The following is a 71260-nucleotide window of genomic DNA, read 5'->3' on the forward strand; positions in this document are numbered from 1 at the left end:
AAATAAAGACATTTAAAACACACAGTCTACACGAAAATCTGGCATCAGGGTGATGTAACTTCCGGCTAGGTTCTGGGAACGAGCACTTCCGGTCCCCGTAGTGTTAATCTCCAAGCAGATCCTAGGGTGGCGCGTTGGACCCTCTCTGGGGGCCTGCAAGGGGAGGGCCCGACAACGCTCTATGCTGAATGCGGAAACTTCTCGATTACGCTTTACGGTAAATTCCAAGTGGCTACATGCATTTACGTAGAATTAAAATGGCGAATACGCTCTACGCAAAATTCGCCAATTACGCTCCACGTGGAATTAGAGCGGCCCGTCTACGCTCTACGTAGAATTAAAACGGCCGATTACGCTCTAATGGATAGTGCCTGGCCAATTCGATACAGTCTTTTGCCACCCTAGGATCTGCTTGGAGATTAGGATGGGTCACCACAAGTCAAAATGTAAAACCGCATAGCGGCGTGTTTGTCTGCTACTGTCTAACTTAGTAACTATGGCATGACATCAGCCTCTGTAAATAATTTCTTGTCTTGTCCAATATTATCCCTGCCTACTCAAATCGCTCATTCACTATTGATCAAAGTCTGGCAATAGCTCCGAACAAGTCTGGAAGCCAGGCTATTTCCAGGGCCTTGTAACACAGGTCTGCTTGTGACCATGCGAAGCACAGTTCTCAGTTAGCCTCCACCAGGCCTTCCTAAGGGGCTACGGATCCTAGACTTCGGTAAAATAAGGGAAATAGTTGGCCAGGAGAGTCAGTCCGCGAAAGGGTTAGTTTCCCCCTCTGTCAGTCAAACCCCAAGGCGGCCAAACTCTCCGCCAAGTTGTATAATGAATGAATGAACTTAATTGCTCAACAATCGTATATGGTACAATGTGTGGCAGAAATACAACAATACTACAAAACTAAACTATCTTATTACATTTCTTACTACAAACTACTATCTATACAGTATATGAGTTACAATATGTTCTTGTATTGATGATATGGTCTCGCTTATGAAATAAATTGTACAGAAATTAGTTAGTATGGTGGAGACTAGTTCTCAGTAGTGAAGACGTGGGGAATTACCACAAATCCACCACCAGAATAGCCCTGACGCCGTCCTATAGGAGAATCCAGCTGTCCATTACACAGAACTGCAGCAACATCCGGTCGGGTACGCGGATCCCTCCCGTGTCCAAGAAGCCGGTATAAAAGCCGTCCAACTTCCTCAACTTTTCACTCCGCCTCAAACTTTACTACAGGGAACAAGCCCCGATCTAAAACACTCACCGTGAAACGCTAGAATTCATCATTTTTTTACTATTCGTACTTTACGTCTCCAGTGGACAAGCCGGGATATAAAACGTCAACGAAACGCGGTAGATTTAGTTCGTACTTTACGTGTTTGTTTTATTAAGTTGTTGCTGTACCGTAACGTTGAGGATGTGGACTGCAGTGACGGCGTTGTTGTTGCTGTGCTGTTGGGGAGGAGCCAGCGGGCAGGTACGGGGTCGCGTCCCGGGTCTCCCCGGGCACGTTACCGTGGACGGGTTTGATCCCGCACGGGACCGTCTGCGGCCAGTGGTGCAGGCTAAAGAAGACAACATGCGGGTCCCTGGATCGTGAGTTCGCACTTTCTTATATCACCTTTGAAGGTTGTAGATGTAGCGTAACGTTAAACATGCCGTAGCCGGGGGGGGGGGAGAACCCCCCACAAGGCTCAAAGGTCCACTTTTTGGTCCACTAAGGTCCAAGATTTTTCTTTAAAAGATGGAAGATTCGTGTCACCAGCAAGGCCGGAATCGTAGCAAAACGGCTCACTTTGTCATTGAAAAACTCTAAAAAAAAACGCAGGAAATGCCATTTCCGAAGGTTCATTTTTCAAAATTTCCCGGGGAAGCATGCTCCCCGGACCCCCTGGGAACCTCGCGCCTAGGGCGCTCGATGATCCCTCAAGCAGTGGGAAGAACCCCCCCCCATTCAAAATCCTGGCTACGGGCATGTTATATCTATGTGTTTTAAATAGAATGCAATAGGTGTAGTGTACCACTTCAGTCTGTAGAATTTTAGTGTTTATATGACTCATGTAAAACTAGGCATGAATGTGCAAATAAACATCATTGTCATTTAAATAGGAACTATTTTGCTTGAAGACATTTTTGCATATTGGTAATCAATATACTGTTGGTTAAACTGCGACAAGTCATAATGAAGACATATTGTATCTATTTTGAAATATTGCAGGCTTATGCGTAATTACCTCCATGAGAAACGGAGGTATTAATTTTGGCGTGTCTGTGTGTGTGTGTCTGTCTGTCTGTGTGTGTATGTGTGTGTGTGTGTGTGTGTGTTGGTATGCTGGTAAGTCTTAGGAAGACAAAGGTCAAGGTCAAATATGGGCCTCCTGGTACTGCAGCAGAATTTCCGGTTTTTGTATCTTTTGTCCTGAACATGCTATGGCCTTGACTTTTTGCCAACAGATAGCTTTTCCTGTCAGGAATAAGTGGTGTGGGTTTTGTCCCCCTATCAGCTTGTTCTGGAACTGCAGGTGACTTTCTGGCGAAATCTTTAAAAGCCAATAAGTCCAGATAGGAACAACGTGTTTTCATCATTTTTGGTGTGTAGGTAGCTGAGAAAGAGTTGTACATAATTAAATGCAAATTATGCCCCTGTTTAATGTCCTATCTTTGTGATTTCTATTTTATATACTAGTATGCAATTTGCCATAAAAACTTTCCATAGTATATTGTTTCTGCTACAATTGTTGCAATGAAGTTTGATTGATTTTTTTTCAAAATCCCAACCCCACAGGTACATCGTTGTTCTGAAGGACATGTCGACGCGGGAAGATATCGAGGCTGTGGTGAGGGGTTTCCAGGCTACCGCAGGAAGGGCCGGCCCCGCCTTTGAGAGCGCGGTTGACGTCATCTTGGATCAGGTGATGATGGCGTTCGTCGCCCGGCTGTCACCTTCGGCCCTCCGACTGGTGAGTAGCTATAGAACTACCACTATTCTACAAGCAGTGCTTCTTCTTTTATTTTCCTTACTTGAGTAGGTTGTTTAATTGGGCATGTGGTGTACCATTATGTCCGTGATGATGCACGTCTCTTTATTTTCACCGTAGCAGTTTTGATATTGAAGTAAATGCATATTTTAGAAACATCCCTACTTTTACAATCCCGTGGAATAGGCCGTAGGTTTAGGCAGTTGTCTGGTAGCCGAGGTTCTCTAAGCAGATATTAGGTGGCTGTTGTGCATAATGGTGGCGAGTATCTTTTGGGATTGTAGTTTGCACCTACATGTACTGTGATACCTTGCCTAATGAATAATATGTAGTAAATGAAAGATATTGTTATGATAGATGACTTTGTTAATCTATTTAGATTGTCGTGTTGTTGTTTTTATGTAGCCTGTGTTTACACTAGTCAGTCTGCAACTGTTTCCCCAAGGGGGGCGGCAAACGTCTGGGCAGGTGGCCACCAGGAGCGCGCTTTTTAGGCAGGCTAGATTATTAGACCAGGGATTTAGCGATACGTATTTTTACGATACGTTTTTACCAGTTGTTAAGTGAACATACACTGCTTACACACACTATTTACAAACACTATTACTGTTCTCAATCTTCAAAATATAAAACTTCACGGAGAATTGTCGCCTATGGACACTTGGGGGGGGGGGGATTCAGGAAGCGGACCCTGCATAGTTTCTGTCCTGTCCCCGATTAAAGTACTTTATACAATCTCGTGGGTTATTTCAATGAATTCATGAAATCCCAAATACTTCTGCAAGTCCAAAATCTCAGATTTATTTGTATTTTTCCTTGGAGTTTTGCTAGACTTAAACGGCTAGCCTGAGCGCTAAATCCTAAATGCCAACATAAATGTATTTGCACGCTCGCATCAGTTTTGTGCTTCCCAGAGGATGTCATCCATATAGTCAAATCAAAGGTTTGCTTTTTGGTGTCATGAATAAACAAAGTAAGGCCACACCGACTTAATTTTATGGATGACATCCGCGCGCGCATTGATTTTCGCCTGTCGCCCTAAAAAAATCAGATCACCTCCACCGAGGCTCTGGCCTGGCGCTAGGCCTGGGTAGTCCATGGTAGGTAGCGACAATAGGGAGCCGGGCACCCAGGCTATCGAATTCGAAGCTCCACGACTCAAGAACTCAGTACATATTAAGTACAGTACCGATTCATGAATGCCGCAAAAAAAAGGTAGCATGTGCCGGCTTGTCGTATACGTCGCTACGTACTGTCGCGAATTCACGATACCAGCTTTGTATTCCTGTGGTTTAGTAGCATTTTTATTTTTGGCCGGAATTTTTTTTTTATTCGCCCGCGCGCACTAGTTTGGGGGTCTTCAGAGGATGTCATCCATAAAATTAAATCGGTGTGGCCTAACTTCCTTACCCACAGATGCAAGCCATCCCGGGTGTGGACTTCATCGAGGAGGATCAGATTTTTGAGAAGCAGCAGGCCGTGCCCTGGCACCTGGACCGGATAGACCAGCAGGACCTACCCGTCAACGGGCAGTTCAGTGCAACAGGTAGGGCCTTCACTGTCTGTCTGTGTGTCTGTCTGTGTGTCTGTCTGTGTGTCTGTGTGTATGTGTGTGTCTGTCTGTATGAGTGTCTGTGTGTGTGTGTGTGTGTGTGTGTGTGTGTGTGTGTGTGTGTGTGTGTGTGTGTGTGTGTGTCTGTGTGTGTGTGTGTGTGTGTGTGTCTGTTTGTCTGGCCTTCCCCCTCCCCCTCCACACACACACACACACACACACACACACACAGACGCTACCTCTTGTTCTCTTTCTCGATATGACTTGAATCATTTTGGCAACGCCACAGAGGCGAGGCCATTGTGAATTCTGTGAGCATTCCTATACGTCTACATTTCCCCTTGCTCAGATGTCTGACCGTTAGTGATACACTTTCAGGTGACGGTAGTGGCGTCGATGTGTACGTGCTTGATTCCGGAATCCGGTACAGCCATGAAGAGTTTGAGGGGCGTGCTTCCTTCGCAGGATTCGACGCCTTCGATCCGGCTGGAACTAACCAGGTAAGGATGTCATATTCAAGCATCATATAAAAAGCACAAGAAAAGACTTCAATGTGCCACAGGTAGTCACTTTTGCTCCTTTTGACATCATTCAAGTAGCCTGGGTACCATCCTTGTTAGTTTACGTCCGCTCCCACGGTCGATACCTACCAACCAGGTAGCAACTGTGGGAGCCAGTGTGGTACCCAGGCTATCGCTTCAGTACCCTCCCCCACGTACTAGTATTTGTTTATTATGAAAAATGTGTCCAGTTGTGAATCAAACGTGCCTTAAAGTCTGTAACGTCCCCCGTCTTGTCATATCAGAATGTTTCTATAGCATCATAGTGGCTAATCATTTGTCATTACGTTGTCCCGGGAAACAGGGTCAGGATATAGACGGGCACGGTACCCACGTGGCCGCTCTCGTTGGCGGAAAAACGTACGGCGTGGCGCGAAACGTGCAGCTGAAGAGCGTGCGAGTTCTGGACGAACGCGGTAGGGGGCGCGGCAGTACCATCCTGGCCGGTCTCAACTATGTCCGCATGCAGGTCAACACGAACCCCAACACGCGCGCCATCGCCGTTATGTCTCTTGCAGGTGACTTTTCTGTTGCTCTAACTAGTGTACAAAAAAGAAATGTGAGCTTTAAGTTTGTTTCTTAACATTTTTTACAGATGTAACTCGTAAGAATCTTTTTCTCTTGTCCTAATTAGTGTATACAGATGTTTAAAAGTTAAAAGTTGGATTCTTTTGTTCCAACCCAAGAGATTGTTCTCACCTTAGTAGAGCTTTCGACCAGTCACTCAAGTGTGACGTCGACACTAATTCAAGCCACGTGACAAGTCTTACTGCGTCACTGTTTCTTAACCTTTTGTTGTTATGTTTTTTTACAAATTTAAGTGGTAATGTTCTAAATGGCATAAATAATTTATTGTCCTCGCTTTGTATTGTGACAAATATAGGAATAAAAAATCGTAAAATTTCCAGGTGCCAGTATGACGACCGTGAACATGGCTGCCAAAGAGCTGGTCCATACGGGCTGTGCCGTGTTCGCAGCCGCCGGGAACGGAGCCAGGGACGCCTGCCGCGCCTCTCCGGCAGGGGAACCGGAGGTAAGCAGAAATTTTCCGTACGAAGGCCCAAACCTACAATATATGTGTCTTCCTCATGCATGTACTTTTTGGCCTTCTTATTTTTCGTTGCTCAGAAAAGGGTAATACTAACACAGTGTCTAGTAACCGGGGGTAATCAGAAATTTCACCGTAGGAAGACCCAAACCTACGAGAGGTGTGGTTCCACATGTTATAGTTCTGGGCCTTCGTATTGTTATCTAATAGAGTAATGGAAGACTGGGAATATTGCGGAACCGTATGAAATCAAAGATTTTCCATACGAAGGCCTAAAACTACAAGAAGTTCCTTGAAGGAACATGCGCACCCTGAATTGTGACTTAACTTATTCTGTAGGTCATCACGGTTGGCGGGACGAACGCGGCTGACGGGCTGTACCGCCGGACTGTGAACGGGCGCCTGCGGGGCACCAACTACGGGCGCTGCGTGGACATCATGGCGCCCGCACAGGAGGTACTGAGCGCCGACGTCGCCTGCGACACCTGCAGCCGCGAGCTCAGCGGAACGTCACAGTCTACACCTCTGGTTGCAGGTAACGGCTGCCAGTTAAAATGGATACCAAAGTTATAGTTGGTTGTAAAGTTCAAGCTTGTGGGGTCGTGTGGCGCAGCGGTAGCGCGTTCGGCTCGGGACCTAGAGGTCCAGGGTTTGATCCCCACCCATGTCACCGATCTTGTGTCCTTGTAGGAAAGGCACTTTACACGAATTTCCTCACTTCACTATGGTGTAAATGAGTACCTAGCTTCGGTTAGGGACGTCCCTCGTATAGGACTGTGTTTGAGGAGAGCCACACCTCGAGCACGTTAAAGATCCCACCACACCTTTCGAAAAAGAGTAGGGGCATGCCCCGGTGTGCGATGGTCCAAAATCTACAGCCCAAATACTACAGTGTAGCAGCAAGTTGATGTTGGCTACCTTAACCTTAAAGACAAGACAAGCTTTGATACAATACAAGAAAGGAACACACACAACTACCAGTGGACTAGCCCCCTGCTGTAGCGATTGCAGAAGGGCTACGAAACGGAGATGGGCGCCGCCATATGCGACCACGGTAATGGTTGCGGGAGGGCTTTGACTAACTTGCGTTACCTCTTACCGTTGCTAGGCGTGGCAGCCACCATGCTGCAACAGGACAACACCCTGACACCTGCGCAGTTGCGGATGAGGCTGCTGTTCGACGCCGCCACAAACAAGATCGACTTCACCCACATCCCTGACGAGATGAAACCTATGACCCCCAACAAGCTGCTCTACATCCCACAGTCATCTGCCTTCAGCTCAGGAAGTAAGGCAACACAATAGTTTATCTATCGTTTTGTCAAGGTTAGAGTCAGCTTCAAGATTTGTACTTACGAACGGTCAATTTTTATGGTACGATTGTTGTATGATTGCACAAGTTGAAGGCATGTTTGTCGGGACATGTGAGGTACAAAAGTCTGTAGATTCTGTATGAACAACTATGAAAGAGATGCCAGTGTCACGGAAATGAAAAGAAACCTACAGTGGGCCTCACTAGAAGACAGAAGAAAAATGTCTAGACTATGCATGATGTACAAAATGACTAATAAACTGGTGGGCGTCCCAATTACTAAGTACCTAATACCAGCCCAGAAGAGAACAAGAAATAGCCATGCCTTCAAGTACCAGAGTTATCAACCGAGGATTGAGGTGTTCAAGAATTCATTCTTTCCTAGAACTATTGCAGACTGGAACTCACTGTCACCAAGTACAGTAGGGGCATTGTCACTAGATAGCTTTAAACAATGTCTAGAGTTAGATGTTCAAGGGTTAGGAGTAACAAGTCGATCGGTGTAATATAGCCAGCTGCCGCCGCACCGCGTGCCTGCAAAGCTGGTGTGTTACGCCGAAAGGCGGTTATACCGGCTATACAGATACAGATACAGAAAAGTTTGTGTGTGTGTGTTTCCTTGTCCACAGTCACTTCGACCTGTCGGACGGTTTGGTCCCTCAAGTATGACACCACGTGTTCCTGAGTGACGAGTCAATGTTAGAAATGGGTCAATGTTAGTTGGAAGTCTATATCGTCCCCCGTCATGTATTATTTCTTGGGTAGCATTTTTTCTCTGGTCCACTGTCACCCCGATCTGTCGGACGGTTTGGTCTGTCATGTGATCGTGTGACCTCAGCAATGGGTCAAAGTTGGTCAGAAGTCGACGTCGTCCTCGATCACGTTTAACAGAAGGTTGCTAACCCATGATGTGTCTAATGTTTGTTTGTTTGTTTTTTGTCCACAGTAACTCCGACCTGTCGGACGGTTTGGTCCCTCAAGTCTGACCCCACGGACGGCGCGCCAGCCTCGGTCCGGTGCAACCTGAACGAGAGGATGATGGGATGTTCCTCCGTGTCTGATGACGGCCTCCGGGCGGGGGAGTTCACTTCGGTGAGTCGTAACAAGTCGTAACAAGGCGTAACAAGTCGTAACAAGTCGTAACAAGTCGTAGAGTGGAACTCGCTGTCGCTGCCAAAAAGTACAGTTTGTACATGTACAGCCTGCTTTTAGCCTTGGTCACAACCCGTCGTACGTACGCGTGCTTCTGCGTGCTGTCTACGTGCAAAAACGTGGGCAAACGTAGGGCATTGTGCGTGGTGAGTACCGCCTTCGTACGGAATCCTACGGATTTGGGAGCACGCAGACACGCCGTAGAACTTTAAGTGCATGTAAAAATTTGTCTGCATGCGGTCTGCGGATTCACCACCCGTGTGTGCGAGTACGAGCGACGCGCGTGCCCCGCACGTACCGTACGTAAGAAGCACGTGTGAGTACGGCTTCCTTACGGTAAACTTGCAATCGCACAGAGATCGTACGTTGTAAGCACGTGCGAGTGACGTACGAGTGACGTGCGTCGACGCCACTCCTTCCCCACGTTTTCAGAAAAAAAACCGTATCAGACGTAGCCTTAAAAAACGTACGGACAAAAAGCACGTACGGCGAGTTGTGACCAAGGCTTAACATGTACAATTGTACGTCATTAAAAAAAAACATACGATGAATGTAACTTCGCCATAACTCGTCCTTTCCCCGTATGTGCAGGCCCTGCCAGGTGATATCAACGTGTGTATCGCGCAGAACGGTATCGGCGGTACGGGCGTGTGGGCCATGGCGCGGTGCTGTGTGTGGCCGGGGTCAGAGTGCTACTTCGAGAAGTCCGACAGATCCTCGTCTCAGGACGACGCCAGGGCAAACATCAAGTGCGAGAGGAACGATGGCGACCTGCTTACAAGTAAGTAATAGTACATCACCGAGACAAAGAGAATGCCATAAAATCATTCTTGTTTGCCAAAGCTCTACTGAGACCAAAGCACAAATTAAGAGAGGGCCTCTGGCCATAAAGTAGATTTAAAAAAATACTAGGGCTACACTACAGAGGCCTTTAGTTTAGATTAAGAAAATTTAGACTGTAAGTTGTAATAATGTTCATGTGTTTCCACTATTCTGCCTCCACCAGGTTATATAATATAGTGCCGCCATAGATACGCGCGGCCCGCCTCTAGACGGCAGGGAAATGTTTTTTCCATGTTGAGACCTGAAACCTAAAAATCTGTTTCCTCTTCTTTGAGGTGTTTTAGATGTACATGTTTTGCCACAATTCTGACTCCTCCGGGCTGCAGGGCCGCCACAGACATGAGGTTGATCGACGGTGCACGTCCCGCCTCTAGACGGATCAGGCGGTTTGTTTTTTCACGTTCTGTAACTTTTCTATCGTAGGCCAGTCTAATGTTCGTTTCTATCTCACCAGGCTCCGAGGTCGATCGACGGTGCGCGGCCCACGTCTACCCGGTCCGATCAGGCGGTTCGTTTTTTTTTCACGTTCTGTAACTTTTCTTCCTAACGTTCGTGTCTATCTCACCAGGCTGCAGTGCCGCCACGGATACGAGGTCGATCGACGGTGCGCGGCCCGCCTCTACACGGATCAGGTTCGTGCGGCTCCCGCTGCGGACCTGCATCGCGCAGAACGGCGACGGCGGGAACGGCGTGGAGGCGCACGCCACCTGCTGCCGGGCAGACAACATGGAATGTCGGGCCGTCTGGTCCAACAGGTCTCCCGGCACGCCGAAAGCCGAGGTACGGAAGGCATCTTCTATAGAACATACAGAAGCTGGTGTGTTACTCCGTAGGGCGATTATACTAGTATACCGGCTATATAGATACAGAAGCTGGTGTGTTACTCCGTAGGGCGATTATACTAGTATACCGGCTATATAGATACAGAAGCTGGTGTTTTACTCCGAAGGGCGGTTATACCGACTATACAGATACAGAATGATACACACGTCTGTCTACAGCTTTGTGATTGGTGGTGGTTGGTTGGTTGGTTGGTTGGTTGGTTGGTTGGTTGGTTGGTTGGTTGGTTGGTTGGTTGGTTGGTTGGTTGGTTGGTTCACAACATGGACCGCCAGGCCGTCTGGTCCAACAGCTCTCCCGGCACGCCGAAAGCTGACTCACAGGTAGAACGCACACATGTCTGTTTACAGCTTTATTTGTGATTCATGGTGGTTGGGCGGTTGATCATGATTGGCTGACTGGCAGGCCGTCAAGAGGGAAGTGTGGAAGGTTGTATGGATGGATGGAAGGATGGATATGGATTGATTGATTGATTGATTGATTGATTGATTGATTGATTGATGATACCTCGCAGGTGACGGCGACCTGTTCCCCCGGCTGGGTCCTGACCGGCTGCAGCGCGTACGACTGGAGCGGCCACGCTGACGGCGCCATGCCCATCGACAACACCTGCACTGCGCGCAACGGCCAACAGGGGGAGGGCGTGCACGCCGTGGCCATCTGCTGCAGAAGAAAGTGATGACTCCCAAAAGTCTGCCAACGAGGCTATTTTGTTGTCGGCTTTACTAAGCATTTTACTAAAAAATGATGTTTAGAGATCGAGTGTCATCGTTTTGACGTTTTTTATTGTGTCGAGTTCTCAACATTGTTGCTGCTATAACTACCAATGAACAATACTAGTAATTAATACAAATTAATTAGCAACTCTCCGATCAGAGTTTGAAGTAAGAGATCGTTACGACTACTTTATGGTACTTTTGTAAATGACAAAAATAAAGATGCAGTATTTCTGCTTCAAATGATTATACTCGTATTTGCTCGTAGGTTTTAGTTTTCATGTTACTTTTGTACATACTTGTTTTCCTATAAAACTTGATATCATTTTAATATGACTTTATATGTGAAATAACATGTGCACATGCAAAATCTATGCAAACTAACTATGATCAACATCATTCAATTTGGTATCAATCTTAAAATGTTTGTTGTTTATCATAAATAAAGTTTGACCATAATGTCCTTGGTTTGATGAACTATGGATAAGCTTAAGGTGCCTTTGAAATAAACAGATTTTTCTCGATCATGATAGTTCATGTTAGTAAATATGGTTCAACAGGATAAAGATGTTCCCAATTCTCCTGAGCCACGGTCACAACCCGCCGTACGTCCTTCTGCGTGCTGTCTACGTGCAAAAACGTGGGCAAACGTAGGGCATCCGTGCGTGGTGAGTACCGCCTCCGTACGGAATCCTACGGATTTGGGAGCACGCAGACACGCCGTAGAACTTTAAGTGCATGTAAAACTTTTTCTACGTGCGGTCTACGGATTCACCACCCGTGCGAGCTAGTACGAGCGACGCGCGTGCCCCGTACTTACCGTACATAAGAAGCACGTGTGAGTACGGCCTCCTTCGATTCCGGTAAAGTTGCAATCGCACAGAGATCGCTGCGTAGACGTCACTCCTTCCCCACGTTTTCAGAAAAAAAAACGTAGCAGACGTGGCCTCCCAAAAAACGTACGGAGAAAAAGCACGTACGGCGGGTTGTGACCAGGGCTTTAGAGGTGTTGGCCACCAAGCTTCTAGGGGCCTGACCAGTGGAAGGCCTAGCCTACCAGACTTCGAGAGACGGCTAGAAAGAGCAGGAATAGGCCAAAAAGAGAGAGGTAACATGCCAGGGGAGTTGGTCCGCTAGTTGCCGCCTCCCGAAGCCTGGTAGAGGGTATGGAAGGCCTAGCCTAGGGCTGTCTTTAGTCACGCTGGTGTTGGCTCAATTCCCTAAAGTGTATGTCGGTCACAACCCGCCGTGCGTGCTTTTTGTCCGTACGTTTTATTGGGAGGCCACGTCTGCTACGTTTTTCTGAAAACGTGAGGAAGGGGTGGCGTCAACGCACATCACTCGCACGGTTGCACAATGTGTAAGTATGTGGTCTGCACGCCACGCCTGGCTGTGAGCGGTTGCGTGCATCGTACGTTGCGCAAGTGGTGAGCTGTACGTGCTTATAACGTACGATCTCTGTACGATTGCAATTTTACCGTAAGGAGGCCGTACTTACACGTGCTGCTTACGTACGGTACGTACGGGGCACGTGTGTCACACGTACTCGCACGTACGGGTGGTGATCCCGCAGTCCGCACGTAGAAAAGGTTTTACATGCTCTTTGGTGTGTCTGCGTGCTCACAAATCCGTAGGATTCCGTACGGAGGTGGTACTCACCACGCACGGATGCCCTACGTTTTGAACGTAGACAGCACTCAGATGCACGTACGGCGGGTTGTGACCGACGCTTTAAGGTTACACTGATCGGACAGGTGGTACAGATTTACCCAATGACTGCACCGTTCCTTTGAGCACGCAGTACTGAACAGTACTGTGGCGAAGATCAGAAATGTCCATCATTCATACGTGTCAAGTCAAGCCTCATACGTGAATAAGGCTTTCAAATACAAGCAGTTTCTCTTGAGATGCTTTATTTTCTATTCAGTCTACATACAAATGATCATCATTCCAAAACAAACCGTTTCCTATATAACAGTTGCCTGTATATATACGTCTACCCTGTGAAACAATATTTACGGCATTTATAATATTAGTTTAGCCACTATATAAATGTTTATCCACTATAGGAAAGAGGCCCTCTCGCATCTTCATGGTCCGAACCAAGCTTTCACCTCAAATACTTTTTACAAAAGATTCCATATTGACACAACAAAAAGCACAGGGACATTTGTATGATCTTTTACAACTAAAGATCTAACATAGATAAATACATGCATGGATAACGTCATCCTACGTTCAGAATATATGCATGCGGCAAATTACATAAGGTGGGGTAGAGGAATCCACCTAAACATACGTTGGGTTCGTCTTTTTTTTACCCGGGCTATATATAAAAGGTTACACAGGAATGGGACCTCAAATGTGTTTAACACGGGTTTGGGGGGGGGGGGGGACAAGTACTATGATATCATTTGCTCTTTCTGTAACATAACGTCATGTTCGCTATGTCTGTATTTCATCTTAGAAAGACTCCTGCCCACAAATGTCCTTTTAAAGCTGTCGACTGTGTCCAGAGTTCTTTGGTGGTGAATAGACGTACCGAAATAGAACGGCTTCCGCAAACGTAGCGGTAACTCAACACAAATATAGCACCTGCGTCATCTTGTTTTGAAGACAAGTAGTACTTTCCAAGTTGTCAAGTTCCCGCAGTTACAAGAAAAATGCACTTGTGACGGTCTGTTCGACCACGACACCAGAGACATTTGACATCATAGTTGATGTCATGTTCACAGAACTAACGAACTGGTTCTAATTCCAAGTACAGGTTAACGAGCATCCGCTACCGCATAGCCCATTTCTAGTAGTTTTTCTAAAGCCACCATATATGTTTTTGTTTTTTTTTCATTTTTGTGTGTGTGTGTGGAACGACTGAGATTGTGACAGCTAGTGTCGTACAGAATGAAATCTGTCTGTGTTTTAGGGCCAAAGGTACCAAGGAACCTGCTCAAGTATGTAAGTTGTACCAAAGTAGAACGGTTTCCGGTCCTCAAACTTAGCAACAAATATTGCACCTGCGTCATCTTGTTTTGTGTAGGGTCATGAAGACAAGTACTAGTAGTCCTTTCCAAGTTGTCAAGTTTCCGCAGTTACAAGAAAAATGCACTTGTGACGGTCTGTTCGATCACAACACCAGAGACATTTGACATCATAGTTGATGTCATGTTCACAGAACTAACGAACTGGTCCTAATTCCAAGTACAGGTTAACGAGCATCCGCCGCCACCACATAGCCCATTTCTAGTAGCTTTTCTAAAGCCACTATATATAATTTTTGTGTGGAACGACTGAGGCTAGTGACAGCTAGTGTCGTACAGAATGAAATCTGGCTAAATGTACAACTAGTCTCCATCAGACTCCTTTGCAGGCTAAATAAATAGTATAAATCGTCCTGAAAAGGAATGTAACTAGCTGGCCAGGGGAGTTAGACGGCATCGCAGGCAAACTGGGCCCTCTATTGCCGGCTAACTCCACAGGCCAGTTACATTCCATTTCAGGACGATTTCTACTATTTATTCAGCCTGCAAAGGAGTCTGGTGGAGAAGACTTAATTTCCAAGCAGATCATAGGGTTGCAAAAGACAGTATCAAATTGGCCAGGCAGTATCCATTCGCGAGAGAGGGTCCATACGCCACCTTGGGATCTGCTTGGAGATTAGAGGCCACTAAACAACCTGCTTAAGTCGTTTATGACGTCAGAAGTGTGGGCCCACTTGCTAACAGGTGGACCGCCCACGGGTTGACTCACTTCCGCCGCGCTGACAGTTCCGGCGTTCGGCCAAATCCCGGAGCTGCCACATACGTGAGAGGTCAGGTGTTCAGGAGGACCTGCATGCCCTTTTTCGTAAGGCGTAATCAGGCCTTTTTCACCTTCATAATCCATACCCAGCCTCTCCAAATTCAACATAATTCGTAATAGTAATCGTAATCACTACCCCTCCCCCATGCAGGCCCTCGTTCAGGGTTAGAGTTAGAATTGGGATCATTGTTCAGGGCTAAGGTTAGACTAACGATCGGAGTTAGGTTAGATTTAGTCTCCCACATCTTGTGGGGTTGTGGGGTTGTGTGGCGTAACGACATAGCGTTCGGCTCAGAACCAAGAGGTCCCTGGTTCGAATGCCTGTCAAGTAACCGACCTTGGGGCCGGGAAAGGCACTTTACACAACTTTCCTCACTTCGCTCAGGTGAAAATGAGTATGCCTTAATGATCATTATCATAATCGTGAATTAAAGCAAAACCTAACCAAACTAACCCCCACCCCACCCCTTGTCTCAGGAATATTGGAAAAACCTAAGTAGTATCGGAGTCACGTATTTGTCAGGATCCTGTCCTAGTATCTTCCTTGAGGCACCGGCGGCGGTGGGAAGGTACTGACCCGTATAACCTGGCAGAGATTTCGCAGAAAACCTGCGGGCGTTTCCGCTGGGTTGTCGGCTGTGGGGTGTATAAATTCGGACCTGTTCTGCGCCTTTTCTCAGTTCAGGTAGCGCTCAGACTGCGAGGCTGCTCAGTTTAAAGTGTGTGACTGAGAACGTGGTTTTGTACTTGTAGAAGTTTTAAACTTTGTTTAGGGTATCTACAGTGCCTATTCTCAGTTCGCAGGTAGTTTAAAAGACTGCGAGGCTGCTTTTAAAAGTTTGTGGCTGAGAGAGCGAAATTTACAGCTGTTTTGTATTAGAGTTGCCAAACTTAGTTTGATAATGTTGTTGCGGATGAGGTGGTGCGTTGTGGCAGTCGTGTTTGGAGTGTGTTTGGCGGAAGGCGCGTGGTCAGTTGGGCGGAGACCTCGGGAGCGACCTCGGGAGCAACCTCGGGAGGAGTCGCAGGATCTTCCCGAGGTCCCAGCGGTCGTCATGGAGACCGTCCTAGGTGGTTACCATGGTAACTTGAGGCCTGTCTTCAGAGGCGATCCAGAGACGCGTGTGAAGGACAAGTGAGTACTTCTTACTGATTTTGATGTACATGTAGCACTTCGGCAGAACGTACTGCACCTGCACTAAACCCGTAATGTATTGTGCATAGCACTTCCGCAGTAAGTCTCATATAAGGCCGTATTTGCACATATAAGGTTAACATCCGTCTATAGTTTCCAAATGTTATGTCGGACAAAATGCCGTCTGCAACAGGCAAAATTTTGATGCAAGTTTGACCAAAAATCCAACGAAAACCGTGAAAAAAAATTGGGGGGAAATTTCGCGCAGGCGCAGTGTATGTTTTTGACGTTATTGTTGTTGTTGTCCTTGTTTAACGTCTAATATCTTTAGTCTCTACCAAACTAACTACGCTGGCTATACATGTGTGGAGAATATTTTTTCCCCGGGGAGTTTTGACTGGTCGCGCGGTTAGGGAAAGAGTTCGCGGACTGTCTCGCCTGGCCAAGTTTACTCTCCTTTTTGCCAAACGCTACGATCCGCATGTCCGTAGGAAGGCTCGGTGTATGTAACATACATCTCGATAGAAATGGTATAATTTTGGTGCTGGTTTGCTTTTGGTTCAGTTCAGTCAAATTATCTCTTGTTGCCTTGTTCTTGCGTGATGCTGGAAGTGTTTCTATGAGAGCACGTCGAGTGGGTGCGTACTGATTAAACAAGACTGGTGGTTTAAAAAATCCCCCTGGCGATCATGATACAGCTTTTAACGGTAGGGGGAATTAACAAAATCCTGGGCGAAAGTTCAAATGCTGGAAAATAGTTTTTATACAGAGGAAATTTATATATGCTGATATTTGCGTTATATAATAAGTAAAAATTATCCTCTGTTTTTTTTTTACGTAACCAACTTTCATTTCCTTTTGGGCTTGCAAACAATTCACCTAATAGTATTTGCATATCAATCAATAATTCGTGCTTACAAACCTGCAATTCTCCTCTGGTCTCTTAGGCCGTGTTCATGTGAAGTCAGTGAAGGCGCTTTACATGTGGTTTACCCCGAAGCCGGTTTCAAGTGGCTCCATCTGAACGCTCCAAATCATATTTAAAGCGCCTCGATCCCAAATCACTTCTAGGGGTGGTTTTGAATCGGTTTTCCCGCATCGCGATTTGCGTCTGAACGCAATGTGATTTCAATGTAACTTCGCCTGGTCATGGATTACGGGGTGATATTTCTTTATTTATATGCAATACAAAATTTTACGTGGCAGCAACTTAAAGAGAAGTAATGGTCAAATAATGTGTCCGTTCTAGGACGAGCTTCACCGCCTCTGGCGGGACCACGTCGGCATTCGGCCGAGATACGCTGGGAGGGGGACACCAGCAAGCAGGTCGTTGACCCCTGACATTGATAACACGCCACCTTGCGTGTTTTCATCAAAAAACAATGAATGCAGTTTCGTAGAGTCGTGATCGGGCACGGTTTGCAAGGAATGTATGGCACGTGGACCAGATGTGTGGAATGCGAGTTACCAGAATCGCGGTTTGGGTGACTTTACATGAACAAGGCTTTAGTGTCACTTACGAAAGGTAATGGATGTTTACCTAAAACGTCTGACCGTTTCCAAAATCATATCCAGTTGCTTGAGTAACTGTTTTACTGGCATATCTCATTACCTGGATGTCTAACCTTCACAGACGTAACCAACTTTGACCTTTTTTCCCAGGTATATTGTAATGCTGAAAGGCGGAGCTACTCGGACTACCCTGGACAGGGTGATTCAACAATTTCAGGCAAAGGTAGATCTCGTGTCCAGGGTAGCCAAGCGACTCGGTGTTCAGCTCGACTTCGGCGAGATCAGTGACGTCATGGACCAACTGCTCATGGTGATCGTTGCTAGGTTACCAGTCGTGGGGCTGACGATCGTAAGTGACATGTTTTTCTGTCTTTTGTTTGTTTGTTTGTTCGTTCGTTTGTTTGTTTGTTTGTTTGAACCATTTATTTGTTTATTATTTGTTTATTTATTTATTATTTGCACAAATAAAAAGGTACATAATCAACTAATAACAATAAGAGAATATGCGGGGTAGGCCAGAAACCTAGGTGTTTTTTTAAAGGGCCTACCCCAAACAAAGGTAACTATGATACATGACAAAACATATGTGAATTAAACATCAAAATTAAACAATGAAAATAATTGATTAATTAAACAAAATCAAGACACAGAAATAATAACTGATGTGTGTAAACTAGTTTTTATATGTACGAAAGGAAATTAAACAAAAGTCTTATACATGTAATTCAGGTCGCTGTTACAGAAATAAATTGGTTAGATAATTAACATAAAAATTAACGATTAAAACAAATGATTGAAAAAAACAAGGAAAACAAACAAATCAGATTGTAGTGGTACTGGGGTTTTGTAAGAAAAAGTTTTTAGAAGTTTTTTTTTTTTTAAATAGGAATTGACTGGCAGTTGTTAGCAGTTGGCTTAACTTGTTCCAGACGATGGGGCCTATATACGCCATTAAGAATTGTTTTTGTGTAGATTTAGTCTTGATCGGCCTTAATTGGTTATGTTGTCTCGTATTGTGCTGGTGAATGTCTGATTTGAATGTAACAAAAACTGTTGAATTGTTCTGGTAAAGTATTGGTATATTATTTAGAAGCTCAAATAAGTCTGCAGGCCACTTTTCATTGAGGTCACGAGGGAAGAGGTAAGGGTTAGATAAAGATACAGTTGATTTGGTTTGATTTATGGAAATTGTAACTGTACAACACACGTAGGACACAGGCAGCAGTTGCTGGTGTTGTGTCCCATACATAGAAACAAACACAGGGCAGACAATACTCATTTTCACTTGAATGAAGTGAGGAAAGTCGTGATAAGTGCCTTTCCCAAGGGCACAAGATCGGTGGCATGTAGGGACTCGAACCTGGGACCTCCTCGTTCCTAGTCGAGCACTCTACATCATTTAAGTCATAATGAATCTATGTAGCGTTACATATTTCACCAAGGCATAACAAGAAGAATATCGTTCTACCTGTACTTCTTACAGGCAGCCCCTCCCTCCCATACCCTACTAACTGCCGTATCTGTGATATTGTGTTCAGCTATATCCACCACTCTGGAAGATTTGACCGAACTCAATAATGTTATATATGCTATGGGTATTGGTGCGCCAGCCACTTTTATTTTATGTTTATGCTACACTTTATGTCATCTTTATGTTTACAGTATTATGTTTTATGAGCAGCGGATTTACATAAGCACAACAAGTGCTTCCTATCCAATGCTCCAAAATCCATGTGAATAAAATAAAAAAATCGTCCTACGCGTTCGTAGTTAAAATCAACAGATGACGTAACGGGCGTTGTCATGGTTACAGATGCGGACGTTACGTGACGTAGACTTTATCGAGGAGGTTCAAACCGTGGCCATGTGCTCGGAAGAATGGCATCTGGACCGGCTGGACCAGACAACACTGCCGCTGGATCGGAGGCAATTCCGCCGCAACGGTACCAAATCTTTTTTTTCTCTTTCATTTGCGTTTGTCTGTCTCTCATTCTTTTTTGCTCACGTTTCTTCTCCTCCTTCTTCTCCTTCTTTAAATTGATTCAACTCCTTCATTTTTGGGCCAAATAACATGAAATTTGGCAAGAAGGTAGAGTGGACAAATAGCCCCAGGCGTTTTTTTTTTCATTTTTGTAAAACAGGCTTTTAGAATGGTTTTATTTGAGCTTTTTGGCTGTGTTATAGAAAATGTACTATAGCAGTGTGTTATCATATTTGGGAATGAGTCATCAGAATGGCATGTAGAGCAGGCAACCAATAGGCATGCAGCTTTCCTCTATTCTCCTTGCTGATTGGCTGTTCGGATCTGATTTGGTTAACTCAATTAACACCTGTGCAAAGCCATATTGACAGCATGAACTTTATTTAAGTGTTTTGGTTGGTATGTCGAGCTTTCCTGCTCCAGGATTGGAATGCGGGGCATAAACGCTTCTTTTTATCTTGAAAATCAACAGTTTGCAGTATGAAATTAGAAATCCCAAACAATAATGTAAGTGATAGCTGTATCCAACTGTTGTCACTTCATACTATAGTTATATATATTTTATCAATGTAAAGAATTGTTTTCCCTTGTATTTCTCCTTATTTTCCTGCCGTGTCGTGAAATGTGGTGAAGTCATGCTGAATTTGCTCCAAAGCAAAGGTCGGCCTTTCTAGTTTTATTCCATCATTTCATGGGTAGACATGATGACGGAACACTGTGTATCAACTTATTTTGTGGCGCCACCAACGCGAAGGACAAATACCGAACAGAACAATGCTCATTTTCACTTGAGTTAAGTGAAGAAAGTCACGTAAAGTGCATTTTCCAAAGGCACAAGATCGGTGGCATGTCAGGACTCGAACCCGGAACCTCTTGGTTCCGACTCAGCCGCTACGCCACACGACCCCGCTGTCTGTCATTCTGTCTGTCTGTTGATCAACAAGATAACTCAAGAACGACTGAATCAATTGGTTTAATACTTGGTGCGTTGGTAGGGTGTGACAAAAACTGAAAATGATGAGATTTTTGGTCCCTAGTGGCTTCCCTTGGTACTGCAGTAGAACTTCCGGTTTTGAATTTTTGTTGGGCAGTATTGTTAGGGGATGTCACAAATAGATACTCAGAGGCGGCGGCAGGAAATTTTGATTGAGGGGACAAGATTTCGAGCACCGAAGGCGTCCGTCAGCGAGCGCCGCTGGCGCGAGCCTGCTAGCGTGATCCGGGGCATGCCCCCGCCCCCCCCCCCCGCCCCCGGAAAATTTTGAATTTTAACCCCTCTGAAACGCTATTTCCAGCATTTTGAGACCTGAATTTTTTTGTTTTATTTCAAGCTAAGTTTAATGCTCCTTCTAGAGTTTCGTCTATGAATGTCTTTCATATGAAACAGAACCGAACGTTTATTGTGTGTCATTTATGGAATAACACCCTCTACTGTGTTCATTTTTTAGATTACTCCTTGTGTGTATATATGTATTTTTGTTGGTCTGCAGGTGAAGGTAGCGATGTTGACGTGTATGTCTTGGATTCCGGAATCCGGTACAGCCATCAGGAGTTCGAGGGCCGAGTCAGCTGGTCCGGATACGACGCCTTCGATCCGGACGGAACAAACCAGGTACGTAATGCGAACGTTAATATTCAAGGGACGAGATGCTTTAGTTGTTTGTTTGTTTGTTTGTTTGTTAGCTAAAGAAAGGATGTGTAACAGGTCGTTCGGTGTAAAAATAAAAGGCAGCTGCCGCCGCGCCGCGTGCCTGTGATACTGGTGTGCTTCGCCGAAGGTCGGTTATAGCAGCTGTACAGGTACGGATACAGAAGCTGGTGTGTTACGCCGAATGGCGGTTATACAGATACAGAAGCTGGTGTGTTACACCGAGGGGCGGTTAAACCGGCTGTACAGATACAGAAGCTGGTATGTTACGCTGAAGGGCGGTTATACCGGCTATACAGATACAGAAGCTGGTGTGTTACGCTGAAGGGTGGTTATACCGGCTATACAGATACAGAAGCTGGTGTGTTACGCTGAAGGGTGGTTATACCGGCTATACAGATACAGAAGCTGGTGTGTTACGCTGAAGGGTGGTTATACCGGCTATACAGATCACCACAAGATTATTTTCGATGATTAAAATGATTATGTGTTTATTTGTTTTTTTGTCATCTTCCTCCGCACTCACAGAGATGTGCTTGTATGCATACGCTTGTTTCATGGTGCGGATTTGAACGGGCACGGGACGCAAATGTTCCCAAATCAGTCTTGCCCAAGTTGTGGCCGAGTGTGAACATCATTCTATTATCAGCCTCCAGTATATATAGCACTTGTTTCAGGGTGCGGATGAGAACGGACACGGCACGCACGTGGCAGCGCTGGTGGGCGGGCGGCGGTACGGAGTGGCGGGCGGGGCGCGGCTGAGGAGCGTGCGGGTGCTGGACGATCTCGGGAGGGGCGACTCCAGCACCATCCTTCTCGGCATCAACCACGTCGCCAAACAGGTTTACTCAACAATTCATTACAGCAGCAAAACGTTTCTAAAACTCAATATTTCCTCGGATTTTGCATCAATATTGTGTCTCACCTTTTCAATGCGTTCTTCATTGAGTAGGAATTTGGTCATGGTCCAACATCTTTGTTCTTTATCACGTTGTGTCACATATGTATTATCTGTATTTGCTTCATATTGGACTATGTATAAGTGGCAGCGTTAAATAAGTCGTAGCTATATACTTTGAGTTGTACTACCTTCCTTAATGTCTGAACATTACAATAAAAAAAAATAGGTGAAAAAGAACCCAGCGGGGAGGCGGTCTGTCGTCGTCATGTCTCTTCGAGGTAAGAAAAATTTAGGTCCGAAATGAGACTTTAAACGATTTGTGAAGGTCTCGATCTATTCTCGTGTTCTCGCGAGAGTAGGTCACTCCTTGATCAAGACATACAGTGGACATACAGTTCCAACACAAATGCTTATGGAATGCTTATTAATTTGACTATAGACTAAGAAGCGATCCATAAAATGTAAACGAGATCTTTGTACCATGTCGAGCTCGGCATTTTTAGGAGTAGCCGTGGCATTTTTTTTTTACTTTTAAAGGATATTTTCAGGTCTTGCAAGGTATTTCTATCTGCCGAAAATAGTTTCATCAGGTTGGTAGAGCATAGGATATAGGAATTTTCTTTTACACAACCAAACTTGTCTCTTACCTTGCTTACGTTTCGGTGTCTTCTGACTGGAGTACTGCATCTCGCCGCTATATCTAGCTGATGCAGGTGGCGTTCTTGCGGCGAGAACACAATCCCAAACGTGGCAGACACCGAAAAGTAAGCAAGGTAATAGACAAGTTTGGTTGTGTAAAACAAAACCCCTATATCCTACTTCTATCTGTTTCTAATGCTCAGGCCCTCGAACTGCGTCCAACGCCTCCACCCTGAACCAGATGGCCCGGGAACTGGTGGTGGGGACCGGCGTGCCTGTGGTGGCAGCAGCCGGGAACGACCGCCAGGACGCTTGCAAGTACGTACCGGCCAGCGAGGACGAGGTGAGATGGTGGTATTGATGTTTACCTTCGCAGAAGAGAAACATATCATTTTCATTTTAATGCTCCGTCCGTTTGGAACGACCGCTGGGATGCTTGCAAGTACTAAAGTAAAAAAGTACGTACCGGCCAGCGAGGACGAGGTGAGATGGTGGTATTTATGTTAACGCTGCAATGCCTAAAAAGCCGCTAGAAGGCCTATTATCGAACTTGATCTTCGTCATTCATGTCCCTATCCAAACACTGAATACCATTAAAAACTGCCCGCGTTTTCTCAAGTTATGTAGTCTACAAACAGAAACCCCAAAATACACAAATCTCTGCAGCAACGTAGGAACGTCATAGGTGAACCATTATTTTTGACCGTCAAATTTGTTTTTATAACCGCTTCACACCTTCCAAATATCATTTAGATCCATTCACAGATTTTTTTTTACTTATGATACATACATACAATCGACAAAGGCACAAAAAGCACAAATAGACTGGGAAAAGCCAGGTGGTCTATTTTTTTTAAAAACTTGAAATACATTTCAACAACAGCACACCAAAAATTGAAATAAGACTGGCAATGAAAACATACATTGCCATGGAGACGGTGGTTGCTGTTAGGGTTATTGTTTGCATGGCACTGCCGTCATTTCATGATTTTGAGGAAGACTAAGTCTTGGTACCTGTTAAGTCTAGACAGATACAGTGCACTCCTTCCCTGAGTATATAATGAACGAGCCCCGGGGTCACAGAAAGTAGGGCCACTCGGAGCAGAGAGGTCTTCCCAAGGGTTTCCAGGAATGTGGGCATAGATGTGGGTCAGAGACAGGCCTGTGGACAAAATGCTTGTGCTATTCCTTGAATTCTTGCAAACTACACACCATTAGGCTCCTCCCTGAGACGTCGCCAAAAACTTGCCGACAAATAATGGAGTTATAACGTCGACCTACATACGAATCCACACCAGGCCACACAACGATTACATCGTCTTCTTGACGAAAACAATAAATAAATTCTGCCACCACTACTTCTCGCGTAGGTGATCACAGTTGGCGGCACCAGCCCGGCAGACGGCACGTACCGCGGGACTAACTACGGCCGGTGCGTGGGCATCCTGGCCCCAGCGACCCGCGTGAGAAGTGCAGGCGCCAGGTGTGACACCTGCTCAAGAGTCCGCAGCGGGACCTCTTTTGCTGCTCCACTTGTTGCAGGTTTGTTTTTTTGTTTGTTCAGGATCTCCATTAGTGTGAATGTCACACTACTCTTCCTGGAGTCCGTAGTGAATAATCAGATAGATATTTGGGCCATCGCACACTGGGGCATGCCCCTACTCTTTTTCAAAAGGTGTGACTGCAACTGCGATTCACAAGAAAGCCGCCAGCGTACCTCAAAATCTTTTAATTGCATTTATGACCATCTTTCGTTTATTTGCTCATATGTATTTGACCTCTTTACCTGACCTTGACCTTATCCTGACCTTGACATTACACTGACCCTGACCCTGACCTTGACCTTATCCTGACCTTGACCTTATCCTGACCTTGACATTACACTGGCCTTGACCTTGTCCTGACCTTGACCTTATCCTGACCCCGACCATAACCATAACCTTACCCTGACCTTGACCTTCAGGTGCCGTGGTCGCCATGTTGGACTCGGACCCCAGCCTGACGCCTGCGCAGATCAGGATGAAGCTGCTGCAGACCGCGGTGAATGACGGGATAGATCTGAGTGACGTGCCGGCAGACGCGCGGCTCCAGACCCCCAACAAGCTGCTCCACATCCCAGACCGGGCCGCCTTCCAGCCTGGAGGTACGAACATGTCCAAATCACTAACTCAGGGGTGTCAAAGGATTTTTTTATTCAGCATACAATAAACAAAATAAGGGCACAGGACAAAATGACGACGGGCTCAAGTTAGGTAACTTATGTTAGCGCCGCCACTTATACGAATAAAACTAATATTACTAAACAATCCAAAACACTAACCAAGAATATATGTAAAAGAAAAGAACAAACAGTCGAATTGATAAAGCGAGAGTCCGCATTCCCCACCCAAAAGATGAGAAGGACAGAAATAGAATTAAAAACGTTTTTGTTGCTAAAATGTAATTCGGGGCGGTTGACATAATGTTACAGTTAACTCGAAAAGAATAAACCGGGGAACCGTTCAAAATTAAAAGTTGTTTCGCTCTATACCTGAAAGAGTATGTAAGTTAACAGAGTGTCCTAAGATCCCAGAAAGTTTGCTGAGGAGTTCTGAACGGTGGAAGTTATGTAAAGGGCAGTGTAATAGGTAATGAGTAACTGTTTCGTATTGACACCCGCAGCTACAAGCAGGGCTAGCAAAGGAATTCATACGAATCTTACGGAATCCATACGATTTCTACGAAATACATACAATTAGTTACCATTATCCGATACATACGAATTTTACGGAATACATATGATCCATTACTCGGAAACATACGATCCTTACTAATTCTAAAATTCGTATGTTTCCTCGTAATTGATCGAATTTTTTTCGTAAAATTGGTATGGATTCCGGAAGATTCGTATTAATTATAGTTGGCACCCCTGTAACTTTTTCATCTCATTTATCCCTTTAATAGTCCAATTGTTCGACCACAAAATAAATCCATTCATTTGGGAACATGAACGCTCCAAACCGGTTCCGTTGCGATTTATTTTGAACAACCTCACAAGGTGGTTCATGTGTCGTCATGCTGGTCCATTCTCTGATGTTATCCGATCTAATCTTCTCTGTTTTAAACCCCTGGATTATTCCTTGCATGATGGAATCAACTGTTTATCCACATAACAAGTAACAAGTTTGTAACGGTATTGTCTCTAGGATCATAACTTTTGCTAACTTCCCGAAGACATGGTTATTGTGTTCACCTTCGCAAATTGTTATTGCTCCGTTTCTTCTTCCGTTCCAATCACATTAGGTCATTGACCTGGGCCAGACGGCTGTCACCATGGTAACTGGTGCTGTAACAGACACCCTATGGTGTCGGGTTACATTATGTTGCAGAGACTGGACACCATATAATTATACGAATGTGTTTGAATAAGAATAGTTAGAGCAGTAGTTTGTTAGGCTAGACCATGTGAAGATAAACATTATACAGTTGCTTTGCAAATGATGTTTTTCCAGTGATCATAACACTTCTCCCTCCCCCTTTTTCCTGCCAGTGACTCCGGCCTGCCGAACGGTCTGGTCCATTAAGTCCGGAGGGGGGGACGGGGACCCGGCGTCTGCCGCCTGCAACGTCAACGAGACTATTATGGGATGTTCGTCCCTGGCTGCTGAAGGTGATATGAGGGCAGGAGAGTTTAACACGGTAGGCACAGCAAACGTTTTGTGATGCCTTTTCTTTCAAGATTCAATTGCAAGATCTTTATTGAACTTGGCATGCAAAACTCCTACAGGCACAACACTCATAGAGCCCCATAGACAGCCTGCCCCAACCACGATAGACTAGATATCTGGCCACAAGTCAAAGTCACGTCAAAGTTTGCACAACGATTGTAACAGGTACAATGTATGTCAGTTAATAATATTACTAGCTGGTATGGTTCTATCGAAATTCTACATAAACGTTCAACGGGTACTGGCAGAATGTTGAAGAAAACTATTAAGAACTAGTACACTTCTACATGATTCGTTGTTTCGTATTTCAGGACTTGCCCGGTGGCAGGCAGGCTTGCGTGGCTGTGAATGGCGCAGGTGGAACAGGTGTGTACGCCGCCGCCAGGTGTTGCACCTGGCCAGGTGCGCGCTGCTACCTGAGGGAGTCCCGGAAATCTTCACGTCGTGACGCTGTGGAGGTGAAGGCCAAGTGCGACAGGACGGTGTTGTCATGCGACATGCTTGTAGGTACGTACCAAGGATTGAGGTGTTCAAAAATTCATCCTTTCCTAGACCTATCGCAGAGTAGAACTCGCTGTCACCGTAGGGTAAGTACAGTAGGGGCATTGTCATTAGATAGCTTAAGACTAAGTTTAGAGTTAGATGTGCAAGGGTTAGGTGTAACACATCGTTTGGTGTGATGGTAGTTTTAGTTTCGAGGAATTGACAAGTATGATTGTCAAGACCACACTGTCATCCTTGCCATACATTGTACCATGTACAACTATCGAGCAACAAAGATCATTCATTCATTCATTCATTCATTCATTCATTCATTCATTCATTCATTCATTCATTCATTCATTCATTCATTCATTCATTCATTCATTCATTCATTCATTCATTCATTCATTCATTCATTCATTCATTCATTCATTCATTCATTCATTCATTCATTCATTCATTCATTCATTCATTATCTCCCCAGGGTGCAGTGCCCGAACGGAGACCGGTTACACAGACGGCGCCCGGCCGGAAAGGTCCCGGCTCTTCGGGCTGTTTCCGTCCGCGCTCCGGAAGTGCGCGGCACAAAACGGACAGGGCGGAAGTGACGTCACGGCGCACGCCACCTGCTGCAAGTCACGTGACATGAACTGCCAGGCCATCTGGTCAGAGCAGGCAAAGAGAGGAGAAAATCAGGTAAGCAATGACTTCATTATGTTTGCCGAAGGAAAACATATTGTTTTTTTTTCTTTTGCTACGTTTCCTCTTCTTCTTCTTCCGTTCCAAACGCTAACCTAGTTTTGCTGACGTCTGTCACCATAGTAACTGGTGTTGGGGTACATAATGTTGCCATTTTATAGGAGGGATTTAGACTCCTGTCTGACCATGTGTATGAATGTATTTGAGCAAGAATTAACAGAGCAGATCATATGCGAAGGTCAACATTATGCACTTTGCAAATGTTACTTTTCTACTTGACTTCTACTATTAATATTATGTACAATGATGTATTTGTGAGTTACATCATATATTAATGACGTCACATGTTCACATGCCATGGGTTATGTATTTGATAGCCGCCGCCATGTTGGAGGAGCCCATAGATCCAATATGGCGGTCGTTTATTCTTAACGCACAGATAATGATTCGGAGTTATCAATTTATATCCTCAACCTAGTCTCCACCAGACTCCTTCGCAGGCTGAATAAACAGTAGAAATCGGCCTAAAAAGAATATAGCTGGCCAGGGCAGTTGGCCGGCCATAGAGGGTCCAGTTTGCCTACAAAACTGGACCCTCTATATTGCCGGCTAACTAGTAGTACTCGCCTGGCCAGCTACATTCTTTCTAGGCCGATTTCTACTATTTTCAGCCTGCAAAGGAGTCTGGTGGAGACTATGTAGGTGGAGGCAAGAAGTTTGCACGTTGAAGTATTGTGAAATAAAATGTTTAGCTCAGTTTTTCAACTTCGCACGCATTAAGTCACCAATGTCTTTTTTGTTGTTGTTGTTGTCAGGTTGCTGTCACCTGTCCTTCAGACACCGTGTTGACCGGCTGTAATGTGCACGTGAACGACGGTCGAGCGGAGGGTGCCTATCCCGTGGACAACAAGTGTATGGCACGTGGCCAGGGCGTGAAGGCTGTTGCAATATGCTGCAAGAGAAAAAGGGGACTTTTCTAAGTGCACTTTTTGACGTTTTTTTGGAAAGGAATATCATCATTTCATTTCTGTATGTGCGAAGTCACTACTACCTCTTGAATAGTGTTGTTGGAAAGTGCCATTCCAAAGCCAAGATGTCATTCTTGTCAGATAAAGTAGGTTTAAACCTCCTTGGTCAAATAATATCATCTTTAATATGAGATTTGTTCAATGGAAGGACGCCAAATGAAACATTTAATGTTGAGACATTTATTCATTTAGCCTAATTATTATACCTGTTACATTCTCGCATCAATACCACTAAGCATCACTATCGAAATATCAGATATATCAATATGCGAGCCTTGTCTAGTGGACAGGTGGCTGTTTATTAGCGCCTCCTTTCGATCTCTAGTGGATGTGCACTTACTCTCTAATTTTACAGTTTTATAAAATCTATATCCACAGGCAATTGGTCACACATTGAGATAATGGGATTGTTTGCATTTTTTCTCTGGGTAACGGTTCAGGCTAGCTGACTGACCGGTGTCACGCGATTTCGCCCTCCCCGGGACTTAGGCCTTGTTCATGTGAAGTCACCCGAACCGCGATTCGGGTAACTCGCATTCCTCACATCTGGTCCACGTGCCACACATTCTCCGAATATACATTAATTGCTGTTTGATGATAACACGCAAGGTAGTGTGTTATTAATGTCAGAGTCAATGACCTGCTTGCTGGTGCCCCCCTCCCAGCGTATCTCGGCCGAATGCCGACGTGGTCCCGCCAGAGGCGGTGAAGTTCGTCCTAGAACGGACAAATTATTTGACCATCACTGCTCTTTAAGTTGCTGCCACGTAAAATTTGGTATTGCATATAAATAAAGAAATATCACCCCGTAATCCATGACCAGGCGAAGTCACATTGAAATCACATTGCGTTCAGACGCAAATCTCGATGCGGGAAAATCTATTCGAAACCACCTCTAGAAGTGGTTTGGGATCAAGGCGCTTTCAATGTGATTTGGAGCGTTCAGATGGAGCCACTTGAAAGCGGTTTCGGGGGAAACCACGTGTAAAGCGCCTTCACTAACTTCATATGAACAGGGCCTAAATCTATAGCGATTTCGTCCTCCCCTTTTCGAGATCTCTAGCAATTTCCCCGCTAGTTTGTTTGTTTGTTTCGCATAACTGGTAAACCGCCTTTAGGTGTAACACACCAGTTTTGTACATGTGCGTACATGTACAAGCTGCGTAAGACCGGGCTGTAAGATTTAAACCACTCACACCGGGAAGGTCCCCTACTCTTTTCGATAAGTACAGTGGGTTCTTTAACATGCGTGGGGTGTGGCTCTCCCCAAACACGGGACCTCCATTTAACGTCCTATCCGAGGGACGTCCCTAACCGAAGCTATAGATACTCATTTCCACCTGAGTGAAGCGAGGAAAGTCGTGTAAAGAGCCTTTCCCAAGGGCACAAGTTCGGTGACATGGGCAGGGTTCGAAACCGCGACCTCTTGGGTGTGATCCGAACGCACTACCGACTGCGCCACACGACCCTACTAGTAATTTGGTTCCCCCACCTCGTCCCTCTAGCTTTAGCGATTTCGCCTCAAACAAAAAAAGTTGTTTCCTCGAAAACTTCTGTTTATACATGTCCAAGTACACAAATTTGTTGAATAATTCTAATCACAGTATTTCGCAGTATTCGGGGAATTACGAATGTCGGGGAACTATTTTACCAATGACCAGCTCAAATCCTGCGTTGTTGAGATGCCTATGCTGTTGAGCATAGCAACAGGGAATATTTCAACCAAGGAGGTTACTTTCCTGCTTTAACCGAACCCGTAATAATATAGTTAGAGTTGTTAATCAGATTTGTGTACCTGCCATACCTGTGGTACGGTGTATAGTTGCCCACCGTGCGTGCTTGAACTTTGCTGTGGTGTTCTCCAAGCAGAACAATCTGCTTGTGAGTCTGTTTTATTTTTTTCCGACGCTTTGCCTTTGTTTCTTGGTCTGATGATGTTGTCTTTGTTGGCTTGTTGTCTGTAATTTGCCTCCATTTTTGTGTTTGGCGGCCCGTCTTCGATAGGTTGGAATTGCTTCACAAATCTCGGCTTCGCTAAGATCCGTTCCTTCCCGTAGTGATCGCTCCATAGCGCTAATGCAGCCCCATTTGTATGTGTAAAACTTCATGTCTAAAGTCCCATTTCGATTTGTCTATCCAGAAGATTTTACAAACTGATTGTGGAAGTCCTTGGTTAAATACAGTATTAAACCTCCTTGTTAGTACTGAAGTAAGCAACAATTACGCGCTTGGGTTGAGTTTATGGTATTTATATGAAACAAGGTGCTAATAGCTGCTAGTCAGTGACTTGTCAGCAGCCCTATGATTGGTCCCCGCTAGAAACGTACTGGATGTCGTATAGTGTACACGGGGGGAGGGGGGGTGAAATCGCTGTGACACCGGTAATATATGCTCTAGTGCACCTCGGGGCGTTGCCATCTTCGGTAGCTTTATCATTTGGATCTATGATTGAAAAACATCACACTTCCGTCAAAACAACATGAAACAAAAATTGCTATTACATACATGAAAGCACATGCCGAACATGCTGTGTGTACCATCACAAACTGTAGAGTTTAATAAAAGGTATCAAAGGTAAACATCAACCTCCAATATTTCTGAACTCCTTTTTATCCTATTTATCCACATTTCCCTGACGTCAAACAAAACCGTAACGCGTAAGCAAAAACGCAAAAAGAGAACAAGATGAGTACAAAGAAAGGAAGGCGTCTAAAGTTTCAAAGAATATAACGTTATATAGAATACAACACGCTGTATTCCGTATCTCCCGAAGTACCAAATTTTTATTTTGGGCCGAATGTTTTTTATTCGCACGCGCGCACTAGTACTAGTTTAGGGGCCCTTCAGAGGATGTCATCCAATTTACGGTGTGGTCTAACTAATATAACACTGATCCTATACGCCACGAAACATTACAGTGTTGACGGAACCTTGTAATACAATCAAAGGTTGCCGTTCCTCATAGAATCGGCCGTTTGCCAACTGTTAACGACCTTGTATAGTTTTCATTTTATTTTATTTAGTCGACGTCGACGTCGGGCTGTGTTGTGTACATCAATGGAAACGTGAATCTTTAATAAAGTTACATCTATTGGCAATAACAGGAAGCACTGCGGGTGTCAACCAGTGGATGCTTCGCTGACGACAATTTGAAGCTGAATTAATCAGCTATGGAAGACCAAACAATTGGTGTGCCCCTGCAGCTGATCTCCCACTTGGAATAAGCTACCTCGTGATTGCATCCCTTATGAGTATAACCTTAAGCTCTTCAAGTCTATGGTCAACAAACATCTGTCCTCAATGGCTGTACAGTAACATTTGAGTGGCTCCCATGAGCCTTGTTTTGTGGTGACCTATGAAGTAAAAAAGTAAATTTAAAAAAAAAAACTACGTTGTTTTTTTATATAATTCTTCTTATTGCGCGTTGTTAGCTGACCAACCTGCAACTAGTAGTCGTGAAGGGTTTGGCATTTATTATCAATCGGTATCAAGTTGTGTTATTTATGTGGTTATTAATTTAGTAATTATGGTGTAGTTGTTATATTGTAATGTTAATATATAGTAGTTATTGGGTAATTATAGTGTAGTTGCTATATTGAAGTATTTTATTAAGAATTTGTAATATAAATATTTGCAATATTGTGATGACAGTGGAATTGTGTCATTATTATGATGTAATTTTAATGTAAAGGACTCCAGGAAGAGTAGTAAGAAACTGTTGTTTTTACTAATAGAGTTCCTCATAAACATAAACATAAACATAAACATAAACATAAACATAAACATAAACATAAACATAAACATAAACATAAACATAAACATAAACATAAACATAAACATAAACATAAACACCGTTGGCTTTAGCGTTTTGGTGTTTTTTGTCAGTTGGTCACTGTTCTGTTGGTGATATGAGGACTACATCGACTAAATCTTTTCTCTGCTGTTGTAAGAAAAGGTAGAATGAAAGTCTCTCGGTACGTCTGACACATGCTTAATTTGGTACCGCCGCGGGGGCAATGTTGTGAACTGCCGCCGCACAGGAGCTGATATTCCAGCTGCCTCAGTCGGCTAGCCGGTACGCCTCGCGACAGACATGTCTGCGGTAAGTACAACATTTTTTTTTTATACAGTGATATATTTTGTGGTTTCTTCCAGTCTTTTCGGATGGAAAACAAGTTATAATTATGTTTCTTTATCAATATTTTGCTTGTACCACGACTATACTATCTTAGACGGGTAGGAAGTGGAAAATGATGATAAGATAACATCAGAGAATGGACCGTCATGGCACGATAAGTAAAACAATAAGAGAAACAGAAAACGGCGGAGAAAACTGGTTGTCAGATAATCTATGGTACCGCAATTGTCAAATAATTAGACTAAGGGATAGATAAGATGAGATACTTTTTTATACCATCGCAGTTTGAAACACAGACTATAACATTAACTAAAATATGAGAAAGGCTTTCTTTTCTTTCTAGTTCGGACAAGAAATCAAGATTGTGTATCTGGTACCTGTTGACGAAAATATCTCGATCTTGTGAATGAGGAGAATTGATAAAGGATGTTCTTAGTTCCAGTCACCATATGGTTATTAAAAAAATACCCGAGCAAGGCTTGAGTAAATAGAGGTTGCCTTTTTGTCCATTGTTTCTATACATTGTTCAGTGCTATTTTCCGTTTTCTTTTCTTTTCTAAATGTGCTATTTACTTTGGAATTTTCACTATCCTTGTGATGTAATCAGCTGGCTTTCAACGAGTTTTCTGCTATAGTATTCTTTCATCTCTGGACACATACAGTGGTTATAAGTGCGTGTCAGATGTGTGTCTAGATATATATATATATGCTCAAACACGCTTGAAGGACCGGGAGACTTTGAAGACAATTTTTTTTGATCGACCTTTCTCTAGAAGTTCTTGAGTCTGACTAAGTCTTTGTGGTTCTTTAGTTCTTTATTAAGTATGGCTGGATATCTTGATGTTTAGTGGCTTGGATCAGGTTCAATAGATGATATCAGTATGTCAAAATCAACTGGTCCCTATGCCTAGATCGTCCCTATTACAGCGTTCCATTCCGTTCTGCCATACACGAGAAATATACCTGACTCTGAAAACAGCCTTTAAATATATCTTTATAATGACAGGTCTGTTTCCAGAAAGAATCATCATTTCTTTCTGTTACATTAGGATATTGTTGATAAATTTTGTCACTGTTGCTATGCATATTATATTTCTTCTCTAGTCCTGTTGATATTTTTAAAAGAAATATATCAATTTTAAAGGAAGGCCCGTGGTGTTGAGACCGGCTGTATTTCTATGGCTTAGTAACCGTTTCTCTTTGCACTAATTTCTTTTATTTAAAAAAACCTGTAGTTTTTTCTTCATAGATAAAAGAGGTATGATATAGACGCGATGAAGTACAAAGCAATTACGACGAAAAGGCAGAAGGGGGGGGGGGCTTTGGGGCCCTGGGCCAACTTTTACCTCGGATAGCGCATGAACCGTCAAATTTGGTGACTTTTCTTAGAATTTACTTTTTACTAAGAATTTCATTCATAATCATATATAAGTTAATAGATTTGTATTTCTATCTACCAGTAGCTAGTTCTAATTGGCAGGAAGAACGTCAGCCTAGCGCAGCCGGCACTTCATGTTTCATACCCTTTCTGACCTCACTCTCCCACTGTGCTTCTGGTTTTATCTCGTCCATTTAGAACATCTTACATCCTGCCATGACCTTACATTTCCTGAAATGAGTAAGCGAGGGGCGTGCACATGTTCGGAAGGAGCATGTTGCAAGAGCCCCGGGCGACCTGATGCCATCTTGCACAGACTAGTACAGTTAGGCCATGATTACCTTCGCCAAGAAGGTTATGTTTTCAGAGGCGTTCGTGTATGTGTGTGTGTGTGTGTGTGTGTGTGTGTGTGTGTCTGTCTGTCTGTCTGTAAACACGATAACTTGAGAAGGCCTTGATGGATTGTCTTGATATTTGGTAGGTGGGTAGGTCTTGATGAGACCTCAAAATGATTAGATTTTGGACCCCCTAGCGGCTTGTTATGGTACTGCAGCTGAACTTCCGGTTTTGGTATCTCATGATCTAGACATGTTATGGTGATGAAATTTGGGGGGTAGGTAGCTCTTATGCTGGGGAAGAAGTGACGTGAGTTTGGGCCCCCTAGCAGCTTGCTCTGGAACTGCAGGGATATATTCTTGAAAATATTCAAAAGAGGATAACTCAAGAACGGGTTGACGGATCGTCGTGATTTTTGGTATGTAGGTAGCTTACATGATGCTTAATATAATTATGTGACAATTATGCAAATATGGATGTAATTTGCATAATTTATGGGGAAATTCTATAAATCAGCTGCATTCCATGATAAGACAATTGAAGCTTGTGACATTGGTAATTGATAAGGAGAGAAACACAGGCAGATATTGATTATGTTAATTATGACTTAATTTGCATAATTAATGAGAAAATTTTATAATTATGTAATGATAACTGCCTGGAATTTCATACTTGTGGTATTTGAAAGTTAAGTTGAGGTGAACATCATTAAACATAATTTATTCAAATCAGGACCTCATTTGCATAATTTAGTAGGAAATACTAGAATGCATTGTTTGTTAATATAAGACTGTCTTTTGGTTGAGATTATGATAAAATGATATAATTCATGAAAATTAGGTTCCTATTTGTTAAATCAGGGGGGAATAATCTAATGTATAATTTGTCAGTCATAAAGATTAACATCATTTGGCGAAGGTATGAGATCGGGGAACTCTATTCTGTTCTATATTCATCGCTAGGACCAGGTGTACCATCTAACATAGTCCCACGATCTAATGCATCAGTACTAGCAGCCTCTTCACCCGATTTCTCTACTTGATCGATGGAGGTAACATACTGATTATCCATTCCACATTTTAAAGCTTCGCCCGTTGTGCCCATGCCATAAAGTTCGCCGGTGCCATGACAACCTTCTGCATATTCTTCGTTTTGCCCACGCGTAATACTTTCATCAGGTGTTCTTGTTGAAGATGTGAGCATCTGATGTTAGTGTCTATCTATTTTCCAGTTTCCCCTGGATCGAATAAAAAGGTGCAAAGTGACCACGGTCGCCCGCAGTTGCTGTTTTGGCCCGGCCATTTGTTTTGTTGACGTTTTTACCCGCCATGTGAACAAGCGAACTGTTTATGTCCGGTCAGGTTTACAATTTCTCCCAACGGTCTATATTTTAGTCACATCTATAATACCCCGTATTTTCTCTTGCAGCCGGATAACATGCTACCGGTGTGGTTGAAGGAATTCCTTTCGGTGAGTACCGCTCTTTTCTCGTGCGGAAATTACACCCGTGTTTAAACAACCCCATCCAAAGCCACACACCTAGAGTTTGTGGACTCTGTGTACATATGGAACAAAAGTTTTGTTTTGTTTCATAGCTGCTAGGGAGGAGTTCTATCCCTTCTATGATAGAGCCATTCCCCGCTATACCGATACAGATACCATATTGCCGCACAGAACGGTACAAAAAATCGCCCATATTGTTACCAAAGCTAGACTGTCACCAAGGTAGCACTGTTTTCTTCTGGGAACATTTAAGAAAAAATCAAGAATACTTGATTTGATTTGATTTATACTTCTACAAGACATGTGTATGTAAACTTCTACATTCTTCAGTGAATGTAATATTTTTGATGTTTATGAATAGAAATTTTCAAGAAAATTTAACAGGACTTCCTTTTTCAGTTAGTAGACAAGATATTTGTTTCTGATTAGGACCCCTGACCTCATGGACTGACTTATCTTTCGACTGGAATGGCACGGACTATGATTATGCCTTATGATTTAGACTTTGTTTTGGTTGACATGTCTTGTTTCTAATGATTGATTACTTGTACTCTTTGTCCATATTACTTATTATCTCCATGTTTAATTATTTGATTGTCCTTTGTTTCTTGTTCTGTTGGGCTACCTTAGAAATTAGTTGTCCTAAACTGAAGGTATCACCCAACTGTTTTTAAGATCAATCAATCAATCAATCAATCAATCAATAAAAGCATCTTTAAAAAGATTTTCCACCTCATGGCATTCATCGGCGTTTTTGTCGCTACAGAACGGCGTCAACCACTCCGACTTCTCGATGGACGCCATGTTCAGTAACATGACGTTACAGAACGACCCCAGTCTTTCCAACGGCACCGAAATCGACCCCGGTCCGATCCAAATCTCCTGGCAGGACTACGTCCCTCCCATCATCTTTGGCTTCATTTTCCTGGTGGGGGTTGCCGGGAACTTCCTAGTCATCTATGTGGTGGCCCTCTTCAAAAAGATGCGGACGGTCACCACTTATTATCTGGTCAACCTGGCGGTCACTGACCTGGCCTTCCTGCTGTGCTGCGTGCCTTTCACTGCGGTCAACTACGTGACCACGTCCTACGTGTTTGGACAGGCGATGTGCAAGTTCGTCAACTACCTCATGCAGGTAATCTTTTGCTTAGAACACTTTATCTCAAACTGTTGGTTTAGAACAACGCTCGAAATGAGTTGTCTAATCAAACTTCTACAATTTATCCCAATTTCCCCCAAAATACTATTCTTTTAACTACTCAAAACTCACCAATTTTGGAAAAGGTGGGACATTACATGTACTTCTTCCATGGTTTACAAAAGAGAAGTCAAACCCTCCAGACATAGCTTTACTTTAGACATAGCTATTCCTTAAGGTAATTAAATATCTTGTATTATGTATATGTTTTACTCTGTTTCAATGTTCTCTTATCTTTGTTATTGGCAAGTAGCTTTTTTCGGGCAGGAATTTGGAATAAACGTATCATTATAACAGTAGGAAAAGAAAAACTGTTGTATGTGGCTATTATATATATAGATAATAATCATCATTGTTATTATCATTGTCATTATTCATTTATCTATTTCAACCGCCACATCTTCATTGTTAACTTTGCTATGTTTTTACATTTTTTTCTACAACCATTAGGTGACTGTCCAGGCAACCTGCTTGACCCTGGCCTTGCTCAGCCTTGACCGCTACATTGCCATATTGCACCCGATGCTGTCACTGACCTTCCGCCGGAAAAGAGTGGCCATCATCGGCAGTATCATCATCTGGATCGGTAACCTGCATTTCAATTAATTAATGAATGAAAGACCTTTATTACCTCCATGAAAAATGGAGGTATTGCGCGCGCGCGCGTGTGTGTGTGTATGTGTGTGTGTGTGTGTGTGTGTGTGTTTCCGCACATTTGTAGTCAGCATAACTTCAGAACGCCTTTATGGATTGTGATGATATTTGGTATGCTGGTAGGTCTTAGGAAGCCAAAGGTCAAGGTCAAATATGGGCCTCCTGATGGCTGACCTTGGTACTGCAGCAGAACTTTTGTATTTTGAGGGAAAACAGATGTGCCGGTTTAATGCAAAACACGTGTGGTCAGGAAGCGCGGCTACCCGGGTTTGATTGATGAGGTCCCTATGGCATAGCCCACATGTACTGAGTTGACAGCCTGACCTATTTCAGGGCAAAAACCTGTGTTATTTTGTTCTGTACTGTAGTGTAGTGTAGTGTACTGTGCAAACACATTTACAAAAACTCATATATTTCATGGAGGTTTGAGATCTCCGAATTCTTGTTGTACGTTTGTGCTCTAACAAGCTAAGTACAGGTCATGAATAGACAAGGAAAATGATACAGCAATGACACTTAAACTATACATACTAATGTGATCTACTACTTACATGTTCAACTTCTTTTTGCTTCTTGACGCAGTTATAGATGTACGAGCATATAGAACAATCTGCAAGCATATCTTTCGGTGGCTGCAAAATACAGTATCAAATCGGCCAGACAGTATCCATTGGTCAGACTGTATCCATGTACTCAAATGTGGGGTGGCGAATGGATACAGTCCACCGAAACATCTGCTTGGAGATTATTAATAGTACCCCTGTCCTCTGACCAAAACATTTTCTGACCTGAACGGGAAGATAGAGTTCCTGTATTTGTTTGCTTGGTTTCTTCTTTATAATATTATGTAATTATTTACTACCAAATATTACCGCCCCTTATCCGAACATTATGATATGACATGATGTAGAAATCCTTGCCACAGTCTACCTGAACGCAATTCAGTTCACGGAATCGTTCCACTATCTTCATAGCTTTTTTTTTCATTTTCAAAATATGATACGACGTTTAATAGCAAAGTTCTTTGATCACATCCATTTATGTTTCACGAGCCGACGTTTCGATGACCGTCTGTCATCTTCATCAGGGCAATTCTGACTGGTTTACTGTGCACTCAGAATTGCCCTGATGAAGATGACAGATGGTCATCGAAACGTCGGCTCGTGAAAAATGAATGGTTGTGATCAAAGAACTTTGCTATTCATTCGTTTACCAAACTGATGAAATTATTTACGGATGATACGACGTTGTAAGATTTCGTCTTTTGCACTGTTTGCACTGTTTTCAGCCTCTCAGGCTTTCTTCCAGGTTGTCTTGTACTGACAAACCTCCTCAGATTGCTTTTAGACACATCTTAGTGAAGTCTTGTGCGAACGCGACCTGTGCTCTCTGTGAGTTTACAGCAGGAGAGCTATTTCATGGTACGGGTGCCATTCAGGTGCACGCCTACATGCAAAAGTGATTGAATGTACTTTACGTTACTTCGGCCATCTTGATACGATCATGACATATGGATGACATCCGCATGAATTTTTGTCCAATTCCAAAAAAATTGTTTGAATCATATTGCAAATCATACAAAGCAGCTAGCAGTAAAATGAACAATTATATGCTGTAAAAGAAATATAAAAAAAACGATACTGATGTCGTAGAATGCCAAAATTAATTGCAAAGGAAAAGAAAAAATGTGAAGAAATCAAAAAAGTCTATTTTTCGCCGTAGCATATTCTGTATGTTTAGTCATTTGTTAAACCTTCATGGCCATGTAGATTTCGTAATAAAGCCAAAATTCTTCGCATTATTCGCACGCTCGCCGCAGTTTTGGGGTTCCCAGAGGATGTCATCCATATAATCAAATCAACATGGCCTTTTGAAAATGCAACAAGGCATAACATGTGGCAGCAGGCGGGGAGCGGTTACCACTGACACGTACTACATAAACAAACTATTATAACACAAAACTCATGATAAAATATCAATATCATACAGTAGCAATACGATATACGAAATAATAATAAGTAGAAATGAGACGGCGTAGAAGCTCTGTTGGGTTTTATTTATTTATAATTTATAATAATGTATCTGTAATGTTATGCCATGTTGATTTGATTATATGGATGACATCCTCTGGGAACCCTAAAACTGATGCGAGCGTGCGAATAGGACAAAATTCATTTTACTGCTAGCTGCTTAGTATGATCCAAACAGTTTTTGGCGCTTTCATCATTATGCCAGTACAAGGAGACAGCCACCTTAGTAATAAAATTGAATATAAAGATCTAAAAATTGAGTAAAGAAAACCCACCATATGTAATCTAACGAAGCATAAATACTTAAAATGTGCAAGACATTCTACGAAGGCAATTTTATCGACGTGAATATTATGGCACCGGGTTACTAGAGTTCATGTTTTCAGTTACATTTCTTCTAATACCAACGAAGGAAATTCAAAAGCATTTTTCGGATACTAGAAACTGCATAAGAAAGTCCCTTGGCTGGAATTCTTTAATAAAAACATTGATTGCACAACAAGTGTTCAAAGTATGCCAACTATTGGCACATAAGGACAGGTCCATAAGCTACCCAATACAAGTGTGTGATGTGTAGGATGAAATGGTAGTATGGAATGAAAATTGGCATTTTGTAATCATTACAGGAACGTCTAACGCCTATATGTTTTACTACATTTTCCCCTGTATACCATACAGCAGGAATTTTGTTACGTGTAACGCACTGCTTAATTTTGCTATTCAACTCAATTGAAGTCCAAGTAATTCTGGTATAGGAAATGGTAGTATTATCATCGTTGAAGAGGTTCATCAGTCACGTATAATTAACAGTTAGTAGAAATTCTTCGATCAGTGACTGTATTTTTGTAAGGTAAATCACGTACCTCCAAATTTTCGGTGTCGACTGTACACCTTGATCACGGAGTGACCTAGTCTCGCGAGAACACGAGACTAGGTCGAGACTTGTTTGGATCTTCTGACCTCCCCCGCCTCCTTGCGGAGTAGGGGTAGGTAGGACTTGGGCAGCTCCCAACCTTCATGATAGTATTATCATGAATTTACCTCGGCGATGTAGTGCTAGCGAGATGTTTGTCTACCACTATACTGACACATTTGAAACTAGGCGGAGGAGGATTTGTTACTCTTTCTTAAAACGATTACTTTCCTCCCATAACTCAATCAGCATTCGCCTTCTAAGATCTGATGCCCTTTACAGGAACTCTATCTTCCGAAAGACAATTTACTATGCATCTAGTTTTTTTCTGTATTATTTGTATATCTCTAGCGTTTTCGTATTATTTTAATGATGTACTTTTTTTTACATGAATGAATGAATGAATGAATGAATGAATGAATGAATGAATGAATGAATGGTAGTCTTCGGTATACTGAATTAATTTTTTAAAACTGAGCTTTTCTTTCCGTCCATAGCCTCGTTCATCATGCCTCTACCGACAGCTCTGTACTACCGCCTGGTGACCATCACATGGTACGGAGAAAGTCTGAAGATCTGCCGCCCAGTGTACCCGTCAAAGGCCTGGGAGCGAGGCTACCAGATCTTCTCGATACTGTTCCTGTACTTCCTCCCCCTGGCCGTGTGCCTGTTCACGTGCTCAGCCATCGTCTACCGCCTCTACAACCGGTTCCAGTCAGACACCAACCAGATGGACACACAGAGGAAAAAGGTAGCGGTTTACCACATGCTATATAAAATAATAGTTCCTGATGAAGGTGACAGTGGTCACTGAAAAATTGATCTCTCTTCAAACTGTGTGTTGGAATTAACCTGTATCCATAAAACCATGTCTGCAATCTTAAACCTCCGATTGTTTTCCAGCGGACCAGACGGACTGCGTGTATGGTGATCGGAGTGGTGGCCGTGTTCGCAGTCTGTTGGCTCCCAAACCACGTCATCAACCTCTGGGCTATGCTGACTGAGGTGAAGGAGATAACAAACGCCTTGCACTGGATCAAGGTACGTGTCAATCTTTATGAAGCAAGTTTAAACTGTAATTTCCAACACAACAAATTGAACTCACCCACATTTTTGACTGTACTGTACAACTCCAGTCTTTGTCAAGGAATGACCAATCCACCGCTTCCGTGACGTCACGCAGATAACACACCTGACTCCATGAGCAGTGGATCATAGGTTGCAGAAAGCCTGTGGCGCCCCCCCCCGTCTCTGTTGAGGGATGGTTGTAATGCCCTGAGTTAGATGGCCTCTTTAATTTTTCGTGCAAAGAACGTGTCAATCTTCATAGTGTTTATGTCTGTTGCCAACTTCGGATGTATTGGTGTTAGGCCTCACATGACACGCACGCATTAATTTTCGTCTGTTTTAAAAACACACAAACCTGCGAGACTGAAGCCTGGTTGTCAGCTTCAGTAGGGAGCTGTAGGTAACTTTGAGGGCAATATGGCACCCAGGCTACCGAGGCCCCACAGAATTCTAGAACTGGACAGCATGTGCCGGTTTGTTGTAAATTTAAAGGAGTTATGTACAACAAACCTTTTTGCTCCTGTAGGTGACTGCGCTGATCCTCACCTACACCAATTCAGCCACCAACCCCTTCATCTATGCCATGGCTAGAGATGACTTCCGCACCTGCGTCAAGAGCGCCTTCTGTGCCGCCAAGGAGAAGAAACAGCCCGGCCTGGCGCCACGGTCCAAGACGCCTAAAACCACGTCGTCCAGCTCGGGACGTCCTCTGGTGGTACCCGCGAAGCTGAGGAAGAGCCCGGTTCTTGTTTGCGTCGAAGCACAGACAGTTCGTCCGCATATCGAAACAGAAACTACTGTGTAAAGCCCTTTGCTGTGTCCCAAACCTTGCCTTGTCCCAAACCGTGCCTGGTTATTTTATTTTATTTTATTTTATTTTATTTTATTTTATTTTATTTTATTTTATTTTATTTTATTTTATTTTATTTTATTTTATTTTATTTTATTTTATTTTATTTTATTTTATTTTATTTTATTTTATTTTATTTTATTTTATTTTATTTTATTTCAGTTTATTTTATAGTCAATTCCGCGTCACCGAGTGGGTTGTTATTGTCATCATTTAGAAATGTTTTGAATTCTTTGTAACTGTTTGTGTAAGAAATTTCATAATTTGGAAATATTTTGAACATCTTGTCAATATTCTAAATAATTCCCTGGTTTTCTAAAACGTTTGAAATATTCCTGATGTGGATTATGACATTTCCAATAGTTTCTAAATATTTCTAACAGCACTCTACCATTTTTTTACCATTATTTCGAATTATTTCTAACATTTTGTAAATAGGTCAGTGGGATGGGAAGGAAGTAATTCACACATCCCTGTGAAGTACAGGGTAGACTGCCTGGGTGTCAGGCATCGATGCCTTACAACAAAAGAGCCAGCAGTGAAATCTAAAAATATACAGAAGAATACAGAAGAGTAGGATTAGCACCTACTTTTATGGGGGCAATTACCCACATCTACCATTTTGTCATTTGTTTGAAATAGTTCTAAATATTTCGAATAGTGAAAGAAACACATGGGTAGTTCAAATTTATTCTAAATAAAGAGATCTTTGTACAGTCACTTTCAAAATGTTTCAGAAATGTATAAATGAATTCAAATATATTCAAATTTTCATTTTCAAATTTTTGAAGAATTTAGAACTTTTGTTACTGGGGTATTCTTTTCTTCTAAATAATTCAAACGTTTTAGAAACATGGAGAAAAAACCCACTCGGTGACGCGGAATTGTACTTTATTTTATTTTATTTTATTTCATTTCATTTCATTTCATTTCTATTTCATTTCATTTCATTTCATTTAATTTAATTTTATTTTATTTTATTTTATTTCATTTTATTTTATTTTATTTTATTTTATTTTAAATTTACCACATTTGTGAAAGAATTGACATAACAGGTGAATATCACCTTCAAAGATGTCAACCCCGAGACCAGACTGTAATGTTTGAACCACTCACACCGGGAAGGTCCCCTACACTTTTCGATAAGTGCGGTGGGTTCTTTAACGTTTTTCTTTTTCATCTGAGTGACGTGAGGAAAGTCGTGTAAAGTTGCCAAGGGCACAAGATCGGTGGCATCGGGCAGGATACGAACCCTCGCCCTCTCGAGTCTGAGCCGAAGACGTTTTGCTACGCCACGCGACAACATTTGCTCTCAGTAGAACAGTTAATCTGATTTTGTTACTAACGTCAGTCCATTTCTCAGTCAGAAAACTTGATTATCTGTGCAAATTAACTGAAATTGTTTTTGTGGATGAGGCAAATTGTTGGCAAATCATGAAAAATTGAGATGAACTCCATTTTGTCCTGACTTGTCTGTATCGGTAAAATATAACAACCTCAGTATCTGTGTTGACAGGGAAAATCTTAACACTCCAAGCCTTATATTAGAATATAAATTCTACAAACGAGATCTTTATTAACTGAAGGTGTTCTTCAGTATGAATGTTATGGTAACGATGTTCTGTCTTGTCCAATGGACTTAGTATGGTAAACGTAACAACCCCTGTACAAAATGACCAGGGGATTGGGCTTGTTACCTCCATGAAAAATGGAGGTATTGTTTTTGGCGTGTCTGTCTGTGTATCTCTCTCTGTGTGTGTGTGTGTGTGTGTGTGTGTGTGTGTGTGTGTGTGTGTGTGTGTGTGTGTGTGTGTGTCTGTGTCTGTGTGTCTGTGTGCGCATAACTTCATAACACCTTTATGGATTGTGATGATATTTGGTATGCTGATAAGTCTTAGGAAGACAAAGGTCAAGCTCAAATATGGGCCTCCAGGTGGCCGACCTTGGTACTGCATCAGAACTTCCGGTTTTTGTATCTTTCGTCCTGAACATGCTATGGTTTTGACTTTTTGGTGACAGATAGCTTTTCCTGTCAGGAATAAGTGGTGTGGGTTTGGTCCCCCTAGCAGCTTGTTTTGGAACTGCAGGGGACTTTCTGGTGAAATATTCAAAAGCCAATAAGTCCAGATAGGAACAACGTATTTTAATCATATTTGGTGTGTAGGTAGCTAAGAGAGAGAGTTGTACATAATAAAATTTAAATTATGCAAATGAGGACTTAATTTGCATTATTAAGGAGGAAATTCTATAATTATAGTGTTCTATATAATAGTTTTTTTTTATACATGTAATCTATTTAATATGTGGCAAGAGGAACATCAACAGATACCAATTATGCTAATGATGACCTAATTTGCATAATACATGTGAAATTTCTGTGACTCCTTATTGGTGAATGATGGGAATTTTATACCTCGTGACATATGTAGGTTACTTAAAGGTAACACCACTATACATATATTATATGTCATTTTCATAAGTAATGAGGACATGTTGGAATGAATTATGACAAAGCAAGCCCATATTTCATGGAGGTATGAGATCTCGGAACTCTTGTTGTCATGTTTCCAATATACGTTTTCAGTACTCATTTTAAGGGTTCCTTGTGTAAAGTCAGTTCAGTCCAGTCAATAAAATAGTAAAAAAAGCATCGAAAAGGTTTTCTCTGTACCGACGTTAAGATCACCTTCATCATGTATATACAATTTTGCAAGATGAAAGATTGCTTGGGTGAAGCCCAGGTAAGCTCTTTATAATTATCCGAGTATGATTGACTCAAAATTGAGCGACAAGAATGAAGGGACAACACGCGAAGAATTGAGGCTAGATGGCCGGGTTGATTCACATGTGACCTAATTAATGGATTAAGTTTTAAAAATCGTGATTGAAATGAAATCAAACAAGAAGCCATAGGCGACAATTCTCCGTGAAGTATTATATATTGCAACAAAAAGAAGTAGCCATTGGCGACAATTCTCTGTGAAGTGTGATAAATCGAACAAAGAAAAATTGTTTAAACGCGCGTCGGCTCAGTCATCTTAAGACGCAACAACCAATCAGAGATGCGAGATGCCTACACGTGACGCAGGAAGGGCGCGCGATGCCCGAAATATTTTTGCGTCAATATTCAGCGCCGTGATTCAAGAGATTAATACCCGGAAACAATTTTTTTCTTGTTTTGAACGCATTAACATACATTTACGCTAATCTAGTATGATTCAGGGTTACTTTTTTTTTAACCTGCCATGGCCAGATTATCTAAAGATGTGTGTATTGTGTGTACAATCTATAGAAAGAGAAATGTACATCAGGTCCGATCATCCGATTTTCACGTTTCGGTTTTTTGGACTCGGTTCATGAACGTATTTTGGTTTGGCTCCTGGAATGTGCAAAAAAATGACTCCCGGGACTGTCTACAGGGAACACTCGCACATTCGCGGTGTATCAGGACAGCGCGACTGGTCGTCATTAGCGCAGTAACAGTTGCATAAACGGACGAAACCATTTCAAAGAAATGGGGATGTTTCGAAAATAAGCATTTACTCCAATATCAAAACAGCTACGGTAAAAATAAAAAGACGTGCATCATCCCGGACATAATGCAACACCACATGCGAAATTACACAGAAATGCGACGTACGGGGGAATGCGTTTTGGCTGCGAACATCTTCCAAAAAACTTGGCATCTCTTAACCATGGGCAAAAACATCTGGAACCACTTATAAAAACCACCCCGTATCTGCATGAACTTTTTTGAACCCCACTGCTATTCCAAACAACGCGTTTTTCTGGACCATTCCAATTCGCCTCGTAATTGTAGGGGTGCGTCTGCGATATTACATTGACCGCGAAAGCAGCAACGGCAAAAACACACATTCGTGCATCAACACGGGCATGCCCGCAGACGGCGTATAAAATTGCGTGCCGATTACACAAAGAGAACCCAGTGTTTTGACTGCGAACATGAAAAATCAGCCGATTACAACACTCCGTCCGGAGGTCCTGACCTCCTTCACGGAGTAATTACGCGTTTTCATAACCTCAATTAAAAAAAACGTGGCATTGGTGTCTCTCTATCTGTGTGTTTGTTCTGTCGGTGTTTCCGCATGTTTGTAGTCAGCAAATTCATGACGGCCTTAATGTATTCTGATGATATTTGGTATGCTGTGTGAATTCGAGGGAATTCATTCCTCAGCTAACCGACATCTTGCACACGCAGTCGTCCCTCAGTAAGACATCTGGAGCTGCATAGTTCCCGTTTAGAACTTTTATTCAGCCTGTCACACGACCGGTTTCGCTTGTGTGGCTTCTTCAAGTGTACAGAGGCTAATGACACAAGTAACATGAAGTTCTCACTTATATACATTTCCAGTGCATAATGCCCTGATCAGTTACATGAGTTCGTAGTGCTCTGATCTAGTCAGTACATGCAGTTCGAGGTGCTCTGACCTTAGTTGACCTATAACATGACCTCTCTATTGTTAATTAGAGTTAGTGCCCATCCTCTGGAAATAGAGAGAGGCCGGTATAGAAGACTTCCTGTATATGAAAGAATTTGTAAACATTGTAATGCAAAGGCTGTGGAAGACGAAATACACTTTATCTCAAATTGTTCGTTTTATAACAACGCTCGAAATGAGCTGACTATTCAAACTTCTACAATTTATCCCAATTTCTCTAAACTTACAGACAATGAAAAACTATTTTTCTGTTAACTTCCCAAAACCATCAAATTTTAGAAAAGGTGGGACATTACGTCTTCCATGGTTTACAAAAGAGAAGTCAAACCCTTCAGACATAGCTATAGTTTTGGTCAACTACTTTTCATCATGTAGATACTATTGTATAATAATATAATCTGTTTCAATACTGTTGTATGTTTATGATTTGCAATTAGCCTACGGGCACGAATTTGCAATAAACTTCTTATTTACTAACGTTAATTGTTCTAAAACAATTACACATGTCAATAAGGTCTTAAAATAATCACAATTCGAAAAAAGAAAAGTCCATGTCCTTTGGAGTTTTGTCTCTCCCTCGGCTGTTTTCTTGCTCGGGTGTCTGTAGCTCCGGCTTCTCAGTGTAGGAAATGACATTTTTGTATGGATCGTTAGGGCGGGGAGTGTAGGAAAGGTATTTAGATGTTGCATTAGGTAAGCCGTTCGGACGTTCGAACGGCGACGTTAGCGTCCGTTCGACGTCCAAACGGCTACGTTAGGATCGACGACGTTCGATGACGTTCGTAGAATAAACGAGAAGTTTTTGAGTTGAAGTCTTTGTGTACGGACGTCTTTTTTTGTAGCCTGGGTACCATCCCCAGTAGTATTCGCACGCTCTATAACTGGGTCTGGACTTGAACACATATGTAGCGTCTGGAGTCTGAATATTCGTTCAGATTTTGAACGAGCGCGCTGATTGGTCCTACTCGTCTAAGCCCTTTTTGGGGTATGTACATATTAGGTAAGGGCAGTTCGGACGTCCGAACGGCGACGTTAGCGTCCGTCCGAACGCCTTATCATCAACATGTCCGACGGCGAACCGAACGCTAAAGCGCACATGATATAGCCGTAGTCAGTCTTTCCGTGATAAATCATCAACATGGCTGACGCACAAGCCGCTCAGCTCACGGAGGTTGATGTTGACCTTGCAATCACGTCCGTTTTGGACGATTTAGACGGAATATCGTCGCTCAAAAATGAGCAAAAAGATGCATTGAATAATTTCGTTCGTGATGTTTTGGGCGTCCTACCGGTAAAAAAAAGAACGCACCGAGAAAAGGAACACACGCGCGAAGATCTGTGTTTACAAAACAACAAACATCACTTGAATAATGCAGGCACGCCATTGGCCGTCGCCTCTGAGGCTCAGCCAATCAAATGAAGCCCCGCTGCTCGGGCTAGCTCATTACGTGACGTCATCACCAATCGTTTTATATGTAATCAAGTCCAGACCCAGTTATAGAGCTGGCGAATATACCACTGGGGATGGCACCCAGGCTACATTAAGGCAGCCTATGGCATACTATGAGTAGTATTTCATACATATGCCTGTAACTTTTGATAGCTTGGTCGCACCACAACTAAACTTCACACAGTTCTAGTAGTACATGAAACACATTGAATAAAGGTTATTTTGTTTTTACTTACTTCTGGATTTTTGGGTTAAAAATCAACATTTTGGTTAAAAAAAGCTGTTTACTTCATGGCTTTACGCGCAAGCGGTAACAACACCTTTCATCATGATATTTTACAAGTAGAAAGCCAACCCCCTATTTATTATTTTTGTCCGAGGCTATTTTGTTTTAAATGACAGTTACATTGTTTTTTGGGCCAAAAACGGCAGAAACAGCTATTTTTCTGTCATTTTTCGTTAAAAAATCGCCACAGTTAAAAAATATCGACTTATATGCAAAATAACCTCGGACAATTTTGATAAAAAAGTGATAATACGTAAACATGGATTACTCTAAAGATCAATTATGCTGTTTTCAGCTGCGCGTAAAGCCGTTTAAGTCATACTCCGTGAATAAAATGCGTAACAACGCGGGTTTACAGGGGAAACATACAAATGACCGCCGGTAACCCCGAATTCGAAAACGCGTTCTATTCGAATGACGTCATATCGAACATGGTGAAACATGATTCGGGTTCGAAACATGTTTGTGGCCATCATGCAGACACACGCCCGAACTCGAACATGAGTATCAGCCTAGGCCGCCTTAACCCAACCGAGTCTCCTCTCTTCATAGTTATCTGCCATCCACCTTCCGGCATCCTTGCCCATTTTCGTCATGTTGACCACTGTCAGAAGGCAACAAAATATCTTTTTATTTTTTCCAAAATCAGGCGAAAGTTAATGCGCACGCTGATGTCATCTATAAAAATTACTTGCTGTGGCCTTATGGTAGTTTTTGATACGTCCACAAACTTTACATGTGGGATGCTCAAGCACCAACCACAAATGTTGAAATGTAAAAGTCAGCTAGTTGCAACTATTGAGGAGCATGAAGTAAATCACAAGCACAGGACTGTTTTTAACTGAAATAATTCAGTTCTTGATCCAACAAAGTTCAATGATGACCCCCCCGATGATGAGAGTTCAAGTTTTAGGTGGCATTTCTCATAAACTGCCACGAAATATCATGAAACATTAACATGGCTGAAGAGTGTAAGAAATGGTGATTTGGGGGTGAAAATTTCTTTCGGCTCCGAAACTTACTTCCGGGTATCCTTGCGCGCCAAGTGTAACCCGCCCGTTTGACCTAGATTTCGCTCTGCGGCTTCCTGAGTGGGGAGTGGATTTGCAACCCCTCGCGCCGTGGACTGTTTAGAACATATTAGGACTAGAATTTTCTTTATGATTTACTCGGGTATAGTCAAGGCTTGGGTCTTTCTGCCAGCATCAGTCATTTCTGCCGGAAAAATTTTTTCCATGGGATTATCCTACACGAATTTTCGCAATTTTGGGCATTAATTTTGGAGTGAAAATAAGTTTTTTTCCGTTGATTTTACCAAACTTGAAAAGGTTAGAGAAACCAAACTCAGCTGGTCTTGTAGCTGAAGAGATATCCTTTCGTCCCATATACAGTTATTCTCCTTCCAAATTATTCCACGGCAGAGACGGTCGCTAGATTTGAGGGTGTGCAGCTTCGAATAGAAACGCCAAATAAACTGAGGTTTGCCCCCTTAATGGTTTAATCTTGCAGTATTATTGTATTGAGCAACATGCAGCAACGAATGGCAGCCGGCCTACTACATAACATCTAGCCTGCCGAGGTGTATCAGTCAATTATGTGTGAATGTGGCTGTGTTTAGGCAAGGGCGTTCTTCGTACCATAAATACATCACACGTCAATTCGCCAGCAGGCATTTGGGGGAAAGAGACTCAAAATATCAGCCCCCGACAGCGAGAGCTTATAGCCAGTATGTAACACAGGTTGGGCCACGCCGACTTTATTTTTTGGATGACATCCATGCGCTCATTGATTTTCGCCTGTCCTCAAAAAAAAAAAAAGGACCACGTCCTCCGAGGCTCTGGCCTGGTTCTAGGCCTGGGTAGTCGATGGTAGTTAGCGACAATACGGAGCTGGCGGTAACTGGAGGACGACATCCAGGCTACCGAAGCTGAACGACTCAAGCAAGATCTCAGTATATACGTACAGTGCCGATTATTTAACTTCGCAAAAAGCCAGCATGTGCCGGCTTGTCGTATACGTCGGAAAATGCCAGCATAATGCCATTTAGGCATACATACCAAGAAAAAGGCTGTTTTCAGTAGGTTTGGCTGCACTCAATCAGGGGTCTCAAACTGGACCTTCTACGCCTGCGGGATAATATTCTAAAATATAGGTACAAATGATGTAAGATAGCCATCGGTGACCCCTTGGGAATTAACCCAGAATTCTGCAGATTAACCAAATTCTACAGAATTCTGGCTCCAGCTCCCAGAATTAATTAATTCTGCAGAATTGGGTTAATTCCCAAGGGGTCACCGATGGCTAATACGTATTTCTTACATCATGTTTACCTATATCTTAGAATATTAGCCCATCTAGACGTCAGGTTGCTGAGATATGGGAATTAGTCCAGAATTAAACTGGAATTCCGGAATTAAACTGGACACTGTTAACGTAGTATAAAAAAATGCACAATCACGGTCGCAAACTTTGTTCTTTTCCCTGTCACATAATATCATTCCTAGAACGGGGAAAATGATTTTCAAAGCATTTGCCTCAGGCGTAACAGTTGATCTAATATTGTTATCGGGGTCAGTATATTTATCGGTAGGGAGAAGATGATTACCTGCACAAATTACCTCAAATTGAAATATCTGCAGGGTATCTACTAGTATATTTTTATTGACTAGTACAATGTATATCTACTAGTGTTATAACTTTGATATAAGTCTCCATGACTAAATTTAATGTTGCATGTCATACCCCAAGTCAGCTTTATTCTGATTTTTTGCCGGGGCGTGCCACGGCTTAGTGACCACTTTAATGTCACGGTGTTTCAATTCAATCACCCGTGTTTGGTAGGTTCGATGGTTGAAAGCGTTTCAGAAGAAATTTATACTGAGTGCTATATGCCATAGTTTAGTCTTTGTGGTTTTCGATAAATACAGCACTTAGATAGGATGACTGCTATAAATTCACATTCATATTGCTATATACATACGAGTAGCGCAGTGCATTAGGTGCCATCACATGAAAATTTTGTATCTGCTATTAAACTTAAGAAAATATCATTTTCTTACGTTTGAATAAATTATGTATATAAGACTATCGCAAAATGAACCGTGCAATTTTACGACAATTCTCAGCGTGCGGCGAAAATAAACCTGGTAAAGAACGTATTGGACTCCGCACCCTACAAATCGGTAAATGTTGTTTATCCATGACCTCTAATCGCCCAGAAAACATTGCAACGCTCATTATTTTAGTCTAAGAAAGGAAAATGTTGCCTGATTTGCAGAAAAACACTGGTCAGGTAACATTTGAAGAGTTGTCGTAAAATCACACGGTTCATTTTGCGATAGCTTTGACGGTGAGACTGTTTCGAAAGTGTCTATTGACAGGACCATCCTGTCAATAACAGAAAAATCTGCACTATTGACAGGATGGTCCTGTCAATAACAGAAGAAATCCACTATTGACAGGATAATCCTGTCGACAGTACAAATTTTCCTACTATTGACAGCATGGTCCTGTCAATAGTGATTTTTTTGTTATTGACAGGACTATCCTGTCAATAGCGCATTTTTTCTGTTATTGACGGGACCATCCTGTCAATAGCGCAAATTTTCCACTATTGACAGGACCTTTTCAATGCATTGTTAGCAATCAATCAGACGCCAACATCTGCCAGCATAGACTTAACCAAACCGCGAAGTCTCAGTATACTTGTCAATTATAATTGGTAACGTTAGTGTTAATCCCTAACAGGTAATGGTTGAAAACTTGTGTTTGTTGGTGTATAGGCTTGGCAGCGCGGCACCTAGAAGAGCGCCCCCTCCCCCGCCGGCCTATATGCTTCTGTAAGAAGCAGCCGACTAAGGGATAAGGTCTCATTCGTGAGTTTTTTCCATACATTAGAAACCATGCATTAATGAGTGACTTACGAGACCGTGTTCCCTATGATCCTACATTAAATCAATTGATATCTTTCATGCTATGTTGAGCACACTTACTCTACGTCTCATAAAAAAATTGCCAACGACTTCTATACTCACAATCCCCTTTTATGGGAATTACAAACTGCACTTAGCGGCTGCCCGCAAGAGGCCCTCCCGCGCTGCAAACCTACGACCGCACAACTCACAACACTGGACTGTGCACGTCCGACCTAGCGCGCGGCTGCCGACAATTATGTCCTAATTTCATCAGTTACAAACAAGCTTTCACCGCTTTGACGTTTTACATCAGTTGGGATGGCTAAAGGGGAAATTCTCACCAATAAAAACACTCCTTCATACAGCCGTTTAGTTTTTGACTTGGTACTCTTTTAGGTACACTCGGAGTAATACATGAATGAGACCATAAAGGATTCTTGATAGAAACGGAAACAGACACAGGGTGTTGTTGTGCCGGGCTTAGCTCCTTTATTCAGATGTTATCCTTTCAGCTGCATCTACCATCTGTGACATCTGTTCCACTGAGCCTAGACTACCCTACCCTGGAAGCCAAACTCGTTTTTCCGGGCCGCAAGAGCCCTTCACCCGTGTAACTTACCGCTACGGGGGAATCTAGCAAGGGGGGAATTTGGCTGGTCTACAAGTAGGGCCGAAAACTCCCCACGGGCTCAGTTCCACCGCAGCGGTAATTTAGGTCTGCGGGTGAAGGGCTTCTGGCTGCCGAAGGAAACGGTTAGCTTGGCTGGCACCCAGGCAGGGTAAAACTACCCTCTCTCTTTAAGCGACGGTCACAACCCGCCGTACGTGCTTCTGCGTGCTAGCATGCTGTCTACGTGCAAAAACGTGGGTAAACGTAGGGCATCCGTGCGTGGTGAGTACCACCTCCGTACGGAATCCTACGGATTTAGGAGCACGCAGACACGCCGTAGAACGTTAAGTGCATGTAAAACTTTTTCTACGTGCGGTCTGCGGATTCACCACCCGTGCGTGCGAGTACGAGCGACGTGCGTGCCCCGTACGTGCCGTGCGGAAGAAGCATGTGTGAGTACGGCCTCCTTGCGGTAAAGTTGCAATCGCACAGAGATCGTACGTTGTAAGCACGTACAACTCACTTACCACTTGCGCAGCGTACAATGCACGCAACCGCTCAAGGCCAGACGTAACGTGCAGACCACACTCTTACACCTTGCGCAACCGTGCGATTGACGTGCGAGTGACGTGCGTCGACGCCACTTTAAGCGACGGTCACAACCCGCCGTACGTGCTTTTTGTCCGTACGTTTTTTGGGAGGCTACGTCTGCTACGTTTTTTCTTAAAACTTAGGGAAGGAGTGGCGTCGACGCACGTCACTCGCACGTCAATCGCACGGTTGCGCAAAGTGTAAGAGTGGGATCTGCTCGCCAAGTCTGGCCGTGAGCGGTTGCGTGCATCGTACGTTGCGCAAGTGGTAAGTGAGTTGTACGTGCTTACAACGTACGATCTCTGTGCGATTGCAACTTTACCGCAAGGAGGCCGTACTCACACGTGCATCTTCCGCACGGCACGTACGGGGCACGCATGTCGCTCGTACTCGCACGCACGGGTGGTGAATCCGCAGACCGCACGTAGAAAAAGTTTTACATGCACTTAAAATTCTACGGCGTGTCTGCGTGCTCCCAAATCCGTAGGATTCCGTACGGAGGCGGTACTCACCACGCACGGATGCCCTACGTTTGCTTACGTTTTTGCACGTAGACCGCACGCAGAAGCACGTACGGTGGGTTGTGACCGTCGCTTTACTCGCTACACCCCTGCCCATCTTGGCACTTGATAGATGGCCTACATATGGTTTTCTGGTACCAAATAGCTGGGCTAGGGGTTCTTGGAACAGTGTAACAGTGTAGACAGGAACTTCCTTGTACATTCATGTTTAGCATATTTTCAGCTACTTCCTGAGGATGTAGCTGAAAATATGCTGAACATGAATGTACAAGGATTTCTAGATGTGAACTGCATACTACTAGACGTAGGTGCTTTTTTTATTATTTTGATTTGACTTTAGTTATTGTAATAGTCTAACTGTTTTTCACAACTGTTTCCTTGACAAGCAAGTCTTATCAATACAGCATTTGTCTTTGTGAAAGCTGGTCTGTTTGTGTTGCATTCCTCTAGTCCCTTAGGTACAGGCAGGAAAGCAGAAAGGGTGACACTGGTGAATCAATTAGCCCACCCACCCAAAAGGCAGACAAGTGTGCTTCTAATCAAAAAGTTTAATTACCTCCATGAAAAATGGAGGTATTGTTTTATGCAAATTAGTTTTATGCAAATGAATTTTAGTACCACACTTTTTGGTTAGTACCACACTTTTCTGCACAGAAAACAAGAGTTCCACGATCTCATACCTTCGCCAAATGATGTTAACCCTTGCGGGTGACGAATTATACAATTTTAATCATTGATATTGTAAATAAGAGCCTCATTTGCATGGATTATATCAGTTGATCATATTCTCCATCCAATGACAGCCTTATCATAACAAAAAGGCTATCATAGCACTTCCTCATAAATTATGCATATGAGGTCATGATTTGACTAAATTATGTTTATTGATGTTCACCTTCACTTAACTTCCAAATGTGGCAATTATGAAATTCGGGGTGCAGCAGTTACAACTATTGAATTATAAGAATTCGCCATTAATTATGCACATTAGGTCTTCATTTACATAATCTATATCCTCAGATGTTTTCTCGTTCTCAAGTAGATGTCACATGTGTTTCATAGTTCTATTATCGAACAAAGCAGATTTAAAGAATTTCCTCATTAATTATGCAAATTAGCTCCTGATTTGCATAATCGCCATCTGATTATGTCAAGCATCACTTCAACTACTTATATACCAAAAATCACGACAGTACGTCAACCGGTTCTTGAGTTATCGTCCTTTAATTTTTTTTCAACAAATGCTCCTGCAGTTCCAGAACAAGTCGCTAGGGGAACCAAACTCATGTCACTTCTTTCCTACCCCAAGAGCTACCTGCCAACCAAAATTCGTGACCCTAGCATGTCCAGAACATGAGATATCAAAACCGGAAGTTCAGCTGCAGTACCTAGGAAAGCCGCCGGGGGGGGCAAAATCTTATCATTTCTAGGTCTCATGAAGACCTACCTACCTACCAAGTTTTATTCCAATCCATCCATTGCTTCTCGAGTTACTAAGTATCTTGCTAAACCACACACAAACACACACACACAGACAAACGCTACTGAAAACATAACCTTCTTGGCGAAGGTAATGAGGGGCTCTCATTGTCTAAAGGGGTAGTGGCCTTGTTCTAATTGATTATTAGCTCGTGTGCTGACCGTCTTCGCGGAGTCAGCTAGACATATTTCCCTCTCGTTTAATACGTCCCCCCGGGGCCCAAAACAATGCGTCCTTGCATGCGGAACCTTACGAGATACATACGTTGACAGATAGAGTTTGATAAGCTAACGGTACATTTTTGTTGTGTTTACAAGTTCTATTAGGAGTATAAAATGTTAGTATCGTATACATGAAGTTACTGATGCATCAAGTTATGGGATCAAAAGTTCTTGCTCTCCTCGTACGCCAATTGTATAGAGCTTATTCACCACACGTCATCATGACGTCACCACCCCTCATGTCCCGTGCGACGCCATTTTGGGGTCCACCTCTACAGTGAGTTTCCAAGCGTTGAAATGGCCGACAAACGTTAGGTAAACTGTCCTTTGTCCTATTACACGAAGACTTTACCACCACTCATACCTCTCGTTACTGGAACAAAATAAAATCTGTTGGGATTGACCCGTTTTTGTTGAGTTTTGATCAGTCTGATCGAGACGGCGTCTACCGCCAGCGGAGTCCATTGACGCGACTAAGCTTCGTATTTGGTACTCACGGGGCAGAAGTTTTTACACACAGGATCGGTTCAAACCCTTTAAGAGTCTGAAAGCGTTTGATTTGATTTGATTGTTGTATCAGGATGTGTAGAGAGTGTTGTGTGACGTGCAGTTTCGTGGTGAAGTACGTTGTAGACTGTCGGGATACGCAAAGGTCGCTATTTTGGAACAGCCCCGGACTGTGTCTGGATAATAACAAACAAATGCGGGGCCATCGGCCGCCGACCGGCCGCCATCCACAGTCCGCACTGCCGCGACTGTGGCTGAACAAGGTGAGTGTTACAAGTTGCCAGGGCCCTGTTCTACGTGGACATTTACCACAGAGTAAAAGGACAGGTAGCTCCAACAGATACGTGGCCATGGCTACCCACGTTGACATCTACAGGCCCCTACGCCAGGGTAAAACACTCCGATTTCTGATCAGCAAAAAAAGCCGATAAAAGCCGATCTTGAGAACATGAGACGTGGTCATGGAGCCAGAACAACCCCAAGGACAATGTTACGAACAAGAAGAGTGTTCAAAACGTAGATTGTGGCCCAAAACACGCAACTATCGCCAAGAGTTTGCATAGCGTACCATAGCGATAGGCACCAGGCTGCACCCCCTAATGGCGGACAATGCTCGCTGCCGGGGGAAGAGTCACGTGACCATCTGTGGTGAATAAGCCCTATACATACATTGCATACATGACAATCCACAGCTATCTGGAAAACAGGACACAGATGGTAAAATGAGCATCATGTTTGTCAAAACCCCACAAAGTTTAGCCGGTGTCCCTCAAGGCGGGTTGCTCTCAACGCTACTGTTCGTGATATGCATTAATTCTCTGGATGCCAGTTTGCCAGCATCTGTCGCCCCTGTCATATATGCTGATGACTTGACAACTTCTGAGGTACTGATGGGTTCTTTACCCGGCCAGACTCAAAAGGCACTGAACTCTATTGATGACGGGGGAAGTTCTTTCTCTCTTGCCGCAAACGGGAAGAAAACCAAAGACATGGTTATAGGTGCACGGAAAGAGCCCAATGTACCTTACCCCGCCACACCCCGCACCCACCCCCCAACCCACAATATCAGGCCAGGTGATCCAAAGAGTCACCTCCTTCAAACTACTCGGGGTCCATATCTCTGCTGACCTGACGTGGGACGCCCACATTGAGTACATGATGAACAGAGCTCGACCTAGAATGTATTATCTTAGTGTTGCTAAGAAGGCGGGTCTCTCGATAGATGTCCTAATGCAGATCTACCTGACATTCATAAGACCTATTCTTGAATATGCTAGCCCGGTTTGGGGCGGACTGCCCAAACACCTGTCAGATCCAGAAGCATTGCGTCAGGATCATCGGGCTGCCTGCCGTGTCTCTACTTGTGTACTGTGCCATTGTTTTGAGTTTATGGTCTAAAAGAGTGCTAAGTCAAAAACTAAACGGCTGTATGAACGCGTGTTTTTATTGGTGAGAATTTCCCCTTTAGCCATCCCAACTGATGTAAAACGTCAAAGCGGTGGAAGCTTGTTTGTAACTGATGAAATTAGGACATAATTGTCGGCAGCCGCGCGCTAGGTCGGACGTACACAGTCCAGTGTTGTGAGTTGTGCGGTCGTAGGTTTGCAGCGCGGGAGGGCCTCTTGCGGGCAGCCGCTAGGTGCAGTTTGTTATTCCTATAAAAGGGGATTGTGTGTATAGAAGTCGTTGGCAATTTTTTATGAGACGTAGAGTAAGTGTGCTCAACATAGCATGAAATATATCAATTGATTTAATGTAGGATCATAGGAAACACGGTCTCGTAAGTCACTCATTAATGCATGGTTTCTAATGTATGGAAAAAAACTCATGAATGAGACCTTATTTCGACCTCGACACGACACTATCGCCACATCAACACGCCAAATGTGCCGCGAAAAAAACACCGCATGGAATGATGGGATACTGCTACCCACGCAGTTTACTTCCCTGAACGCCAATGCGAAAGACCCCGTCAACTGTTGCAAATTTCTATGTAATCTACCGGACATCGTAAGCTAAAAAGTTCATTGTTGCATTAGTTACGATAATTTTCGTGCCGGAGTTTCTGACATTTATGAAGGCAACAACAAAGTGTGATCCTTTGTGTTATCGACGACTTTCATGACGATCATGTGCATAATTTATGTCAGTACGCTACTTGATTGAAGTTTTCCGTTGATCAAACTTTATTTTTTGCTACTTTCGTGATGTAAAAGAACAGGCTGATGATTGTGCATGTATTCGTGGCTTGTTTTGTACGTAGCAAACGTAGCATTGTTTATTCGTTCCAGTTGAGCCTGCCGAGAGCACATGATAGCTAACGTATATTGGCTAACGTGTTCTTCCAGTCTTGGAAAAAAATACGTAAACGAAAAAAAAACTACAAGCAAATTTACCGATCTTAATAAAGTTCACTGTATTTAATGCGTAAATATGACTCGTGTCTGTATTCTTTGTGTCGTTATTTGTGTTCGATGCCCTGTCCTCCCCCCCAGCCCCATACTTTCAATGAAGTCCGAGAGTTTGAGCCTCAGAGTCTCTTAATCGGAAAGGCCGGGCAATTGAAAAAAAAATGCGCTGACAAATTAGCTTTTCAAATAAGCGGCTTCCACCGTAGTCCTGTTTTTCACAACTGTTTCCTTGACAAGTCTTATCAGCATTTGTCTTTGTGAAAGCTGGTCTGTTTGTGTTGCATTCCTCTAGTCCCTTAGGTACAGAGGCAGGAAGGGTGACACTGGTGAATCAATTATCCACCCACCCAAAAGACAGACAAGCGTGCTTCTAATCAAAAAGTGTGGTGCTAACAAAAAAAGTGTTGATTATCAGCTCGTGTGCTGACCGTCTTCACGGAGTCAGCTAAACATATTTCCTTCTCGTTACACTTCCTTTCTTCACAGAACAGGTGACTACTTCTGCGCATGCCAACTTCACGCGAACACGGCACGTCTACATATTAGTACGACAGGGCAGATTTCTTTCAAGTTCTTCCAAGAAAACAGGATGGATGTGGTCACGATGGACATGTAGCGGCTTGACTTAGAAGCTATAAAAGCGTTTGACTTTAGCCACGCCGGCAGATTGCGAGGAGAAGACGACTCGTGGCTCCAGATCAAGACACCGTCTTCACGCCACCGACGGACACTTTAGAGGCAGAGCCTTCATCTTGACCAACAAACTGCAAGGTGAGATACGGAGACCGTCATGTTACATTGTACAGTTTGGTTGTAATTTGTAAAAAAAAAACAATGATATTAACAATAATTTAGCATAGCTCTTAGGATTTTGATTTAGAAAGTTTTTTGCAGGTCAAGTTCTAAACCTCAATCATGTGAGGAGTGAACTCCCTACTCTCTAGGCATTTACATGTGTAAGCAAGACAAAACAAGTCCATCTTTCCTTTGGAAACAATTTACTGGGAAATGGCGTCGCTCCTGGCTGCCGAACAAGGTAGCACCTAGCCTCATTCGCTGACTTATGGGGTGGGGGCGTTAATTTTTTTGGAGAAAGGGTTTCGCCACCTATAACGCCCCACACCGAGATTGTCACTGCGCCTGAAATCGACTGGCTAACTAGTCTGGGTACCATCCGGATTTTCGCTCCGCCACGCTCGAAAATTTTGGCTAATCCTTACACTTTGTTTTAGTCCGTGAATCCGTTTTCAATCGAAACATTTCCACGAATGTATCTGTTGGCGTTTGTAAGGTCACCTCGCAATCTTTAAATCTCACAGCTGGCTGCGTTCTTCATCGACACATGAGCCGAGTGATTCACCGCTAGGAGTTTTCGTTTTTCTTTTTCGTTTTCGAGTTCGCTTTGCCTGGTTTACACAAAAAACACTTAAAGTGTCACTAGTGGGGGAGAATCATCAACAAATGCAATTTTTTCCGTTTCCCATGGGTGCTTTTTGGTGCATTTGGGGTTTTCTGATGCACAAGATGTATAATATCACCAATCAATCGAGTTTGTAGAAAAGCACTTTAGTTTGGTGAAGTTTGAGCACCATTTTTGAAGCAAATGTTTGCATAAATGTTTATGACACAATGTAAGAAGTTGTACATAAGTTACAAAAGTCAGATAGCCTCATACACTACTTGAGTCCTTTGATAATTCAAAGAACCAAAAATTACTGGTCAAATTGTTGCCATTGCTGCACTTTTAAAGGAAACATGACAAGACTATATGCCTGGTGCTGACAGTCAGCCATCTGGGACACGTGTTGTGGAATGTGTATTGCAAAGGATGATGGGATAGTATCATCTCCCCCCCCTGAAGTGTCACAAAACATCTTCCTCTGCCACCGCCCGCGCGGTGGTGTTTTGAGTGCTGTTTACACACACCAGCGCAAATCGTTTTCCAAAACGCTGTAATGACCTTATGTAACCCGAATGCTCAGTCACGTGACTGGGTGATGCAATATGGAACGCCGTAACTGATATTTCCGGAAAAAGTAGCGGCACCCGAAGAAAGCCGATTGTGGATAGGATTATTCCAGTCACAAGACAGACCTTTTTCAAAAGTTGTATTGTGTTTGTGGAGAAATGGCGGGGAAGGAGGCCATTCTAGTCACCTTACTCCAACAGATCCTGCTTTTCTTCTATCTGACTCGAGTCCAATCCAACATGATGCGTCAGGCAAGGCGCCGAAGGCGCGTCCGGCGTCGCAGGCAACAATACCGTCCTTTTCAACGGGCGACCGTTTTGGGCGGCCTGGTTCTAGTCCAAACGCAGGGTGTCGACCGCTCAATCTGACCTACCTCACCCAGCGAAACATTTTCGAAAACGCAATCCTGTTTACACCCAAAACGCCGCTTTCATAGAGCTGTTTCAAACGCACTTTGAAGTTGTTTTGAAACACTTCGCAAGAAAAGCGTTTTAGAACACTTTAAAATTCCTGTTTACACGGGGGATAGAAGCGTTTTCGAAAACGTTTCCAAAAACGCTATTTTTTGTGTGTAAACCAGGCTTTAGACCGATTCATGTCCAATGTACGTATGTAGGAACAACATATTGCATTTATTATTATTTTGAAAGTCAAGTTTGAGATGGTGATGATTGACTTCGATGTCATCACCTAGTCGGCTTGCTGCAGAGGTGTTTAGCAATTCAACTGTTAGTTAAGAGCTTTATGTTGTAATTGTTTGTGCTTATATTTGTGTTCCGTAACCAAACTTAAGCAAGTCATGATTTATTATGTATTTGCGCTTAACCTCCCAACCCATGCTACAAATCTTACATTAACGTTAGGGAAGGTTCGATCTGCTATCTAAAACTGACCAAGATCCACGCATTCGAAAGATCCAGGCATTCTTAAGGGTTTATGCACGCAAATGTTGATAGCATTGTGGCTGGCACCAAGGTTGAGGAGATTAGCCATTTCAAAATTTTACTACCAGCCATCTTGACAGGATGTTTGCATAATTAATGACTTTCTAGCCCTGGCCCTGTCATCATGGCACATTCTTTGCGCCCTGATGCCTTTGTCATAATTGGTGACATTTATTATTAGGCCATGTTGATTTGATTATATGGATGACATCCTCCGGGAGCGCCAAAACTGATGCGCGCGTGCGAATAAAAAAAAAGTTTTGCAAAAAAAAAAAAGGTTCTTTTCATTATGAAATCTACGTGGTCATGAGGGTTGAGCAAATGGCACAGAATATGGTTTGGCGAAAAATCTAGTCTTCAAGTTCATTTCTTTACAATTTCGTCTTTTTTCGTTTGATTTTGGCATTATACGACATTGGTATAGTTCTTATTAATTTTTTGTAACTTATGGTATATTTTTGCTCATTTTGCAACTGTTTTGTACGATTAACAGTATGGCTGAAACCTTTTTTTTCTTTTGGAAACGGCCGAAAATTCATGCGCGCGCGGATGTCATCCATATAATCAAATCAACATGGCCTTACGCAAAAATTAAGAATGGTGGCACCAGTTAACCAACCGGTGCTGAACTGTACTTAGCAGTTACTGGTAACCTTCATCAGACCATTACTGAGCCCACTTGTGATTTAGATTAATACGAACTGTCCCGTTTCTTCAGAGACACCAAAGGTTTTAGTTGTTATTCGTCAGTACTTTTTGTGTGATATTAACATATTGCTACATGGGGAGGGGGACGGCGTGCATTTAATTCTTATCTATTTTCTTTAAATAAGATATTGGTTCAGTTTCATGTTAAATGTCAAGTGAGACTGTTCAAATACATGTACTTGTCCTTGATTTGATTGATTTATATATTGTTTTTGTTCAATAAAGAATAAAAATTGCTAGAGATGAGCATGTCGGCTGCTGATACTGTAGAAAGTCCGACACAAACTTTGCAACATGTCTATTACTTCAGGTTTAGTACAAACCATATCGGCATACGAACTTCATTGTCTTTTGTCACATTTTGTTGCACTTTTGTACATTATACAACCTTCGATCTACCATTATATATATATGTGTGTGTGTGTGTGTGTGTGTGTGTGTGTGTGTGTGTGTGTGTGTGTGTGTGTGTGTGTGTGTGTGTACAGAGAGAAAGCGAGAGATACTGCACTGCATTCGTAGCGATACTGCACACAAAATTAAACACTGTATATAATTATATTATATACATTAATTTTGTGTGAAGTACCACTACGAATACAAAGACATAACTTACAAGTGACCCGCTGAATTTTTGTCTTAAATACAGAGTCGCTGGACAGGACAAAGATGACCCGTCACTTTGAGTTTGTCCTGGCTCTGGCACTCCTGGCTGGAGCCGTGTATCCAGGTAAACATTTCCATAATATCAACGGAAACAATGAAAGACAGGGTTTCCGTTTGGATCTAACATTTTAACATTATAAAAACGTGAAATGTGTAGTTTTCGGATGGAAGTCAAATGATGGATCGGACTAAATTTATCTCTCAACTTTTACCACAAGCCAAGAGCATGGCACAACAGCCGGAAGAGGAACAACAACTGAATAAAGATGCCTCACCTGATATTGAGGAAGCGGAGATGTTACTTAAAGAGCTGGAAGGTAGAGGGACGTTTGCCTTCAGTGGGTTCGATACCAATATTGCATTCTCATGTATTATCTCTAGAAATCAGCTTGTACAATTGTACTATAATCTCATATCATGAAAGCAACTGATGCCAAACTTAACAAATATATATACATATAATAAGAAAAAAGGAGAAAGTCACAATTGCTGTCTATCAGTTTTAAACCGAAAAAGGTGATTTTATAGACAGAAATGGAAGATATTTTTATCGAACCTTTCTTTTTTGCTTGACTAGCTCTTATGTTAAAGAGGAAACAAACTGTGTCATAATTTGTGTACTTTAGTAGAGCTTGCTATTTAACTTAATCGTTTCGTTGTTTGCCTTACATGTTTACAATTGCATACAATTGTACATAGTATTTCATTTTGTGGACACAGATTTGGTTAAGAAAGAAGTGATGGCCGGCAACAACAGTATTGATGATCACATGGCGGGACTTTTCGGCAAAAGGACGTGGTCACCTGGTAAGCATGAATTTTATGATTATTAACATATTATGACTTTTGGTTTCGTAAAGCCTTGTTAGGTTTTCTTTAAGTATAGGTTCTAAAATGCCTGCCATGCAAACAATGCAACCACAGACACACACAGTCTTTTTCTCCCAGAGAAAGAGAGACAGAATGATGTATTTGTGCTTGATTTAATTTGATTTATAAAACTGTATAAACAAATACAAAGCCAGGACTGCCCAACTATCCGGAGGCTATTTAAAAGGGCTAGCCCTCATAACAGTTAATTAGAAACAATTAACAATGTCGGTAACGATTCAGATACATTAACATACTATTAGGTAATAGATGACTCATTCTAACTATGGAGGCGGTCTGTTCTATTAGGCTCATTCAGATTAAAATGTACAAAATGGTGATTTTTAGGGTTGAAAAATCGATGGTTAGTTTTTTCAGGCAAACTTCCTTATATTTTTAGGGAAACACCTCCGTTAATGATTGCCGAAACATGACAGCTTAATTGTCATAGGAATTTACCAAAAATGTATAGACTTTAATAAGGTATATTAAAACAATGAATTTTTTACGCCAAAAAGCAGTTACTCAAGTAACTGGATATGATTTTGGAAACGGTCAGACGATTCAGCTAGCTTTCGTCAGTGACTGAGAGACCAGAGGAGAAATGCGGGTTTGTAAGCACAAACTAGAAGTTGAAGACAATTTCTTTTTGCACTTCCAAAAAATTGTCTTCAACTTATTTGCATATCAATCAACAGTTTGTGTTTATAAACCTGCATTTCTCCTCTGGTCTTTCAGTCACTTACGAAAGCTAGTGAATACTAGTTGAAACGCCTAACCGTTTCCAAAATCATATCCAGTTGCTTGAGTAACTGCTTCTTAGCGTATCTTATTACCTGGATGTCTAACCTTCATCGACTAATTTCGACAACACTGAAACATCAGAATGAAACGGGTATATGATAAAGCTTGTATTCATTATATCACATCAAAAGCCATTAGTTTAGGCGTCAGTATACATGGAAGTACTTCTGTAGTACATTATATACTGGCACATACATGTACACACGTATCGAACACATGAAGATAGTGAAGTGTATTTAACTTTGGAAGCAAAATCTCAAAGAAGGGTAGAACATTGGAGTCTGATGACGACATTGAGGGTTATTTTCCTTTCGATGCATATGTTTTCTACCTTATTTCTATTGATTATGTCTATGGTGTACAGGAAAAGGAAATTTGATCCCTTGTTATGTCTTTTCCGCTACAGTTAACTTCCGTGACCCAAACGTAGCATTAGGAAGATCTACGTATCAGCACGATGGTCAAAAAGGCCATCAAAAATCCTCACTTGGAAATCATTAATATTAATGAGAAATCGGTGTCAATCAGTCATTTCACTATTGGCAACAATAGCTGATTGGTTCACGCTTTAGCGGGCGGGGCCTTGGCAAGTTTTGGTGATACTTCGAGTCGCTGTTTTTTCCCCGCGATCTTGTCCTTTCATATGCGCGCCTTTCCCCGCCCCTATTGTTCTTTTATTCACACAATTAACAATGCCCCAACACACATTCAAGCCATGTTTAATTTCCTTATGCCACCAACAATAATTCGCAACTGTGCTACAATTTGTCTTATTTCGTAATTCAACACACTAAAAAAAATCCACAGATATTAAAGTTCCCCGGGTCTAATCGGCCTTGATCGCGCTACTGCATACTTCAGACGGCACGGAACGCGCCGGCATCGGCTGCATGACAGAACATCTAGAATATGTCTAAAAAATTCCAGACTCGAGTGATTAATCAAGAACATCTACCAAAAACACAAAAACACACTACATACGATTCAGATACATTCTTATACATGTATTCTTGTTGTACCTGTTACTAAACGAGGTTTACGGCGCGGAAACAGCACAGAAGCCATGATTGTTTGGCCGGCGTGCCGAGTACTTCGTCTAATACGGGGAATACATCGTAACGTTCTGGAGTCAAATGATAGACCGTACTAAAAACATAACCGTACTAAGAAGGTTTTAGAAATAGTAGAAGTATGATAGTAAATCTTTGTAGAAGAAAGTCGGCTGAAGCTAGAGTTTTTTCACAACATATCTGGATTAGACCGGTTCCCTCCTTTTTCCTTTGTTTACAAACCGACGCCATTTTGTGTCACCGTTTATAAACCTACAGCCCCTTTTTTTAATTCGTGTAGCTAAGGAGGTTATCCACCTACCTGCATTTCAAATCCCAAATAACACATTCAAGGCAATGTTCAGCGTTCTATCTCTAGCAACCCTTTTTGTCGATCACTGTCGATGCTATGTTTCAGCATGGAGGTAGAAAAAAAAACCTCCATGGTTTCAGTTACTCGCGCGTGCCGACACAAAGCTTTTGTGATTTTTGTCCAAATTATTTCTTCAAACCATGGAGCTTCAGGTTCCAACCGACGACTTCGACACGGTTGCACGACGGAACGGATGGGGATAGTTTTAGATTTACCATATGATGTCGCCCAAATAAGCCAAGAGGCTTAAAAAAACATACGGTTGGGAAGTAAATTTTATTCTCGTTCGCTACCGCGACGTAGTTTTGACTTCTCTTTTTCACGGTACAATGATAGGCGTCCATTTGGGGGAATATGAACTTTCCCTGATAAATACGATATATACGACTGGAAAAATTCCTTGAACTGTCAAAGAAAATCTTCTCAAAGGGACAGTATCGCGGTTGATTTGCATCGAGCCAACGCACTGTTGTCTTTAAAACTCGCGCCCGGGAGGAGAACAATAGGGCCACGCTGGTCGAAATTTCCATTTCACTGGCCTTCCCGGGAGGAAGGTGAGAACGAACCGCTCTGATCTCCACCGACGTCCTCATTATAACTCTAAAACAAACCCTCTGTTCCACGTGAATTTTGAACTAAAACGCAGAAAATGTATTTTGAGCAATATCTCCCGATCCTATCGGTAGAATCCTATAAAAAATACACCAATCGAAAAAGTAAACATCTGGCCGCCATCTTGAAAAAAAATGACGTGATTCTCTTGCGCCGTTATGGAATTATGGGAGAAAACATACTAGAAAATCGACGAAATAAGTTTAAAACTCACAGACAACAAAAATTCTACAAGAGAAATGGAATTTAAAGGTCCTAAAGTTTACAGTATGGATAAAACATATGTTTGATGCGTAAATTAGCGAAATGTAGCGGTAGGTTAAAGTTCAATGACCCAAAATGACCTTATGTACGCACATACAGTCGGCGGGAAATTTGAATTGCATTCTACGTTGTCATTTCTTATTTTATACATATTTCGGGAGCGAACTAATTTTTTTTGTGTGTGCGTGATTCTTTTTCTAACTTCATAATCGCATCGTGCGTTATATTGGGCAAAAGTTGTGTTGTTTATCTGAACACTGCCGCTGCTCACGACACACCGGGTTGTGGGCGGGGCCTATTTGCTTAGCAACGAGGATTTTAACATAGCAACGGGACCATCGTGCAGTCGAGCACAGGGCATGGAGGCGTGTCGGCTCGAGCTGTGGACGGTAACAGGAGTCCTCACTGGGGTCACAATTCCTGCACACACACGAACGAAGAAAAAGACCCATGGTGGTACGTCGATTTGGGACGTCATGTCACTGTCGACCACGTCACCATCGTCAACCGCCGTGACTGCAGTGAAAGGATCACACCATTCGACGTCCACGTCGGGTCCAGCACTGACGTGGCCAGAAACCGGAGGTGTGGCGGGCATCACCACTTCCCTCCGACTGAGACCGAGAAGGTTGTCAACTGCGGCGGGTTGGGGGGCAGGTACGTGGGCATCAGGCTGCCGGGGAGGAGGCGAATCCTGACGCTGTGCGAGGTGGAGGTATATGCATGTAAGTACCGTACATACTATATCCATGCCAGGCCCGCCTCTTGTGCGTGAGAAGCAACTACATATTATGCGAACCGTGGGCCTGGAATCAGAAGAAGGTGACCATGCCATGTATGATCATATTGTGTCTCGTCCAACTTTGCTGTGTAGTACTTTAAAAGATTGTGAACATACATGTACTTCAAGGGCCACTTGAATGCTGTGCAGAACAAATTATTCTACTTTGTAGCAGGTGGCCCCCATGGGAGAGTTTCTTTCAGCAAGGACAAAGCTTCCAAAGAAATAAGCGATAGCTCCGCAATTGTTTTTTTTTTCTTTAATATTATCCTGTTTTACTCTCAGCTCCAAACCTAGCGCTGGGAAAACCAACGTCCCAGTCGAATGTCGAACTTAACGGGTTTGCCTCCCGAGCGACTGACGGATGCAGGGACCCGTACTGGGGTAGCCAGTGCTGCACCCACACTCCAGCGGAGGCGGACCCTTGGCTGCAAGTGGACCTCGGCAGGTCGGTCAGAGTCCAGTGGGTGGTCATCATGAACCGCGCGGACTGTTGCCGAGAGCGACTCAACCCCTTCGCCGTCCACATTGGAAACAATGCGCGCGTAGTCCAGAACCCTCGCTGCGGCGGGCATCACACCATCCCCGCTGGTAAGGACAAGGATGCCATCAACTGTAACGGAATGAGAGGGCGATATGTGGGGATCCGACTGCCCGGCTATGGCCGTATCCTGACAGTCTGCGAAGTCGAAGTCTACGCCGGTATGTTAAGCAAACTTTCTTTTCAGTTTTTTTTTTTTTTTTTGTCATTATGACTCTTTCAAGTAATAAACTTCTATGCTGGATACTCTACAAGCTGGGGGTGGGGGGTGGTGGAAGTTGGAAGATCTGTTCTAACAGCTGCAGGGGTCAGCGATTGGTGGAACTCGATGTGATCAAAACATGCAATATCTTTAAGGGAATGCATAAGTTAACCCCTTCCTGTCAAGTTCTGCTACTTTAATGAAAATCATTTCGACTCTTTCGAAAGTCGAAAAGAGGCGAGAGAGAGAGAGAGAGAGAGAGAGAGAGAAAGAGATAAACACTGACTGACAGACAAACGTCAAACATTAAAACGTATTTTTTTTCTAGGTACGGTGACAAAGAGGACATCTGAAGTGCGGGAGACCGAGGAAAAGGGCTGCGGAGAACATGAGGTTAGGCCACAGCAAGTAATTTTCATAGACGACATGAGCTGATTTTGGAGAGAAAAAAAAAACAAGAACTCTTGTAGTCTTCTGGCAGTGGTCAACATGCAGAAAATGGTCAAATTTGTCTGTTGCCATCTGGAGCTTAGATGATGGATAAATATGAAGAGGCCTATATGGGTGACAAGACAAGGATCTGATTTATCATTCTGCCTTTTCTTTTATAATATAATTATTTTGATTAAATATAGTATTTCATTCCTTTTATATGTTAGCAAAACAATTTGTACAATGATTGAAAATGTTTTTGCATTGAGTGACAAATGGATGTTTTTTCAGTGACAAATGGATTTTGTTTCAGTGACAAATGGATGTTGTAATACTTGGCAGTAAACTTGGCACAGCTTAGGTATCGTTAAATAAAGTCATGTTGGATACATCAGTATGGACACATTTAAATTCATACTGGTTTATGACGTAGGACATGCATGGTAGCTTAAAGTTCAAAATACCAGTTGGTTTCTCTCTCTCTCTCTTCTCTCTCTCACTTTTATCTCTCTCTCACTCTCTTCTCTCTCCTCTCTCTCACTCTCTTCTCTCTCTCTCTCACCACTCTCTTCTCTCTCTCACTCTTCTCTCTCTCTCTCTCTTCTCTCACTCTCTTCTCTCTCTTCTCTCTCTCACCACTCTCTTCTCTCTCTCACTCTCTTCTCTCTCTCACACTCTCTCTCTTCTCTCTCTCTCACCACTCTCTTCTCTCTGTCTTCTCTCTCACCACTCTCTTCTCTTTCTCACTCTTCTCTCTCTCTCTCTCTCTCTCTCACTCTCTTCTCTCACTCTCTTCTCTCTCTTCTCTCTCTCACCACTCTTCTCTCTCTCTCTCTCTCTCTCTCTCTCTCATCCTTAAGTACTGTCTCCTGGATTTAATTCATGGCTGTGCAATGTTGTCATATTTACACAAATCAGCTGTTGCCAGCTCCTGAACTCAATTCCTGTCCATGATATTGATGCTTACCTACAGGAGGGGCAAAGCTGGGTGGGTGATGAGGAGGAACACAACTGCAACTGTGACGCCGGCGAAGAGTTCTGCTACAAGGTGGAGTGTGGGGATGATGGTGAAAAGAAACCCATCAAGGGCGAAGAAGGGATGTGGACCTGCGAGGAGACTGAAGAGACCGAGGAAACCGGTAATTCAAGATTTCGAACGATTCTTTAAACTATTACCAAAACATATGTGGATCAGCAAATGTCATCAGAGCCTTCTATGAGGTTTAACTGTGATTCTACAAACTATTACAGAAAGTAGTGGATAGGAAAATATCAGAGCCCCTTCAAACTTCTACTACCAAATATGTCTGTTTCTGTTAAGCACAGGTTATGGTGTTACGTAATTACAAGAAGAAATTAAGTTATAATATTATTAGTTTATGGTTCATAGACTTATTTGAAACCTTCCTTGCAGGTTTTTTCAAAGTTAAAGTATATCGTATGTCTTTTGTTTTCCAGCACGGGAGTTCCCGGAGAAAACCATGGAGAATGGGATGGAGGACTACAAGGAATAACTGGTGAGTGGGGATCGGTAGAAGCACGCTTAAATACTACTGCATGTAGTAGTTGTTTCAAGCATTGCCTGTTGATGATACACAGTTATGTAATGTTCATGATTTTCAAGTAGATTTGGAAATGTCCAATATCTAACGCAATGTATTTAGTGTACAAGTTTTGAATCAAGCTTATGACTTCTTGAAGCACATGTCGTCAGTAAGCTACAGCAGACTGCAATGCCATGTCAAGAGCCGCGGCAGAGTAGTTCATTAAAGTTTTGGTTTGTTCTTGGATGATCCATTCTTAGACCACTGTTGTTGTTTCTTCTCCATACTGTAGGCTGGAGTTGTGAAGATCTGGTCAAGAAACTGATGGACATGGAAGTCAACTCGGCGTCCCTTTCTTTTCACACGTTCTTAGCTTATTCTTTACTGGAAACTATCTAGTCTGTACCTCTTTTACGGAATTTTAGATATGGAATCTAT

At 42.9% G+C, this 71260-nt stretch overlaps 4 protein-coding genes across 5 annotated transcripts in view; all 4 read left to right on the forward strand.

Moving 5' to 3' along the window:
* Positions 1 to 1192: 1192 nt before the first annotated feature.
* LOC109470039 (proprotein convertase subtilisin/kexin type 9-like) lies at positions 1193 to 11475 on the forward strand. The gene is made up of 12 exons (XM_019768814.1): positions 1193 to 1611; positions 2801 to 2975; positions 4410 to 4539; positions 4924 to 5045; positions 5410 to 5623; positions 6014 to 6138; positions 6493 to 6688; positions 7262 to 7441; positions 8412 to 8557; positions 9209 to 9398; positions 10029 to 10240; positions 10815 to 11475. Exons 1-12 carry the CDS (start codon positions 1433 to 1435, stop codon positions 10977 to 10979), a joined length of 2034 nt encoding a protein of 677 aa, XP_019624373.1. The 5' UTR covers positions 1193 to 1432; the 3' UTR covers positions 10980 to 11475.
* A 3963-nt stretch (positions 11476 to 15438) lies between these two features.
* On the forward strand, positions 15439 to 28922 carry LOC109470041 (extracellular serine proteinase-like). The gene is made up of 13 exons (XM_019768818.1): positions 15439 to 15949; positions 17612 to 17810; positions 19275 to 19404; positions 20933 to 21054; positions 21768 to 21932; positions 22218 to 22269; positions 22834 to 22973; positions 24001 to 24172; positions 24594 to 24773; positions 26160 to 26308; positions 26649 to 26844; positions 27305 to 27516; positions 28335 to 28922. The coding sequence occupies exons 1-13, from the start codon at positions 15717 to 15719 to the stop codon at positions 28497 to 28499; spliced, it is 2115 nt and encodes a 704-aa protein (XP_019624377.1). The 5' UTR covers positions 15439 to 15716; the 3' UTR covers positions 28500 to 28922.
* A 7773-nt stretch (positions 28923 to 36695) lies between these two features.
* On the forward strand, positions 36696 to 42570 carry LOC109470027 (G-protein coupled receptor 54-like). Its single transcript, XM_019768804.1, has 5 exons — positions 36696 to 37037; positions 37551 to 37686; positions 41195 to 41448; positions 41601 to 41738; positions 42292 to 42570. The coding sequence occupies exons 1-5, from the start codon at positions 36696 to 36698 to the stop codon at positions 42568 to 42570; spliced, it is 1149 nt and encodes a 382-aa protein (XP_019624363.1).
* Positions 42571 to 59475: 16905 nt separating this feature from the next.
* LOC109470038 overlaps positions 59476 to 71260 on the forward strand; it is an 11923-nt gene continuing 138 nt past the window's right edge. Inside the window, exons 1-11 of one of the 2 annotated variants that reach the window (XM_019768812.1) lie at positions 59486 to 59837; positions 63334 to 63414; positions 63569 to 63667; positions 64071 to 64157; positions 65431 to 65474; positions 67666 to 68047; positions 68389 to 68805; positions 69175 to 69239; positions 70252 to 70417; positions 70737 to 70795; positions 71115 to 71260. The exon at positions 71115 to 71260 is cut by the window's right edge and continues 138 nt beyond it. In XM_019768812.1, coding sequence (XP_019624371.1) covers positions 63354 to 63414; positions 63569 to 63667; positions 64071 to 64157; positions 65431 to 65474; positions 67666 to 68047; positions 68389 to 68805; positions 69175 to 69239; positions 70252 to 70417; positions 70737 to 70792 — 1377 coding nt within the window. In that variant the 5' untranslated portion in view covers positions 59486 to 59837; positions 63334 to 63353 and the 3' untranslated portion in view covers positions 70793 to 70795; positions 71115 to 71260. Of the gene's footprint in view, positions 59838 to 63333; positions 63415 to 63568; positions 63668 to 64070; positions 64158 to 65430; positions 65475 to 67665; positions 68048 to 68388; positions 68806 to 69174; positions 69240 to 70251; positions 70418 to 70736; positions 70796 to 71114 lie in introns of both variants that reach the window. The other variant, XM_019768813.1, reaches the window with a different exon arrangement.

The sequence above is a fragment of the Branchiostoma belcheri genome, unplaced genomic scaffold (assembly GCF_001625305.1).
Source record: "Branchiostoma belcheri isolate BF01 breed outbred unplaced genomic scaffold, Haploidv18h27 scaffold217, whole genome shotgun sequence".
Classification (NCBI taxonomy): Eukaryota; Metazoa; Chordata; class Leptocardii; order Amphioxiformes; family Branchiostomatidae; genus Branchiostoma; species Branchiostoma belcheri.

Excerpts from the sequence above, each read along its gene's own strand:
- LOC109470041 (XM_019768818.1), top strand. The coding sequence starts at position 15,717 with ATGTTGTTGCGGATGAGGTGGTGCGTTGTGGCAGTCGTGTTTGGAGTG. Across the intron at positions 21,933-22,217 it reads TCAACCACGTCGCCAAACAG|GTGAAAAAGAACCCAGCGGG; the intron begins GTTTACTCAACA and ends AAAAAAAAATAG. Across the intron at positions 22,974-24,000 it reads TACCGGCCAGCGAGGACGAG|GTGATCACAGTTGGCGGCAC; the intron begins GTGAGATGGTGG and ends CTTCTCGCGTAG.
- LOC109470027 (XM_019768804.1), top strand. The coding sequence starts at position 36,696 with ATGGACGCCATGTTCAGTAACATGACGTTACAGAACGACCCCAGTCTT. Across the intron at positions 37,038-37,550 it reads TCGTCAACTACCTCATGCAG|GTGACTGTCCAGGCAACCTG; the intron begins GTAATCTTTTGC and ends TACAACCATTAG. Across the intron at positions 41,739-42,291 it reads ACGCCTTGCACTGGATCAAG|GTGACTGCGCTGATCCTCAC; the intron begins GTACGTGTCAAT and ends TTGCTCCTGTAG.
- LOC109470039 (XM_019768814.1), top strand. The coding sequence starts at position 1,433 with ATGTGGACTGCAGTGACGGCGTTGTTGTTGCTGTGCTGTTGGGGAGGA. Across the intron at positions 4,540-4,923 it reads CGGGCAGTTCAGTGCAACAG|GTGACGGTAGTGGCGTCGAT; the intron begins GTAGGGCCTTCA and ends ATACACTTTCAG. Across the intron at positions 6,139-6,492 it reads CTCCGGCAGGGGAACCGGAG|GTCATCACGGTTGGCGGGAC; the intron begins GTAAGCAGAAAT and ends CTTATTCTGTAG.